This window comes from Pollicipes pollicipes, unplaced genomic scaffold (genome assembly GCF_011947565.3).
Source record: "Pollicipes pollicipes isolate AB1234 unplaced genomic scaffold, Ppol_2.1 Scaffold_6052;HRSCAF=7182_pilon_pilon_pilon, whole genome shotgun sequence".
NCBI lineage: Eukaryota > Metazoa > Arthropoda > Thecostraca > Pollicipedomorpha > Pollicipedidae > Pollicipes > Pollicipes pollicipes.
In genome coordinates this window covers 17790094-17861703 of record NW_023596805.1, presented here as the reverse complement: position 1 = coordinate 17861703, position 71610 = coordinate 17790094, and the positions used below count along the sequence as shown (strand labels likewise).

The window sequence follows — 71610 nt, the reverse complement described above, 5'->3', positions numbered from 1 at the left end:
TACGGTGTAAGATCTCAAAGGCAATCCCCAATCTAAGGTCATTCGGGGTCGGGCTTACAATCGGTCACATTTAGTCAATTGGTTCAAGCCAACAGCCAAAGATATAAGTCAGCAACTCAAACTCATATGCATGTAATGAAGCCAAGAGGCTATAACATGCCAGTGGTGGTCACAGGGCAGAGAGCACTTTATAACCCTGCATAGTATCGTCAGTAGATCATACACAGTTTGCCAATGTCATCTTGCCACATGAAGATGGTAGGTGTTGGATATCTGAAATCAAGGCCACATAATGATATGAAATAATGTCAACTTTTCTCTGCGATGAAAAATTTATGCGTCCATGCTTTGACTCGCGCCACGTTTACTCCGCGAAAACGCCAACCGTTATGGAGGCCAACATAAAAACGTGGTTTATCTGGTTTGATTCTATCTCATAGAGCAGAATTTAAAACACACACACACACACACACACACACACACACACACACACACACACACACACACACACACACACACACACACACACACACACACACACACACACACACACACACACACACACATATATATATATATATATATATATATATATATGTGTGTGTGTGTGTGTGTGTGTGTGTGTGTGTGTACGGCATTAAGAATCTGGAGGCACCGCCCAGCTCTATTGTTTTCTTTCAGCGCGTCAGTTCGTGAGGCGTGTTAATTGTTTCCTCTTCGTTTATACTGTGCGTTTTTGTGTGTTGTTTGTGTTCTGCGTTGTAATGCATTACAGCTATGTTTGATGAATGACTAGATTGTTCCATTTTTGAGGACTCATTGTTTTTTGGATTAAATGTTTTTCTCGTAATTTTACAATGTTGCGTTAATTCTTCATCAGGCTAATGTTCAAGTAAAGGTATGCTGTAAATCTGGCATTTGCATTTCAACTAGCCTGCCCGATGCTGGGGAGCTTATCAATACCCTTCAGTGTTTTCAATGTACCACACGTCCGTCGCGGTAATGTTTTTTGTGTCATGCTGCGTACTGATTAGCCTTTCTGTGGTCCACAGGTCATCACAACTATTTCGCTTTCGATGACCCACTTCAACTTGGGGGCATCATTGGCGTTCGGTGGCGTCTTCACAGAGCAGCTGATCTCCGAGGACGCCGGAAAGGACGCCGACCTGACCCTGACCCCGTCACAGATCTCGTGGATCGCGTCCGTGTTCAACATTGGCACCATGGCAGGCTTCATTACGTCCAGCTACGTCAACCCAGCACTGGGCACGATTCGCTCGCTGCAGTTTTGTTCGCCGCTGGTGGCTGCCGGCTGGATGCTGACGGCGTTCGGCGGAAGCTTCTGGGTCATCCTGGCTGGCCGGGTGCTGGTCGGCGGGTCTCTTGGCGTCTGCCTTGGACCCATGGTCACCCACGTCGGCGAGATCTCGTCAGCGAACGTGCGCGGCTACTTGACCACCTCCCTCATCGTGAGCAACTGCTTCGGCACCACGTGCACCTACCTTTTTGCGTGGCTGCTGGGCTGGCGACACTTATGTCTGGTTATCGGCATTGGGCCAATGGCACTACAGTTCCTGACGTCACTGATGCTTCCGCGTTCGGCCAGGTGGCTCATCGCCAAGGGACATCCGCTGGAGGAGGCGGAGCGATCGCTGCGCTTCTACCATGGCCATGACTATGACGTCGACAAGGAGATTGAGGAGATCAAGCAGTCACTAGGCGATAACCACAAGCAGGACGCAACACTGCTGCAGGTGCTGTGTCTTCTCAAGCACCGGCACAACCTCATACCGTTCTCCCTGATCCTCGCCCTAAACGTGTGCTTCGTGTTCTCCGGTGGCCTGACAGCAACCTCCTTCGCGCCGGTTGTCTTCAAAGACGTGGGCGGCTTCATGAACCCGTACCTTAGCTCTACGCTGCTGGGGGTCGTCCGAACAATCACCGTCGTCTTCTGCAGCATCGTCATAGAGCGGGTGGAGCGGAAGACGCTACTAATGATAAATGGCGTAGTCGGAGCGGCAGCCTGCCTCGTTTGCGGCTGCTACTTTTACTACAGCGAGCAGCTGGCCGACTACAGCTGGATCGCACTGGTCTCCATCCTCGTCATCGTCTGCTCTATGTCCGGCGGCATCAGTCCCGTGTTGACCGTCTTGTTCTCAGAGGTGCTGCCCAACGCCATCCGCGCCGAACTGGGCGGTGTGAGTTTACTCTTTTTCGGCGCCGCCAACTTCGTCATGATGTACTCGTTCCCATTGGCCGTCTCCAGCCTGGGTATGTACGGAGTGTTCTGGTTTTTCACCGCGATGCACGTGTTCATGTTTATCTTTGCGACGTTTTGCGTGCCGGACACGAAAGGCAAATCCATAGAGGAGATACAATGCATGTTTATGAAAAATATCAACACTGCAAGTGGACCATTGCACGTTGAACATGGCTTGCCTGTCTTGGAAACTTGAAAGGATTCTCGAATGTGGTACTCTCGTGCATGTTTGCAATTCCACGAATACTGTAATACAAAAGTATGTACCACAACCCAAATGTTTTTTTTTTTTAAGCAGTGCTCCCTGTCCTGATCAGGCGACGATCTCAGTAGTTTCATCGGTCACCGGTCATCGGTTATCGGTCATCGATCATCGGCCATCGGTCATCGGTTGTCTGCCATCGATCGTCGGTTGTCGATCATCGGTTATCAGAGTTTGTCGGAGAAGGAACAGGTCCATCGGACTGAGGCTGAAACCAGAGTACAAGTCTCGTGCGAGTCCTTCTGTTTTGAGTCTGGGTTTGAGTCCCGTCTAATGTTGTCAGTTTACACGAATGTGAGTCCGTGGAGGCTGAGCACCGAGTTTGAGTCCTTGGAGAGAATAAGTCCGAAAGGCCGGGCTCAAGTCCTTGGAGACAAAGTCAGAGTCAGGTCGTGAATCTCAGTCTTATCTCAATTTGTGCTGAAGCCCTCCAAATTCTTACATGGTCCGACAAAACAAAAATGGCAGTACGAGGCAAGTTTTCTTGTCCACCACTGCCTTACAAAATGGCAGTACGAGGCAAGTTTTCTTGTCCACCACTGCCTTACAAAATGGCAGTACGAGGCAAGTTTTCTTGTCCACCACTGCCTTACAAAATGGCAGTACGAGGCAAGTTTTCTTGTCCAGCACTGCCTTACAAAATGGCAGTACGAGGCAAGTTTTCTTGTCCACCACTGCCTTACAAAATGGCAGTACGAGGCAAGTTTTCTTGTCCACCACTGCCTTACAAAATGGCAGTACGAGGCAAGTTTTCTTGTCCAGCACTGCCTTACAAAATGGCAGTACGAGGCAAGTTTTCTTGTCCACCACTGCCTTACAAAATGGCAGTACGAGGCAAGTTTTCTTGTCCACCACTGCCTTACAAAATAAACAGACACGGAAGCAAGTTTCGCATTAAGTGAGTATTGGGGTTAAATGCACGTAGACTGATCACACTATGAGCTAAGCATAGCCTATCTCATCGCCAGCAAAGCATAGCCTATCGGCGTCCTTTAAATCGGCCAGCTGCTAACTCAGAGCAATGAAGGTGTGCGCTGGTTGAATGCATTAACCTTCATGGCCGGTTAAATATACCTCCACTTTGTTCAGAGTAATGCACCGTTTCCAAAACTTAGTCACATTCACCTCAGGCTAGCTAAAATGCCCAACGCTGCCTACCCAACCCAAGACAGCAGGAATGACTAGCCATATGTAATGCACGATGCCATTTCCCTCACGCGCAATTGGCAACTGAGATAACCATTCCAGGCCCTTAAATCTCCGAATAAGCACCACTGGTGATGTATTGAATCAGAGTCAGAGCCCTAGTGTTTTGAAGACAAGTCTGTGTCCACATTATTCAAAGTTGGTGAGCCGAGTTTGACTCATGTGTAAAATGAATCGATTTCCTTGAGCCCAATGCCCAAAAAGCCATCAATCATGTTTCGAGTCGAACCAGACTTAACTTATATCTCTGAGGCTGGTTACGAGGGACAAAACAGGTAACGTACATTTCAAGTGATTACGCAGAATAATTTGAGCCATTGAGAGACACTTCGCAGGATGGGGGGTCAAATTACCGCCCCCCCCCCCCCCAAAGGTTTGTCCAGAATGGTTTCCGAACGGCAAGGCTAGCCGCGCCAAATTTTGCATAGCCGTAGATATTTGAATAGTGAATTACTTGGCATCAAAAATTTAGATTTATCTTGTAAGGTCGCTGACCTATAGCAGGTCAAAATCAGGCTATGGTTTCAGCGAAGGCAGTTTCCAGGGAATCCTTCAATGCGGTCCAACAACGGAGTGTTAGACGAAGCCATGCATCTCTGAGATGCTTTCGTAGGCAACACGACAGTTGACTGAGCAAAGTGTATTGACCCAAGATCAGGTATGAAGGTCGCACCAAGGTCAAAACGAATCCGTTTGTTTCTCTAGGGCTTGCTGTATGGGATCGTTTCTGGTGCTCATTTCGAATTTACTGATAGCAGGAGCCACATTATACAACTTTCATGGACTTATTAGAGGTAACACTAGGTCATTGATCCAAAATGACCAAGATCAACATTTTGTTTTAGAACATGCTGCCAAGCGTAGTCTTTGTCGCTTAGTCAACTGCAAAACTCAAAGCAATCTTGTATGATTTTGGTCACCTTGACCTTCAAAAGATCAAACAAGGTCACTGACCTTGAATGCGCATGTGACCTTTTGCTTAGAAACGGTTATCTAGGACCTAAGGGCACTTTGGAGACCAGCATGGAGCTTGACCTTGCTTGACTTTTTTTACCCCAAGGTCATAACCTAGGAATCTGAAATGTTGATCTAAGTGAGTTCACGTACACGTCAACACATCCTGTAAATTTGGTGTCTTTAACTTTCCTAGTTCCCGAGATCTCAGGGGTCAAATTTACCCTCCCCCCCTCCCCACCCGAGCGAAGGGTATCTAGCCGGCCACCCGGGCGCGTGTTAACATTTTCCAATCACCACCCTTTCAATCAGTGAAGCATTATTGTTGTTTCTTCATGGGCCCTTCGCTTTCGCTTGTGGCCCTTTTTGGTCGCCTGGAAGCCCAAAGGCGTTCAATGTTTTGCCTTTTGTATTAAAAAGCTATTTTTGTTTGTACTAAAAATCTCTGGCTGGCTATGATCACCTTCCTGGCCAAAGGAGTATAACCCCGTGCCCCCCCCCCCCCCTGGATGTGCTCCCGGTGCCGGTTTGTAATGTCTGTATCTATCAAAGAGAAGTACTAGGATGCTGAAGGGTTGAAGGAAAATAGCATGAGAAATAAGAAATGATCCTACTTGCAACAAATTGAATGAAAGCCCTCCTATAGCCTGCCAGTCGTTAAGCTCACGCAGATCGATTCCCTTCCTTTCGGGCGGGCCTCTGCCCGAAACCAACGCCCAATCCCCCTCCCCCCCCCCCCCCTGGAAGGTGAGATTCCAACCCTCCAACGCTAATATTTTCAAGCCTAGCTTTCTACGGTAAGCTAAAACGGTGTCAATTTCAAGAAAGGCTAATTGAATTGGTTCCCAGGTAAGCGGGATAAAGAAAATGGAAGCTGTGATGCCCTGCTCGTTGATCGCAGCTGACTTCAGCTGATGTCAGCTGTCAGCTGTTAAGGGGCTCCGCGGTCTTACTGTCTTTCACTGAACATGTTCTTTTTATGCTTGTTTATGTTTGCTGTAATGTCAAGAGTCGTATGTGGGCAAGGCGGGAATCATGCTTAAGCAGGCTTGATACCATAACACCTTCTCGGCGTCCCCACCCTCACCAGCCATGTCCGGATGACCGTCAACGGCGCGTGTACCGTCTGACCCCTCGTGGTCCTGGTCCTTGTCCGGCTCCGAAGGCGCTTCAGAGGCCGGTGAACTGCCACAGTCTTGCTGACAAACGCCTGCAGTACCTGTTCCGCACATCCCATGTGACATGAGTCGTTTGTGCGCCTAGCAGGTGAACGGTAACAACTTCTAATTACTGTGTGTAGATGTCTTGAGCGGTGTGGTTGCCACGAACACGCTTGCGAATAGAATGACAGGATTTGAATGACCTTATTAAGGCGTGATGGATGTTTGGGTGCTCTCGATAACGTCTGCACGAAATACGTCTTCGCTGGCGTTTAGCTCGGAAAGTAAAAAGATTTGGATCTCAAGGAGGGCAGGGCTGTAAACTAAGGACAGGGCATGCCAGGGCAGGTCTTCGATGTGTCGTAGCTGTGGATACCGGTTTCGTAACACCCAAAATACTATAGGCTTAGATCGGGAACATCAGACGTCATATGTTCGAAACTCAAAGTCCAACAACATCTAGTCCCTCTGGCTTCTGTAGTCATCCATATGAAGACCCAAAACACTATGCATTGAAGTGCCCACGCTGTCATCAAATCAGAATTTCAATGCTGCGTAAAACAGAGCTTATCTTCCCAAACTGTTGCAAGCTCCTTCACGGCAAGTAACTCAGTACGTATCTCAGAGGTAACGGCTCACAAAATTTCACCAGAGAGCAGATAAAAATATGAACATTTCTTCTTCAACCCAAATGATTCGCCTACCAAGGCTACTAAAGTTAAAGACTTTGCAGACATGACGGTACCATGGGACTAAAGTTTGGTAGCCCGCAGTATGGTTGTTGGTTGATAGTGCGAAAAGGTTGGTAGATACTATGCACGTGACTAAAAACGAAGATTTCACCAATGAATTGGGTGGCAATCGTGCTCTAAATATTTATTTTAATGGTATTTGCATAGGTATTGTAATTTTGCATTTTAAACATCCCAAAAAGAAGTCAGTACTAGGATTTGATTCTGAATTTAAATCCTACTCAACCACAATGCACCCGCGCCATATTTGTTGATGACAACTCTCCTAAATATTTATATATTGTGCATTTTTGCAAAAGGAATATTCATATGTTAATGTAAATATCGTATGTACTGTTTGCATTTAATTCATAACTGAGCAATGACTGTTCATATGTTTTCGCACTGCAGTACCTATATGGAGTGAAATGTGAAAATAAGGTAATATGAGAAGGGCAGGTGCCGAGAATTTCGCTGTTGCTGTCTTATGATTTTCCTAGGTGTTGGTTTACTTGTAGATCTATAATGTTGGACGGGTTAGATGAAAATGCTGCGCAGAGGATAGTACCCCAACCGCCCGAATATTTTCCAAAGACTATTTTGCAGCTAAGATATGGGCCACGACTCTATGACAGGCAGAAATCGCAAAACTTACCAGAAATCGGCCCATCTTACAGGAAAAGCCGCTATTTTGAGCTGAAATGGCGCGTGCTGTATTTAAACCACCCGGGTTTCACCACTCACTAACCCCATTAGGGCAGGCCAACCGTGCATCCACCCTGACAACGCACCCCCTGAGGCTACGGGATGTGCATCAAAGCTCTCAATATGCGTCCAAGGGTGCTGCGAGCCCGTCTGACCCGCCGTACGATGTTGCTGTATGTTGCACCCTTTTACACAGATTGTTTCTGATCACTACCTGCTAGAGTTCTTCGGAACAAATCACTGGTGAATGGGTTATGCCATCTCTCCGTCGAGGGCAGGCTGGAAGCGCATGTCAGCAATAATTGTGTAGCTCTGTTGCAAATCAATATCATTTCCCAGCTGAAAATGATTCATTGAATGTGGTAGGTAAAAAGTCGGTTTGTGGAAATAGTTATGTTACAACCAGCTCGCACAGAACAGCGTTTTGACACTGCTGTAGCGTTGATGTCATGTGACATAGTCCCGTGATGACGTCACAGCATCGATCACCAGAATGCAGTAATGCATTCGCCAAACTCGTCCTTGGATTCGCCTAAGAACTCCAGCGGGCGTGGGCAGCAGACGGGTGCCCGCGTGACGTCATCGGGCCGGGCTTCCGCCGCCGGCCGGAGTCGGCTATATGTGTGAACGGAGTGGCGGTGGACATATGGCCCGTATCAGCCTCCGGATCGGACGAGTGGACGGTGGGTCGTGTGCTCCCTGGCTGTGGTGATTATAGTTTTTCAGGAGAGGCACTCAGATTTAACACGAACCCGGGTGGCCGGCTAGATACGCTTCGCTCGGGTGGGGGTATGTTTGACCTTCCCTAAGATCTCAGAAACTAAGACAGCTAGAAGCACCAAATTTACAAAGTGCGTTGATCTGTATGTGAACGCATTTAGTTCAAAGTTTCAGGTTCTTAGGTCATGTTCTTCGGGTCAAATAAGGACAAACAAGGCCAAGTTCCAGGCTGGTCTCCGAAGTGTCCCCAGAACCTAGATAGCCGTTTCTAAGCAAAAGGTCACATGCTCATTCAAGGTCAGTAACCTTTCTTGACATTTTGAAGGTCAAGGTGACCAAAATCATACAAGATTGCTTTGAGTTTTGCATTTGATTAAGCGACAAAGATTACGCTAAGCAGTATGCTCCTAAACCAAAATGTTGACCCGGGTCATTTTAGGTCAATAACCTACTCGGACCTCTAAAAAGTTCATAGAAGATGCATAATGCGGTTCCTGCTACCAATAAAATCAAAATGAGCAACAAAAACTATCTCACACAGCAAGCTCAGAGTAACCAAACAGGCTGGTTTTGACCTTCGTGTAGCCTTCATACCTGACTTTAGGTCAATGTAATTTGTTCATTCAACTATTGTGTTGCCTGAGAAAGCATCTCAGAGATGTATGGCTTGGAGGTGTGGCTTGGTTGATGATCAGCGAAGGATTCCCTGTTGCTTGCCTTCGCTGAAACCGTGGCCTGACTTTGACCTGCCATAGGTCAGCGATCTTACTTAGTACGTCTATTTTTTTTTTTTGGTTTCAAGCGATCAACTATTCAATTATCTACAGCTATGCCAAATTTGGCGCGGCTACGCCGCGTCGTTCGGAAACCATCCTGGAAAAACCTTCGGGGGCCACCCAAGCGCGTGTTAAGCGTTGCGGTTTCGTGCGAATCTACTCATTATATGTGGAGCAAGAGCTTCATGTCCAAAGTCGTAAATAAGCCACAAACAAACTGCACCGAATGATCTTCAAGGTGGTTATTTCAGTTTAAAGCACATTCAAATGTGCAGCACTCCCTTTAAGCAAAGATGTTGCGCACCTTCAGTACGTCAAAATATGTGACAGCACTTTAATTTGACAGTTAGTCTTTGGTATGCGTGCTGGCTTTTCCCAAAGAGCTGCACTTGTTAAGAATCAAGAACAAAATGTCTTGTGACCAGATGATCGTATGGGTTGTGTTTCGCAGCCACATAAAGCGAGATGCCAGCCAATGCTCAAGTTTAAATTGGCAATCTCCTTTTTGTTATCATTTACTCACAGCCGTCCTCCGCTATCACTTTCATTCACATCTGTTACTAATGAAGCTGTTGATCATCCGACGTGATAGCAGCTGGTGTCCTGCTGTCGACCCGGTAATCCGTTTAGCTTCAGGAGCGCCAGCCCAAACATTTGCCACTCTGGTTTGAAATTCTGAAAATCTGACGCAAGAGCTTACAACTACCGTGAAGTCTTCAGGGCCGTACAAGATGGCAGGTGACATGGCCAATGCTATCTATAGCTGATCTGCACGCGCGCCGATCTTCGGCACGTGACCGTAGATCGGCTCCACGACGTTATTGCTTTAAAAAACTCCTTCCGATGTGAGTGCTAAGACATTGTTGTTAGCTTAGAGCTACATACTATGCTATTCATATTTGATCTTCAATTTCTTTGGTTGATCTAACTTGATCGTAAATTATAAAGTTATACTTATATTAGAATTAGTCATTACTTATACATCATTTTCAGTGCAAATGCTTATACGCGACATTTGTACCAGAGCAAAGGCTTGTTTTTGCCGTAGCACTTATGTCATGACACCGTTGTGGCCGGCGGGTGGGAATCGACGATGACGCGGAGCGCGCGCGGCTGGCTGATATTGACGGATATTAACGGAGCCACACACCATACTCGTGATTTAAAAACTGATCAAACTAAGGGCTGATGTACTCTCAATTGAACGAGAATCACGCTTATTTAGGTTTTCTGTCGCTACAAGTCATGGTCTCGTAAGTTTGAGGTTCTTAAGTTGAAAACGTTCGCTTTTGGGGGAAATTTGACCTTTTACGAGATCTTGTTCAAAGATATCCATTAGTTTTGTTCTGCTTATCTCTACATTTCTTAAGTTGGAAACGGCAGAGACGTTGCATCGACCCCCTCCCCCCCCTCCCCTTTGAGCTCGCGTTATGAAAAAGGAGGATGCGGGCGAGGGTTAAAATGTCATACACCCGCGGATTGAAAAACAAAAATTTTTGCCAGGGATAAAAGCTACAGAGGCTAGGGTTTTAGATATCAGTCCTGGATAGCCGAGCGCTGCACCAGGACATCTGCTGTGCTGGCCGCGCCGACCCACCTCCAAGCGTCACGGATGGCTGCAGATGAGACTACCAGACACGCCAGTCCAGCGGGCGGATGTGCTGGCAAATGAGACAGCCGGGCACGCTTGCCCAGCGGGCGGATGTGCTGGCAAATGAGACAGCCGGGCACGCCCGCCCAGCGGGCGGATGTGCTGGCAAATAAGATTGCCGGGCGCGTCTGCCCAGCGGGCGGATGTGCTGATAAATAAGATTGCCGGGCACGCCAGTCCAGCGGGCGGATGTGCCGGTATATCCGGCAGGGGCGGCGTAACAAGAGGAGGGACGGGGTACGTTTTTGCTCCAAATAACATTGGAGTGCTTTCTTTGCCCGAGCAAGGGTTTTATAGCTCACGTGCATTGCCAAAACTCAGAGCAATCGGGCCCCTATAGCTGAGCTAGGTAACAAATGGTGCTCTGAAGACTTTCTTCTACTCGAAGGGGCCCCATTTTTTGAAAATGTGGGCATTTATATGTAAGACAGCCCATGCTCTAGATGGTGGCTCTAGACAGCCCATGCTCAGCTCATGCTCCATGCTCATGCTCTGGCAGTTAATCAGGCGTCGTGAGGCGCCCGTGAAGACTACCTGTTGAAGGACGATGGATCCACTGCAGTTACGTTATCGGGGAACTGAGCAATATGTTGAATCAAGGGGTGTTGCGGCATTGTGAAATAGATAAAACACGCATCCAATAGCATAGCCAGGTGAGTAACATGTGCGGCATGACGACATTGTCAAATAAAGAAGATGTGATTTTTAATTAGATGTATCATTACTGTTGATGCTGTGATAGTTACACCATTCCATTTATTAACAAGTGGCTAACCAGTCCCTGACCTGGCCCTGACTCTCAGTGCCCCCTCGTGCGCCTAATGCATCTCAGCGTTACAAGTGCCTGTGCTCTTTGTCTATCTGTGAAAGCCGTGAAGCTGTCGAAGACAGCAGAGGGCGACATGTCAGGCCCCGCACAATGCAGATTCGGCGGCGACTCGGACGTCGGCATCACACTCGCGGCTGCCGACCCGTGGACACCGGCTGCATCACCGCGGCACCAGGTGTGCTGACGTCCACCCCACGGCAGTATCAGATATCGCGCCCCTGGACGCTCACCCCGGAGGCGCAGGTGAACCTCACGGCACTCGTTGCACGGGCGCCAGGTACGACGGCAGCCCCGCCGACACTTGGCGTGAGCGCGGCGGAACCATCCGGACGAGCGGAGGAGCCGCGGCTGTCATCAGCGGTGGACCCTCACTCCACAGGCTTTCCAAACGGATGGCATCCGTACACATCGAACGCGACTGCAGCCGAAGCCCGTGAGGTTCTGGAGCTTCAGGTAGACAGGAAGATAGAGACACCACCATCGTTCAGTGTGACCACGGCGGGCCGTCTGCGCAGGCAGAGATCGTAGAGATCGGCGGCTGGGATTTCTCCATGCGGGCTACTCATTGACCATTGAAATACAGGAAATAGGTTTTCAGCATCGTTGACATATGATCTCATCTCGTAAAGCACTTTGAAATCGGTTCTAGCTTTCAAGACTGCCTCCACGATCTTACACAGAAATCGTGATCCCCATGAGAAAGATCACTATGCGTTGCAATGGGTATGTAGGGGCGAGTTAATGTTTCTTGCCTATACCAATACTCAGACTTCCAAGACTGGCCTTGAGCAAATTTGTTTCTCCATGTGAAAAAAAAAACACCCACGGAGAGTTCAACCAAAAGCGTTCTTCGGGGCGGGCGTTTCGGGGAGAATGCAATCCATTCCGCAAATCATGATTACTCTTCCATGCATGAAATCCGTGGTGCACTGGGGCTAAATTCCCAGGATAAGTGCGGATATTTCACCGCGGCTCAGCCCATGGCCTACTCCAGAGAGCGAACATTGCTTATTAAAAAATCAGTTGCATTCTGGTAGATACTTTTGTATTCAAACACTTACAGAGTCGCATAATGCAGGCGTTTGTCAGGCCCACGACGCCTTTCACGTTTCCACGTCTGGCGTGTACTGTGCCGCAGGGCCGTCGTAACAATTGGCCTTTTTTTATTTCTTAAAAAAACACCCACGGAGAGTTCAACCAAAAGCGTTCTTTGGGGCGGGCGTTTCGGGAAGAATGCGATCCTTTCCACAGATGATAATTATTCTTCCATGCATGAAATCCGTGGTGCGCTGGGGCAAAATTCCCAGGATATGTGCGAAGATTTCACCGCGGCTCAGCCCAAGGCCTGCTCCAGAGAGCGAACATAGCGTATTAAAAATCAGTTGCGTTCTGGTAGATACTGCATACTTGATTTTTGAATGCAACTGCATTTCCAGCTACATATAATCAAGAAAGGACTACTGTGCACATCATATGATATCAATGTCAGGACCACAGCCCTGCAGGCAAGGATAAGTCGACAATAAGTATTAACATCCTCAACAGTCCTTGGCAGGTTTCGGCAAAAGATTATGGCAGGCTATATGCCAGTCTTCACAGCATATCGTGCTGTCATATCAGGAATCTGCCATAAAAGCTGGCGATCGCTACGCTGCGTATGCCAAACAGCCCACCAAAGCTTCTCTTACGACCAGTACCATGACAAAAAATCCACGAACAAGGCATCCACTGCTAATCCACCACGCAACGCAGCGTCCTCGACAAGAATTGCCGGTTGGCGTCAGCTTTCTTGCGTTTCGAGGTATGTTTTAGATCTGGCTCCCAGATGGTGCCAGGCATTGCTGTCGTCGCAAAGCCATTCCATGACGCTATCAAACAATGACGTATTGGGGTGCATTTTTACCAACTTTGAAATTGTACGTCGTGGGTCGTTTTTGAGCCTTGAGAGCTTACCAATAGTTACAAGTAAGCTTTTCTCGTCATATCTGATGCTTATCTCAATGTCTTCAAAAGTGGAACATTTCCTTTAACCATCGTCCTGATCCGCCAGTCTTTATATCGCGGACTGATAATGGGGACGGGGGGGGGGGGGCATGCGCCTCTTGCACTGTCCAAAGAAGAGAGGCTGGAGCCTTGTGGAGGAAGCAATGGATTGTTCCCAACCAGTTCTCGAGATTGGTAGTACGTTTTATGTTGTTACCATGCAACGTAGCAGCATGGAATGAACACAGACGTTGACGTATAGTTGTATGTATTCTGACCAAGTGCCGGCCTGCCGCAAGCAGTCACCGGATTTGTCGGCTGCCGGCTATCGCCCGCCCCGGCCGTGCATCGCCGTGCAGTATTCCTGAGAAACCGTCGCTTCTCAGAAGACAAAAAACAGTCAGGGACCCTTTTTGTGTCAAAACACGCACAAGGAATGCCACATGGCGTACAACAAATTTGGACGCAATTGTACGACGCCGAAGGGGCGTCCTCAGACAATATTAGGGGGGGGGGGGCAATCCTCTACCCTCCTTTTTCTATCAGAGCGAGCGCTAAAATCTCGGTAAGGCCCACGACATCCGGCCGCTGGGATTTCGACCACCTTTTCGGGTCCGGGCCGTCGGAGAAGTCATGCCCAGTTACGTCATGCGGATGCTCTCACAGCGAACACAAATCGTCCGGTTACTCAACATCATGATGATTTTTGGAGCCTTGCTGGATGTGAACCCCGAGGAAGGCTCATTCTGCTGCCCAGCTGTCGAAGAAAGATCAGTTGGCAACTGGCCAAGCTGGGTGAACCTGACCGGTGCGGCTGTTTCAAAGTATTGCACGATACGTAACAATGCTGGGTGGCAAGGTCTCAAGGGAAACTGAGGACAAACTCGATCGGGCCATTTTGGTTGATGGGATCGGGCATCGCACAACAAACTCCGTGTGTCAAGTGTTATGAAGACAAAATCATCCAAGCAAAGCATTGATATGTTTTGTAATCTATGAGGTGTTGACCTGTGGGGAAATTATGAGGAAGCAAGAAGTAAGCAGAACCGCAGGAGCAGTTAATCATGCAATTAATGTTTACAATTAATGACATGTTTACATGTTTGGCATGTATACAATTGGCATGTTAACAATTAAATGACCTGCCTCGATTAAACCTCTAAGCGGCCCTGCAGTAAACGCTCCATGACTACACTAGTTAATATACTTCAGGTGGTGGGCTTCAGATTCAGATTCATGCTCAGATTTATTTCGCAGCAAATAAATAGCACCATCGCCTTTCATTACCTTGCGTCATAAGATAAAGATATGAGAGGTTAGATCGCTCAGAGCTGTTCAGCGCACGTCAAACATTCAGCGATCTATCTACACACACTACGCGTCACCGTTCTAGGCAGGCAATGGCTGTCGATTCGGAGGGTCTTTTAAATTCTGCATGTTTACAAATGAATGTGAGCCGATCGTCCCAAAAGTGCAAGTGTTACGTGACGTCGCCTGCACGTGCCACGTAGCGACATACAGTGCCGGACATTATAAATGACCAAAGCCTGAGTGATGCCTGCAGGAGCAGCTGCTTCGATGTGGCATGTTGCGCGTGCCTCAGACCGATGAGAGTGGCATGTTGCGCGTGCCTCAGACCGATGAGAGTGGCATGTTGCGCGTGCCTCAGCCCGATGAGAGTGGCATGTTGCGCGTGCCTCAGACCGATAAGAGTGGCATGTTGCGCGTGCCTCAGACCGATGAGAGTGGCATGTTGCGCGTGCCCCAGACCGATGAGAGTGGCATGTTGCGCGTGCCCCGGTTTAAAACTGAGGTGCTCGCGCATATTAACAGCTGAATTTTCCACAGCCTTGCAGTCCTGCATCACAGTGATCAATACGTTCAGTGGTGCAGGTGGCAAGCCTCTAAGCATGGTCGACGTACCTAGTGCAAGCCTCTAAGCATGGTCGACGTACATTGTGCAAGCCTTTAAGCATGGTCGGCGTACCTAGTGCAAGCCTCTAAGCATGTCTGGCGTGCCTAGTGGGAGGGCTTGGACTTTGCTCGCGTTAAGTTTCCTGCTGTTTATACGATATATCTGTAAAGGAATTCAATGGGCTGCTCGGTGCGTTCAGTGATGGCACCAAATGGCAGTGACCGGTGTACACATCAGATACAGCATATTCTATTGTTGACACTTGTGGTTAACGGGATATTAATCCGCCCGCTGCACTCAAGACGTCTCATGCGTTATGTGTAAATGCAAGACGGTCATTTGATTCATATATATATATATATATATATATATATATATATATATATACATATATGCAGCTATACAGAGATAGACATTTATTACCAATGTCACACCTATGTGGCATACCCATATACCTAAACGCATCCCAGACGCCAGCTGGACGGACTCAGTTGAGAGTTGGTGGTGTGATGAGCAGTCTCTGCTGTCTGTCGGTGACGGTCATGCGGTCGATAGGCCTCCTTCAGTGTGCGACGTCACCGGCTCAGGGCACATTGGAGCTGGGTTGGATGACCTGACGGTGCTGCGCTAGAACATCGTGGCACCCCGGATCTTCCCAACGACGCTCTCAAGACCAGGTCATTCCATCAACCATGTTAACACTCGACTCGTTGGCAATAGATACGCATCAGCTTAGCTCTACAGCAGCCTTCAGGGGCGTCTTACTGGAGCCAATCCGGGACTTGCGGTATGAAGTCCTGGCCTTTCAAAGACAGCCAGAGCGTATGCCCAGGAATCTCGGCTGTTTTCCGCGCTTGGCTTACGTCATCCTAACGGTCATCATGCATTCTTATGCTCTCCGCAAAACTGCTTTTTAAGGAAGACGTCACAGGTACAGGCCACTGGATTTATTAACAATCTAATATGCGCGGCAAGAAATATCCCGCCCGAAATGTGCCAGCGATACAAAACGTTTCGACTCGAAATGATCGTTTCCTTTACGTTCAGCAATTCACGTTCAACCACTGCCTCACCTGCATCTGGAATTCCGACACAGTGCCAGCGTCTTGTTCGCCCCCCCCCCGCGCTTCGCTCCACTTGCCAGTGAAGCGCTCCCTCATAAGCTGACTTGCGTGCTGGAATGGCCACGGGGCAAATGCAGCAGTCCTGCCACTGAAACTCGGGTTTATCTGGCCGGTGCTTTCTCGCGGTATTACAACACGGACATATTTGCATCGCACCACGAACATTCTACTCTACATGATGTCACTTAGAATCTCTGCCGGACGTGTTCGCAGTGCCACAAGCTTTCTGTTTACACTTCCGTAACTGTCGCGACAATAAGCGCGCATGCAGACACGAAGACTCGTTTGCGGTACTGCAGTTCTCCTAGTAATGGGAATTACAAATTGCGGTGTTTGTAACGCATAAAACACATTTGTATCTCTTGCGGTCGGCCCTGGACACGTAAATTGACTTCTTCATACTTGAGTATGCTGTGCATTTCTGGCTCACCGATCACGTCGTGGGAAAATATTCTGTACATCCGACAAATGACGTTAACGGCCAAGATCTGTGTCGTCCGGATCGGTGCAAATGCACCACAGCGTACCATGGCCAGGCTTCGCTCGGATCGCTGCAAGTGCACCACAGAAGCTGTCTTTAACCCGCACCCGACCGAGGGAAGTCAACTTTCCGTCTATAGCTTTGCGCGTAAAGGGTAAGAACAGAACGCTCGCAGCAATAGAATATTTTGAGCGCCTGTTCATCTATTCATTTGGCATCATTCACGCAAATATTAAGTTTAATCTCCGAAGATCAGTGGCGTAGGTCACGCCAAAGAGGTCAACTGCAAAACTTTACCCACGCATAATTTAAATTGGGGTATGTTTACATTGATATAGTAATGAATATCCCGGCTATAGTAATCACTGGCTATAATAATGGAACATGATGCTACCCACAGCTTGTATGTTTGAAATGTTTCGAAGCAGGCGAGGTCAGCAAGCTTAAATGATATAACTTTTGCTATTTTTCGTACATAATGCAAATCTGAATGCACTTTTTGTAGTTTTGAGTGTTTGAATATAAAGAGTGTGCTGACTCATACGCAAAGATATCGCATGACCAGAGCACATGACCTTGGCCTGGGTCAGGACCTACCTCTTTAGGTGCCTTCTGCAAAACACACGCTGAGCTAAAAAAAAAAAATGCAGGGTTATGGGGGTGATTTTGGACGCAGAATCCGACTACCCCACTGAAAACATTTTGCAATAACATAAATAAGACATTATCACGATGCATAATGAGGTTACAATAGGTCCACCTGGTGACATGAAAGGTCATATGAGATTATTTAACGTCGATGTAGCGGAGAGGCTAGATAAACGAGTGTGACGGATGTAACCATCTCCGTATCATGTTTATGAAGCTGATGGCATATAAGGTCATTTGTCAACGTGCCTGGTCTCAGTTTGTTACAATTACATTGTCAAGTGTCGAAGAGGCTATATTTAATGTATACAGTAGCTAATCGATCTTAAGTATCTTTGGATGTATGACACACTGTTTCTAACCACAGAACAGCATTGTACTGTCTACATAGACCCGGTTAGCACTGAATTTTTGTCATTGAATGGTTTATAAATTTGACCTTGTTTGACCTCAGGTAACATCTTGGTCATCCTTAAATTGCATTTTTGTGCCCGAAATACTTTTTACACAGCTGCGCCTAATGAAATAAGGTACGTACCAATCACATTGTGAAAAATATCGTTCTTGTGCTTCATTGTGGTGAACAAATCTCCGCAACACAGGTTTTGGACCACGCGCCACGAAAATGCCAGAGGCTGTAAATCCGAAACCACTTAAATGAGAGCTTGAAACCTCATTGGCATATTTAACGCCGCTGGCAGCCCCGATGACTCATTTTTACCAAAATCCGAGAGGTGAGGGTATAAAATTAACCCTTCCTCCTGTCAGTTTGCCGCGGAATGCCCTGTCTAGGATAAACGCTGCGCCAAATAGCGTTCGCGGTGCTGGGCTCGCGGGTATAATACGCGTTTCATAGACCGTTGGGTCGAGTGGCCCACCCCGAGGGCACAGTCTCGTTCCAGGTGGTCGGAGCAGTCCTTTTACCCCCGGGCCAGGGAACTCGAGATAGGTCCCCTGTTTGCATGCGCACTGCGTGCGTGCGAGGTGCGCGCACTGCGTGCGCCTCGCCAGCAAGCACGTTGTGAAGGCCGTCTCGCAAACGTGACGGAAATGGAAGTAATTGTGGTGGCCATGAGGTGGTCACCGCTCCTGAACGTGAAACGCAGCAGAAAAACGGCCAGCAAAAAGTATCAGATACCTCTGTTGCCTAACGGATATAGATTCCTACAAGATATGACCACTGTCGATTGGACCGCCCTCTGGAACGCACCGATCGGACGCCTTTTCGCTCGATGGGTACTTGGATGCGGTCCTGGTCATCTTCAAACCTCAGCTTGACAATCGCGTCACAAAGCGTGCAGTCCAGATACGCAGCCCGACCCCGCCTGTGGCGGACGCGACTTAGGAGATAATGGCACGGAACTGAGCCCTTCGGCACACCGCCGCAGTGCACAGGCATCTGAACGGTCGCGGGTGGGCGTCGTCCGACGTAACCGCCGTGAAGGTATTACATGACGTATTGATAGCTGTGAGGTCCGGGAGCGTGCACCGCATTATCCGCAGCATCGTCGGTGGCAAGAGACCATCGCCAACGGAGCATCCAGAGGAATTGGAAGCCAGGTCCACGAATCATTTGTTATCATCGGAAGGAAGACCTTCGACATGGTGCTGGCAGCGATTCCGATGGATACGCGAGACCAGTCGCATGACACCAGTGCTGCGCGGACCCCTCCGCCTGTGGTCTGTTACTGCGCATTTACTGAAACGCGCTACAGAATCGACGAACACTAGCGGTGCTTGTCATTACAAAGGCACGACGTTCCATATTGTCAAGGTCAGCCGACCAGTTCTTATGCCAGTCTAGGTCCACATCGTCAACAGCTTTTTTGTTTCAAGGTTAGTACCTCTAAGGAGAAGAAATCATGACAACGTAGAGGCCAACTTGATCCGGCCACAGTCAGAAAACCAATCCCGCTCATTCCTGCTGTGCCTAGGATAGGAAATAAGCTGTTGCATGAGCAAATTACGGCGCACTTGACATGGCACGCCCGTCATATCTCTGAGTCAGCACGGTTTTCGCACACATTACTTGACTGATACCGCAATTCTGAGCATGTCGGATAAAGTATCCGAGCCATGAGCCTCAGCCGGTCAACGCTGCCACTTATTGCTGCTGGAAACACAGGGCTGCGGCGTGCTACACCCGGGATTTTGCGGCGTGTCACACCCGGGATTCTGTGGCGTGCTACACCCGGGAATTTTACGGCGTGTTACACTCGCAGCTTATGCTGGCAGCTTTTGCGGTACGCCGATGACTCCCATGTACTTGTAACGGTTACCTAGAAGAGATGGTGAAAGCCGTGAAGAAAGCCCTTGAATCGTTGCGTAAGCATCGTCATTATATGAGCCCGGAGAACCTCACCGAATTAAGAAACCAATTGCGTGCGATATATGGCATGAGTTTTACTGCATGACTGTTGAAGGCAATGTTGGGACATATTTTTCGGCTCAAACAATCGTGAACCTCCGTAAGTGCGGTCACATCAGAGCCGCCCGGAAGCAGTTGAGCGGAGCGTCGGAAGGCCCACTGAGCACCGAGCATGCGTCCTTGCGTATGATTGCGTGGCCTTAGTGAGCCAAATCACCTAGCGACGCCATTACTAGCTTCCCGCTTTGCGCACGCCATTGTCACCAGGCAACAGGCAACGAGGAAGGGTTTACTTGTCGCGTGCCTGAAATGAAACAGGTGAGCGTAGCTTTTCGTCCAGATGATTGGAAAGAGTGCCCCCTCCCCCCCCCCCCACGAGCGTAGCCGGATCGCAGTGCGCGTTACTTTTAAAAAAATGATGACAACATTTGGTAGTGATGAAAGCATTCTCATGGGAGAGCATCTGTTGGGATGCTCTTTTATCACGAATGCTCTCATCGTAGTGCTTGGCGATGGATGTACTGTAATTCCTGCAATAATGGGTTTGGGAGCAATGTATGCTTCGATTCGCTTCATTCAAATGCTTTTCCTTTGTTCATGCGAAACTTTTGCTGTTTCAAGAATGTGCATGTAAACATGTCGCAGAGGCCACACCTGTTGTGGAAATTCCGTTCTTGTGAACAGGCAAATGGATAGGAAGTTACAGCTGAGCCCCAAATGGCAGAATACGACCTGGTGCCATATTTCCGCAGGCAGGGGAAAACTGCGCTGCTTGTACTTCTCAAAACCGGTGTGTTTATGAGAAGCTGATACCAACCAGCAGGCTCCCATTCCTACCTCCTGTAAACACACACATATCAGCACAATCAGCTCTAGGCACACGTGCGGACTGTAGTCGCAAAATTCATGTAACTGATCATATACATATATATATATATATATATATATATGCATACATGCATACATACATATGCATATACATACATATACATACATACATACATACCTATATATATATATATATATATATATAGGTATGGGCTTGGGGTTGTGGTGGTGTTAAGTTGGGCTGTTTGGTGTGTGACGTGTGTGTTGGGGTTGTGGTGGTGTTACGTGGGGTTGTTTGGTGTGTGACGTTTGGGTTGGGGCTGTGGCGGTGTTACGTGGGGTTGTTTGGTATGTGACGTTTGGGTTGGGGCTGTGGCGGCGTTACGTGGGGTTGTTTGGTGTGTGACGTGTGGGTTGGGGCTGTGGCGGTGTTACGCGGGGTGGTTTGGTGTGTGACGTGTGACTTGCGTACGTCGTTATTTGAGGGTCAACGAAGAACAGCATTGTCCAAGTAAGTTAAGGTGGTGGTTGGCGTTCCAGCAGCAAAAACAAACTTGGAACAATATTGACCGCGGGTCACAAAGTTCATGAGCCACTTGCTCCACGCGTGTTGCTTTTGGTCGAAAGACTTTGACACGTCGATTGGCTTATTTTTGCAATCATAGCGAGGGCAGACTGTTTTTGAGCGCGTCAGCATCTTATCTTCACTGTATCAGCGTTTTAGAACCAACCTTTTACGTAGGCCCGCCATCCGGATTCACCGCAGTTCGTGAGATCTGTTCTCGCTTGTGTGGTGTCAGTCATAATGTTAGATCAGCCAGAACGGAATCCAGGACAGCCGTCTTAGTGGACGTGTCGACGAATTGCACCGGCAGCTTCTTCTCCCACTAACCAGAGGACGCCCGTGCCGTTTCGACATTCAAGCACAGCCCCTTAATTTTATGCAAAAAGTCCTCTATTGAGCGCCATACAGCGGGCGCTATTTGCGAGCACTGTTTATCATCACGTTTTAATAGTGGTATCATGGTGGGTACACTGACCCATCTCTCGCGCAGAAGACAGCACTGACACCCGATGTCGTCATTGGCAGCGGATTGCCCAACGAGCAATCGGCTTGGGGAAAAGTCGGAGACGGTTGGGGAAAGCTTAGAAAGCATGAAGTATTCGTAACCGGCTTGAGCTTTCAAGCTCTCCCCGATCATACTCCTGCCATCGCTTGGGGGACTGAGGATTTCACTGAGCCCCCGACCGTCAGATTTAAGGTTTGCGTGGGAAAGTCATTTTTCGGCATGTAGTCGCCATAGACTTGGGGGAACACGCGGTATTGCGTGACCGCCCGTTTGGGGAAAGGGTGGCAAATCTGGATCAGGATCAGGCATTTTTCAGCGCGTAGTCGACATAGGCAGCTCGGGGAATGCTCCTGGAACACTGTGTGGGAAGCACTGGGAACGGTCCGGAAAAGGCATGGAATTCCAACCAGTGTCTCACTTTCAGAGTTGACTCCAAGCATTCCCCAACCAGAACGTTGGGGAACGATCGGGATATCCCGGTTGGGATTGGACCGAAAATGGTGGCTAGGCGATGTCTGTGCAGTGGGCATGAAAACAAAGCATCCAGTCCGTAATGCGAGGCTAGATATTTTGAATAAACGCGTGTCCGTGCTCGGTGGTTGTGTAATATCGAGGCATAAAGCAGGCAGAAAACGCATGATTCATGTGTGTGAATCAAGGACATAGTTTGGCAGCATAATTTCGAGGCCTTAGCAAGGGACTAAACCTACCCTCAAAACACACAACTCGGGTCTCTCCCCACATTCCAACCACTTTCTTTTCAACGTTGATAATGCTGGAGCCCCCTATCCCACCTCTATTCTGCGCGCCGTGTCATCAAGCAGAAGATGTGTAACTGCTTCAGTCGAACCCGAAAGGCTGAAGTAACAGCGAGTTGTTCCGCTGCACCGTGTAACGAGCCAGCGAGTTGGATCGCTGGAACGCCAGCACCGGGCCGAAACCACAGGTCACTCTAACTGGGCCCCAACTCGGCGAGCCTTCCTTTGTTCAGGTCGACACGTGTCAAGTCTGCATACGGATAAGCCCACTGGCGACCAGCAGAACAGAATACAAGAGCTCATGGAAGCGTGCCAAAGTCACCGTCACATAATGGACAGCAGAAGCATAGCTGTACGTGCGAAGGTAGAGGTCGACGCTCCATGCGGAAGCCCCCCCCCCCCCCGCCCCCTCCCAACCGATAACGTCTTCGTGGTTCGGCCGCTGCAGCGATCCCATCATCTCATTTGCTGCTGTCTTTTGGGGAGCTGGCAAGATTGGTGCATGCTTTGCTGGAAGGCATAGGTGAATTAATCAGAGGGCAATCCGCGATGTATCGTCCGTCGCATCGTTCGTCGCATCGTTCGTCCCGCACTGCCCGATCTGTGTGCCTCCCCTCCCCCCCCCCCCTGCTCACCAGCCATCCTCCGCAATCCACGATGTATCGTCCGTCGCATCGTTCGTCCCGCACTGCCCGATCTGTGTGCCTCCGCTCCCCCCCCCCCCCCCCCTCCTCACCAGCCATCCTCCCTGACTGCGCCCATGCCAAATGACATGGATCACAACGTGACATGCATTTCTATGGAGCATGGCGTGACGGTGCGATGTGGATTTTTGCCTGACCTTTAACGGGGCCGCGAACAAAAGGCCGCGTTACCGCGCGACAGGCGCGTGTCCCTGTTTCTCATAAGTCGATGACCTTATTCTGCCCCACGCCCCCCCCCCTTGGACGAGTTTGTCAACAAGTGCAGGTTTTTGCGCGCTGACAGGGAGATGGAATGCGAGGAGTGGTATGGCTGGTCATGCAGTCAGTCATGCAGGCGCCGCGTGCGCCTCGTCATGATCAGGAACGCTCCGTTGCGCGTGGTTCTGTTGTTTTATATGCAGTCACGCGGGACATCAGAGGGTGGCACCAGTTGCCAGTCACTGCGACATGCGTTTCCGACGGAAAATAACAAGCAGCCAGCACGAGCCAGCTGCCATTCTCAGGACTACCTCCTTCAGACCCCAGTGCATCGTAGAATTTCCTGCCACCACATGAAATCATGAAGCTGAAGAAAATAACTGCAAGGACCGACTAATAAAACTAAAAAAAAAACTACTAAAACGCTTCACAAAATAAACAACCTTACGTAAGTTTTTCATTGCATTAGCAAGGGACCTTATTCGCATAGATAAGACAGTAGTATTAGCCTTGTTGCTGGGAGAAAGCGAGGGGAATCGAAATATAGTTGGGCTAATATTTCGGCAGCATGCATTCATCGAAACAGTGGCAGAAGTGAAAGGCATGTTGCCGAAATGTCAACCCAATCATATTTCCATTTTCCTAGTTTTCTCCGAGGAATAAGGCTAATACTACTGTCCTAACTAAACAAACTTGGTAGACAACTGAGACAGTGAAAAACAAGCTGAAAAGACTACTAAATACGGTTAAATCATGGACCCCTCCGACACCCTCAGTCACAGAAGCAGGATCACACACGCGCCGGGCGGCGCCGCGCAGGGGTCGGGCCTCGTTCATGCAATAACCTGCGCCCGCGCTCTGGGCGGAAGATCGCGGACTGAGGACCGAGCGTGGACTGAGGACCGAGCGTGGACTGAGGACTGAGCTTGGACCGGGGACCAAGCGTGGACTGAGGACCAAGCGTCAACTGAGGACCGAGCGTCGACTGAGGACCGAGCGTCGACTGATGACCGATCGTGGACTGAGAACCGAACGTGGACCGGGGACCAAGCGTGGACTGAGGACCAAACGTCGACTGAGGACCGATCGTGGACTGAGAACCGGGCGGTGCTGTGTGCGGGCCCCACGGTGATCACATTGTTCATTCGACTGGTGTGAAGGTCAGCTGGGGACCGCTAAATATAGCCGACCAGCGGACCCGAGGCTGTGAGGCCGGCCTGATGCGCGGCACGTACATTTCCTCAGTGGGCTCTGACGGAGAGGCCGAAGGCGGTGTCATCCGATAAACTACACCGGCCCGGCCCGGGCTCAGTGCGCATGTGGTCAGCTCTGCTTAAACGAGTAATTAGCCTGCGTCGCGACCTACATCACAAAAGGAGGAAAGCAAATATGGTCTACTTCACATAACCACATACCGAAGGCGACTAATGCCAAAATGTAGTCGATAATTGTATATTCTTGCATCTACCATTGACATGATGTGGTATAGACATATTGTGTAATAGTTCGTATGAATGCGGGAGCTATATATGCTCCGTGCCGTTTGGTTCCGCTAAACACACGCACCATTAACCGTCGTTCTACTGAGGGGAGACCTTAGGGATACCCACAATATTTTTAAAGATAGCATCTGAAGAGCTCGGAGTAAGGAAACAAAAATTTGGGAGCAAAATTGAAATAATCTTTACACATGTGGGCATTCGGCATCTTTGTGCTTCACCATTCATGATCTATGACCCCTTTATTGAGCTGATGTCGGTGTCAGTTTGCTGAAAAAGAAAGTGCTTGTTTCTTGCATTTAATGCACTCAAAATACATTTTTAGAGTTTATTCTGATATATATATATATATATATATATATATATATATATATAACACGCTGAAGGGCATTGCTACCACTCTAGCTGCTTTACCAAAATTAGGTCATCCAAGGTCAAGTTATGTCAAGCTTTGGCGTTTCTGACCAGGTCTTGTCTTTAAAATGTCATGTGGTATAACATGTAAGGACGAATATGCTGCGGTATTGGTGGGTCCTTCTTACGCTGTTTTCCTCATTCATCCAGCTTGTTTAATTCTTGATATAACTTAACGGGCTAATGCAGCGATTGCCTCCCCCTGTAAGATTACAGCGACCATTGTTCAATCACACCTCTCTGATGTCATTGGACCAGAGGTTTTCAGTTCCCTTCCCCGTGGCTCAGCTTGTTTAATCTTCGTGATCTGAGGGAATCTCTGAGCCTCTTTCTCCCCTCGCAGGACAAAAGTGAAAGTGTCGACGCGGGAAGGTTAACACTTTTGGTTTCGCACCAAATTTCTCAGGATGATTTTGCTTCTATCGAAAACCTTGAACATCTTTAAGTAAAAAGAAAGCGTCTGCTCCATCGATTCGCTTATATGCTAGAACGACCCAGCCGGCACAATAAGTTTCGAACCCTCATGTGGACTGGACAAGCCCTCGCATGTACTTCGAAGGAGCTTGAGTGTACGAAAGCATCGTTAGTGGAGTTAAAAGACTTCAAGAGCCAAATAATGAAAACACATCGTGAAATAATCCATCGAGCACATGCTGAGTGATGCAATGACATCGTATCGCGCAATTTTTCACAGGGTTATGCTGCTCTTACCTGTTGCCTGTACCGCATATCTGTCTTCTCCAGGCTTAATGGCATAAACACAGAATATCGTTAATAGAGTGTATTATTTGGTTTTTGAACGTCACGCTGCTCCTTGTAAATGCGTTTATTTATTTCAGTTGTTATACAACGCTGACGTGGATATAAAATGTCATACACCTTTTGAAGTATGCATCCCATAAGTTTTAGATGCATCTAATGTTTCTAATTTTTTACCCTTTGTATTCTCTCCACATTATCCATAAATGTGATTCCAATGCATTTACGTTGTAACTTAGCTTGGCGTTGCCAGTCTGGCATTTGAGGTGTTAACATCAATTAACCCGGCTGCAGGCTTCATCCAGAAGTGATGGCAACAGACATCTGTGGCCTTCACTATTCACTCCAGCGGCATGAAATCCACCTGTCAGCGTAATAAATAACGCGAAAAAAGTATGGGACACAAAACAACAGGGAACGCACTGTCGCGTCATGCTTCCAATGTCTCCCAAAAGATCCCTCGCTGCGCAGCCCGCACAAGCCAAAAAAGACCAATCGCTACAAGGCATCGCCAGTCTGTCCGATCTCTATAGCCCATCGCTGCTGCATTCATATCTCATCCCGGGTGACCTCGGATGCCCCGTCCCGTCACAAAGAGCGCCCGTCACCGTCGCGGCTTCCTCGTGGTAACAGCGAGTAACGAGGGTGGGGAGCCGATGTGGCTTAGCTTATCCCGGGCACGCGCCGGTACGCGGGACGAGACACGTAGGGCGCGGTGCCGCCTGCGACCTGTTGCCATGGAGTGTCACCGAATGAATCGGGGACGAGACGGCCGGCGCTGGGTGGACGATAGCACGGGTAGCGAACATTGGCTCCCGTTTGCACGATGACTGGTGATAGTACGAGCAGTTATCTGCTGTGGGATAGTGACCTTTTGTCAGTCTTGTGTACGCGTTGGGAGGCTATTAGCTTGTGCCTAAACCATCAAAAGTCTTCCTTTCTGCTCGCCGAGCCTCTTTGTGGTTCCCAGCATCAGATTATTCATTTGGGTGTTTCTTTACAGTCTTACATTAATTGGCTACGGACTTTTGCGCAGATCACGCAACTATTAAAAATTGCCGGATAAAAAGTCACGGAAAAAGTTTAATGGAAAAAGTCGACCGCAAATAGTCGAAAGGGATAGAAGTCAACGGGTATGAAAGGCAAAGGGAAAAAAGTCGAAGGACATGCATTCAAAGGGAATAAATGTAAGGACATCAATCACAGGGCTCAAAGTCAAAACGGAAAAAGTGTAAGTATAAAAGTAAAAATGAAAGAAGTCGACAGTCTTGCAAAGCGAATCTGAAAAGTCCAGTTACGCAAGGTAAAAAAGGATGGGAGTCGAAAGGTAAAACTTAAGAGGGATGAAATTCGGATTAAAAAATAATTCAAGGGACAAACAGTTCACATGGATAAAGTCGATGGAAAAGTTGAACAAGCAGGAGTCAAGAGGATTTAAGCCAGGCCAATTTTCAGAACTTGATGTTTGACATAAAAGTGAATGTCGCCGACTGCACTCAGATGTTCCGGTGAACCCAACGGTTTTCGCACGTCGCATCTCTGGCTCCCCTCACCCAGGTCTCTCGCCCTACTTCTGTCTAGAAACTGCAAAAAAACATATCAGTCTTCTCAGTCCCAGTCTCAGCCTCAGTCAGGGCTTTCTCAGTCAGCTGAGTCAGAAGGAAGTTTGTCCGGTAGACATGCACGCAGCCTAATCAGTTGGCAACTAGCTGAAAAACAATAGAGTCGCTTAAGTATGCTTTGTTGATTCAGCGTTTATGCTTGGGCGCGCGTATATTATGTTTTCCTTTCTAGGGCGTGACCAGGGAGGTAGTTTCCTATTCAGTTTAGTGGGCTCCCCTGGCGTGGGATCGGTTTCCACAACTTTGAGAAGAATATCTTTTTGTTGAAAATTTAAAAAACAGAAATCGTTTTCGAAAACTTTCTCTTGACAGGTATGGCCGGCGGCCAGTGGCAGCGTCCGCACTAAACGTCGGGTGATGTCATAGGGCAGGACGGACCGTGCCGAGCATTGCGACGCGTTAAACCTTCGCCACCATATTCTGCCACTGACCTGGAATGGCGCGATCGGATGGTGGGGGTCGGGGTTCACACAGCAAGCACTGCTTAGCATGAGCTCTAACCCCAGAAATGTATTCATTCAAGAACATTCACATACAATCTCTGTACAAGTGGGCTAACAGATTTATTTTCAATACAAAACTAGAGACGTTGCTTCCTATTCAGTTTGGTGCGGGGCCCGCTTAATATGGGTTTGGCTCCAACAACTTTGAGAAGAGTGTGGACCAAGCACAGGGAGGAGCCTGTTCGTTGTATTTTGGGAGCTAGATGGTGCCGACTTTCACCGCTCGGCCCCACCCCCTAACACATTTTGCAAAATTACTTCCCTGTCTCTGCGCCTGTACCCAGGTTTTTAATTAAAAATCAGCCAGAAATCTCTCGATAGCGTTTTGTTTTGTCTGCAAGTGATGATGGTGGGCAATCCGCCTCAAAAGGGCCACGAAAACACGGCGTAGGTAGAGTATGGTGTCAGAGAAATCTAACGGTGCCCGATTCAAAACGAATTCCAGGACCCACGGGTGGGTCCTGTGGATGGGAGTGGGTCCTGGAAAGGTCCGACGAGCTCATGGGTAGGGTAACTCAATCCAAATGCCAGGGGAACGCCGCGCAAGGATTTTCTCTGAATCGGGCTGCGATTTCAAAAATGACACAAAAAATGACTAAGGCTGCTCTTATGTGCTGATGACAAGCTTACCAGCAGTGGCGTAGCCAGGGGCGGGGCTAGGAAGCATAGCCAGGGAGCTGGTTCTTGGCCTTTATCGGGAGCGTTGAGCCCCTCCCTCCCCCCCCCCCCCTCCCCCTGCAACGTCCAGGAGGCGGTGACGGCCCGACTTGGGCCGAGGTCTTAGATAGTTGTAGCAGTTTAACCCGCACCCGGCCAAGGGTCTAAGACAACCACGCCCGGCCGAGAGAGAAAGTCAACTCCCTCCCCCTCCCCCCTCCCTGGCCGGACGCCAACTTCTTCCCCCCCCCCCATCCCCCGCTAGCTGGATCTCCAACTTCCAGACGCTGTATGAGAAATACAAAGATGCTGTTGTAAAAGTCGGGTCAAATCGTGAAAAACAAACACTAAATGTTGGACCTAAGGTCAAATGGAGGTCATCAGAGACCACGAAAGTTCAAAAAGTTTGTTTCGATAGATGCAGTTAAAATCGATGCCACAGACCTGTGAAGGTACGGTCCCGACTCCGGTCACGGCTCCGGTCAGGTCCCAGCTGCGGTCACGGTCCCAGCTGCGGTCAAGGTCGCGGATGCGGTCACGGTCCCAGCTGCGGTCACGGTCCCAGCTGCGGTCACGGTCACGGTTCCGGTCACGGTCCCAGCTGCGGTCAAGGTCGCGGCTGCGGTCACGGTCACGGCTCCGATCATGGCTCCGGTCACGGCTCCGATCATGGCTCTGGTCACGGTACCGGCTCCGGTCACGGTCACGGCTACGGTCACGGTCCCAGCTGCAGTCACGGTCCCAGCCGCGGTCGAGGTCGCGGCTACGGTCACGGTCCCAGCTGCGGTCAAGGTCGCAGCTGCGGTCACGGTCCCAGCTGCGGTCACGGCCCCAGCTGCGGTCACGGTCACGGCTCCGAGCATGGCTCCGGTCACGGCACCGGCTCCGGTCACGGTCACGGCTCCGGCCGCGGTCACGTCACACTCCGGCCGTCACAGCAGGGTGAATCTCCGGCGGCGCTGAACAGCCTTACGCTATTCCAGTGACGGATCCGGGGAGGACCCCTCTGCGTAATCTCTTGCTGTGTAGCTCTGCGTCTCCGCGTAACTGTCCGTGCGCGTGGAGACACAGTGTCATGTAACTGGCCGTGCGCGTGGAGCTTGCCGCCCAATATTCAGTGTAACTGGCCGTACACCTGGAGCTTACCGCCCAATATTCAGTGTAACTGGCCGTACACCTGGAGCTTACCGCCCAATATTCAGTGCAACTGGCCGTGCGCGTGGAGCTTGCCGCCCAATATTCAGTGTAACTGGCCGTACACCTGGAGCTTACCGCCCAATATTCAGTGTAACTGGCCGTGCGCGTGGAGCTTACCGCCCAATATTCAGTGTAACTGGCCGTACACCTGGAGCTTGCCGCCCAATATTCAACGTAACTGGCCGTACACCTGGAGCTTACCGCCCAATATTCAACGTAACTGGCCGTACATCTGGAGCTTACCGCCCAATATTCAACGTAACTGGCCGTACATCTGGAGTTTGCCGCCGACTATCCGATACTGAGTCCGCCATTGCTTCGGACTGACGGCAGAGTTTAATTTCAAGATATGTCGCTCCACTTAACACTCGCTATACATTTTGACCATGCAGCGACACCACCCCTGGTTGGGGGACATCAGCAGAGATGAACAAGTGTCCTTTCTGTCACCGACAAAATTTGGAATCGTCATTTAGACGATTCCAAATGTCACCTGAAGTCAAATCTTTCAGAATCCCTTGAAATATATCTCTAAACACGATAAACCACAATAGCAAAGACAAATTACATGCAATTCAGCGTTACCATCAAACACTCTTTTTTCGGGAGTTTATTTGCACTTCAGTGCCATTTGCGGGCCATTACACCCTGAATCACGGTTGAAACTAATCTAATCAACGAACATACATGGCCTGTTGCCGAAGCGCAAGATAGCTATATAAATATATATATATATATATATATATATATATATATATATATATAGTCACATTTCAGATGACACGCCGGGTCGCCGCCCAGCCGTCGGGCGCAGGGGTGACCTTGGCGGCAGGCCGGGCGTGCGTGGACCCCGGCCCTGGCGGAGACGCAGACACGGCCGGCCAGCAAGGCCGGTGCGACCGGTCGTCACGGTGACGGTCCTCGACGGTCAGCACACTGTAGTTATACTTTACTGTTGAAGTGTTCGCACCAGCCGAGCCGTCGGCGTTACTCTGGCAGGAGTGAGCATACCCTTATCATTGATGGTCTGCCCGATGTTTACGGGGCCACAACGTGGATATTTTGGACGCCAATCGCTTGCTGGACGCCCCTTGGATAAGATCCGAACAACTTACTGCACCGTGTCAGCACACAGCACAAAGCATAGGAATTCATCACAGTAATGCTTAATGGCCTGGGCTTTTCTTGCATGGACTATTTGCTCATTCGATTATGGATTGAAATGAAAACAAAACTCAAAACAAAAAAGTTTATGAAGTGTTGAACACAAGGCGGGATAACACAGAACCAATAACATGCAAAGGATGAGTCCAATTAGAGGTGATTACCTTTGAAAATGTACTGACAGTGACAACGCTGCTTTTAATGACCTGTCACAATTTGGTATTACCAAGTAGCTGAAGTGATATGGAAAGCAGTAAGTGACTATGAATTAGTTCTTATAAAATTAATTGCACATTGCTCATTACACATTTCATTTTGAATTAAGCAAAAATGTTGCTGATGGTGACATTTGAATTCATAAAAACTGTCTCTGAGCACCACTAATATATATATATATATATATATATATATATATATATATATATATATATATATATCAGTATAAGAACCACTTATATGATATTAAGTATAGCTATTATAGGGCCTTGGGATCATCGGCAGGGAATTTTGAGTTCACTTCTGCTCTTGTTTCGATAAATGTATGTTGCCGAAATATCAACCCAACTATTTAACTATATCTCCATTCTCCTGTTTTTTCTCAAAGGAATGAGGTTGATACTACTGTCTTATATATGTGAATAGTGCTCCTTGCTAATGTACTGAACAGTTAACGTAATTTTGGTCATCAGCTCTGACTGAATCTTGAACATTTTGAGATGAACATGGATTAGCCATGTTCATACAAATTTGGGACCCATTTCATCCCAAATCTACGGTCAGGGAGTCCGCATATCTCTGAAGAACACAGAAAAACATGGAATTGGGGTCTATGTGACAATTATTGGACCACCTGCGGCGATCAGGGATCCTTTTGCGTCAATGAGAGTTCCTGTGCTGAACCGAAGCCGATTGCGCGTGTTAGGTCTCCCGTGTCAGGGAGGGGAATAATGTGATATCATATACCCTTTCAATGACCTTCGGATCGGCCAGGAGATCGCGCCCGTGTCGCCAGACTGACAGCCAGAAAACACTTCGCGTAGGGACGGAATGGCCCTTCAGTCATTGGCCGGAAACGATGTTGTGCTCCTGGTGTTCTACTCAAGGGGCTCTTGCCCGGAAGGAAATAAGGGGTCTCATTATTGTTGAATACAGTAGGTCGAAATGAGTTGAAGAAAGAAAACAACAACACCATCCCATGTTTGCCTGAGAACGTTTATTTTTTTCAACTGAAATAGTAATTACATCAAAAGGCTCGACATGTCCGTCCGCAACTTCAAGGGCAAGGACAGCGATGACCTAGGTTGCAGCTTCCGTAAAGCCGAACGGCTTCGGCCACGGCAAGTGCCACCAGACAGCGGGTGTCGTATTCACCTGTCTTCTGGACAGACTAATAGTTACAGAAACACGAGAGATAGCGATTCTTCCTTTGCTCTTCCACTTCCACCACCGGATTCCAGCGCCACTTCGTGGTGCTTTAAGGGCCAGTTCGTTTTTATCACCAGTCTAAAAATCGCACACGTAGAACATAGCCCAGACTGCTATCTTATTGTATGATTTGATATTCTGAAGCGTTCAGAATCACTTCTTTTAAAAGCATCATCATCTTCGTCCACCCGTTTGCCAAGGCGCAGCATTAGCTGCGAGGACGCCGCTTCGCGGCCTGCGGAGACTGCAATGCCTGGCGGCGAGGTTTTGTTACGAAGATTTGCGAGCTCGAATGCTCAAAATTACACCACATAGCTTGTATTAATTATGAATGCAAGTGCTTAAATGTAGTTATTTCAGAAGCGTTATCATTTTCGCTCAACGATGGCCTACAGCTAAAAGCTATCCAACGGGCTAAGGCTCCCTGGATTATGGAGACCGTAACCCCTGGTGTCGAGTCTTGCAGCTACGATTTGCGAGCAGGATGTTGAGAAACCACGGTACATAAATTGCATTACTAATCGATTCTGAGTGAATCTAAAACATTTCCAGACAACCACGGCTTGGCGGTATTTATACAGATACCCAGTTACCCAGCTGCCGTTACCCACTCGATCTGCAATCAAATTTTCATCTTCAAATTTGGATCCAACATATCGATTTATAATTTGCCTTCGTTATGTCCTTAATGTCCGTAGAGTCCAGAAAAAATCTGAATAAGCTTCTGAATTCTATTGGTTTAGAAATAGGTCACTAAACAATTGTGAATTAAGGGCGCCCGTGATTTATTCCGTTCGGACGCTAAACGCCTGATTTCCGTAGGTTCTTGACTTTACAATATAAACAGAACTAATATGACGGTAGCTTCTGGCTTTTGTTCTGGTTGCAACGTTTAAATAACAGCAAAACGAAAAAAGCCGTGGCACTTGTTAACAAGCAAACTATATCCGGGGATTTTTTTTGGGGGGGGGATTACCATAGGAGGGGGTTTGTCAACCCTGTGCTCCCTTTGGCAAGGCTCTGGATACGCCCCTGCCTTCACAGAAAGGCGGACCAAGTCATCTACTCTGAATGATGGGCAATTTATTGTCCGCTGGGCCAATTCATACCTAAGGCAGGCAGCTTCTCAGAGGCTTCTTCCTGCGGTGCTGTGGTGTAAAGGAAGATAATTCGGAAAAAGGTACTGTTTTAGGTGTTCAGCATATGCTTTATAATAATTAGGAGTAATGCTGATCCGGAACCGTGCAAAAAAAAAAAACACACCCATAGCATCAGTTTGCAGTCATGCGGGAGGCAGCCGGGCCAGGGCAGTGGCCGTCGACGGTGGACAGGATCAGGGCCCAGGTAAGGAATATATGACAAGAATGGCCTTTATCCTGTGGCTGGGTTTTTTAACGAGGCGTTCCAGGAGGCCAGGAGGTTCAACGAGGCTTTAGCTTATGGCTCACTTACTTGGCAGCTTCAAGCTTCCGAATTCGTTTCCGTCTAAAAAGCTGCGACAAGTGTCATCTGTTGAAAAGCAGCTAGCGAAATGAAGGCGCATGAAAAATCTGTCGTACTGTGAGCCATCGATTCACTTTCAAAATGCTCACTGGTCTATGTTCAAGCCGTGTTTTGGTATCTGTCTCCTGTGGAGGGAGATGCTTCCTCAATGGCCCAAAATACCTACCAGCTTATGAAATTTCGTCTCCCCAGGAAGCACAATGTTGATATGGATGAAAAATCTCGGGAAGCTGAAAAGCCTTATTTGCCAAATGACATAGATGAGTCGAACAGGCAAGATTGTGCACAGTGAGAACAGCCCTAAATGCATATCTAGCATAGCAGCCATGACATTTGGATAAAGAACGATGACAACCTCCATCTCTACCTCTTCCCCTGGTCACGGGCTTCCTTTCTAGAAAAAAGTTTATGATGTACGTCCTGAGCTTGGCCCCTTCACTTTTTGAAACTTTCCTACGCCTATGTGCCAGGCTGTACCTTAGCTCCTGTCGTGTCCCGTGCATGTTCTAATCTGGATCTTGCTTTTGAAGGTGAGCACAGCTCGAAATGTTGAATACCGTCAAAATAAACGTCATTCAGCGCTACGTCGTCGCTTAATCAGTACTGTCTAGTATATTGAACGTCAATTAACCACCATAAGAGCTCACGATGACGAAAAAACGGGAGCTCTTCTACACACATAGGTGGAACCATGACCCCAGGAGCTTTTTCAGGAGCCCTCCTTTCTGAAGTGAGGTAAACTTCCGTTAAAGTCCTAGCCTAAAAAGCCGGCAGGGCCTGCTACAGCAAAACTATTTCACCTCCCATATGGCAGAGATGTCAGCTATTAGCAATGAGACAATGAGCCTGATCGGCAAACGAAAACCACCAGAACCAAAACCACCGAAAACCACTGGTACATTCACATAAGCCAAGCAGAGCAAAGCGGCGAGGCCATGTCTGTTAGCACTGAGACAATGAGCCCGGTCGGCGAATGAATCTACCAGAGCAAGCTATGCTTGCTCTGGTAGATTCACGGCTACTAAGCAGAGCAAGGCGGTGAGCCCATAACTCAGTGTCCCTTGGAGTCTGGACTAGAGCGGTGTAAATTGTTTGAGCCCGCTTTAAATTCTATGGCAAGATCTAAGCCAAATATTTCTTGAATAGTCCAAGACAGACAGTGAAATAGTGGCATCAAAGTTTTGGTATAGTTAGCAGACCATTCCCAAGAGACCACTGATATCCTCTGTCGTTTTCCTCTTTGTGTATATTGTTAAGGCCGTGATATAACCTGATCCGCGATGCTGACCGTTGACCGAGTTAGTAGCATATGACCACAGAGAGAGAGAGAGATAGAGGAGAGAGAGAGAGAGAGAGAGATAGAGAGAGAGAGAGAGAGAGAGAGAGATAGAGAGAGAGAGAGAGAGAGAGAGAGGAGAGAGAGAGAAGAGAGAGAGAGAGAGAGCGAGAGAGAGAGAGAGAGAGAGAGAGAGGAGAGAGATAGAGAGAGAGAGATAGAGAGAGAGAGAGAGAGAGAGAGAGAGAGAGAGAGAGAGAGAGATAGAGAGAGAGAGAGAGAGAGCGAGAGAGAAGAGAGAGAGAGAGAGAGAGAGAGAGAGAGAGAGAGAGATAGAGAGAATAGAGGAGAGAGAGAGAGGAGAGAGAAGAGAGAGAGAGAGAGAGAGAGAGGAGAGAGAGAGAGAGAGAGAGAGATAGTAGAGAGAGAGAGAGAGCAGAGAGGGAGAGAGAAGAGAGAGAGAGAGAGGCGAAGAGAGAGAGAAGAGAGAGAGAGAAAGAGAGGAGAGGAGAGAGAGAGAAGGAGAGAGAGAGAGAGAGAGAGGAAGAGAGAGAGAGATGAGAGAGAGAGAGAGAGAGAGAGAGAGAGAGAGAGAGATAGAGAGAGAGAGAGGATGAGAAGAGAGAAGAGAGAGAGAGAGAGAGAGAGAGAGAGAGAGAAGAGAGAGGAGAGAGGAGAGGAAGAGAGCAGAGGAGAGAGAGATTTATATATATATGGTGAGTGGCATATGGTGAGTTGTATGGGCATGGTTTGGGTATGACGGTGGGTTTTGCTTACATGGGCGGAACTTTGCTGAGAAAAGCCGAGTACTGCCGCGCAGAAAAATTTAACATTTGTACACAAACGTCGTAAAAATAGAAAATCACCACACGGCCTCCATTGCACTACTGCCAGCAGCTGCTAAACCTTACTTAAATACTTTGCAACCGCTGAAAATCAGCATTGATAAATCAAGTTTACATGCGGTGTATGCACTGGAGCATGTAAAAGATAGTTTTATCTCCAACATGCACTGGAGCTCTCACATGCCAGCATGCGCACTGCAGCAACTGATGCGTGGCGGAAATGTTAACGTGGCGAAACCTCGCTGCTACTGCCGGCGGATCTGCACCTCGACACGAATCCTCCTCCCTCATTCTCCCCTCAACAGACAGCCAGACACGTCACAAGCAGTGAAGCACCAAACACGTCACACAGGCACGGTCCGTGTATTTCGGTGACACGCGCACCTGGCCGGTCGTCGCGCATCAGGCCGCCGGGACGACGCAGATGGCGAGGCTGCCGTATTCCTCGCACACAAAGTCACCCCAGGTGCCGTCCAGGGTGATGTAGGTGCAGTACTCGGCGCCGTAGGCGTCGTCCGGCTGGTCTTCGCCCCAGTTCACGTAGTCCACTTCTGTGCCGTCCATCCAGGCCCAACCATTGCCGGTGAAGTTGGTCAGCCCCAGCCAGGAGGTCGTCTGGCCCTGCCGTGCCCAGACATAACGTAGCTAAGACACACTCGTGGGGGGGTCAGTTTGACCCCGGAGGCTGGTGTTAAATTTTTCTGACATCTGGGTGAAAAATGACACTTTTAATCATTTTTCTTAGTGGTGCCCCATCCTCGCACTGCTTTTTATTGTATGCTCTCCACCACAAACCCAGTCAAATCAATAAACATTTTTTTTGAAGGCACCACTAGCTGTGATTCAGAACTTAACGAACGATTTGGTCTATGGGCTACATTTTCCACCTTTGATATGAACAATGTTTGCATCATGTGATGCATTCAAACTACAATCTGACTTTACATTTCAGGTGACCCTGCAAAAGTGCCAGGGCCCATCATTCATCCTATCCTGCATCCTGCAAAGTGTCATCTACAGGAAATGAAGAAGATGATTCCTAGTCTTTGAAACTATCATAGTGCGCATCCTGCATGTCTCATCGTGGCTGTGTTTGACCTGACCTTGTCTGTGCATCCTCATACAATGCTGAAGCCTAAATGCATACTCTTTTAGTTCATGGCGAATTGAAATGAGCTACATGTCTGCAGAACATGCATTATAGGCTTACATACAAAAACACACTAACACTGAACAATATTTGATGACAACAATGCAGCGAGCATGGACAGATTCCATCACCATGGAATGATACTGGAAGCTGCAATGTACACGTTGTTATCATATCCAACATCATTGAAATGATATTTTACGTCACACGGTCATGGGCGATGGGGACCCAATCACACCACAAGGCTAATGACAGGAGTGTTGGCTATTTTGAGACAATTGCAACCAGTCTAAATGCAATGTATCTTCAAACACCACTCTGATCAGACGCACTGGTCTAGCTCTAATGTGCCCTAGTTCGTCCACTACCCACCGATCTCCAGCCACGTTCAAACCAAGGCAACATACAAAAAAAATGACTCGGGATCGTACTACAAGCGCCAGATTAGCCCCTGACAGTTACATCCCCGCCGGCAGCGAGATGTCGATTGCCGCCCCAGGGATGTCGATTGCCACTCCAGACGCAGCACTCGCTTACGTCTGTCAGCGAGAACGGATGTAGTTCTTAGGCATATGAAACGACATCTTGGAGTCTGGTTATGTAGTCCGAAAAATTTGGGTCAAAGTGATCGTGTTTTTATGTGTGTGTTTTTGTTTCTCGTCACACTATGCATTTTTAGTGGTTACCGGCGTCATTTTTTCAGATGAGTGGGGGCCCGTTTTAAAGCTTCTCTTTGCGGTTTAGATGACTGAAATAAACCAACTTCAGCTGAAATGCCAAAATTTCATCAAAATGATAAATCACGTTGCGTAAAAGCCGTTCAGGTATTTTTGTTTTGTCCTAGCTTTTCTATGTAATTTGTGGATGCACCTGTTTTCCATTCGTCATTGCTGCGCTTAAGTGCCACCAATACCTCCGCCCTAGGTTTTTGGCTATCTGACCGACATTTGTTAAAAAATAGTAATAAAAGAAAGTGCGTTATTTTTTCTACAGGTTTTTTAAATATCAAGCTGTTCTATGTGAGTTCTGAGACACTACGTTGACTACCGTCGTTTTGTCAGAAGAATATGAATCGGAGATGCCGATTCCATAGCAAAATTGTGATTTAACAGCACTGGATGTGACCTGGGAAAACGCGGGGCGCGCGTTGAACGGACGTACAGTTTTGTGTGGAGGGCATGATGGTTGTATAGTGTTTGATTTATGCAAAGTGCACATTGATGGAACAACCACCAAAATTTGCCCATCTGTAGTGTCCTTGCTTAAGTTCTCTAAAGCCTGGTGTTGAGGGATGTATGTTATTTATGTGAAAAATTCACTTAAAGGACGCTTCCAGGCCGCTTATACACAATCAGATCAGGCCCCCCCCCCCCCCCCAGCCTCACAGACCATGGTGCACCATGCACACATATGAACACATACGACACGTGCACTGAGTGCAGGTCAACGCTGTGCTGTGAACCATGTGCATGGATGCCATTCTTTTCAGCTGACCTCAACATAATAGGTATGATGTTTCCTATGCAGTGGTGTAGGCTCACCTGAATCGGTTTCTAACTGTGCCCCCAAACTTTTTAGAAGAACATGGGACATGAAAAACCAATTTGTTAACAATCTTGTGGGTGCATTTTGTTACTTTCACTAAGCAGTCCCCCTCAAACGCATGTCTCAAAATCAGGCCTGCCATATGTACATCAATGTTTTTTGTGCAGCGGAAGCATACACCTTGACTTGAGTGTGATGATGATGATGATTTGGGGTTTTAGGGCGCGTCGACGCTGTAGATCATGCAGCGCACATTGATTTGAGTGTCACATCAAATGAAGGACGTAAAGTTAATTACAATACTATTTTCTTGCTGTCATCAGATAATTTTGGAATAATTCCAAATATTCTTACTCAGGGTGCCAAAGCTAAAGAGTTCAGGCCGCTATAATCCCGAGCAATTTGGTGAAATGTTATGTTGCCCACATGAGCACTGCTGTAATACAACTCAATTAAAGCTGCCGATGTTCCTATTAAAATGAGAGAACTGTTTATAGAATAACTGCAAAACAATGCCTGTAGATAAATACCGACTATTCAGTGCCTGTTTATTTTGTGTAAAACATTTTTACTCGAAGAAAGGGCGTTATCTTGGCCACATGCCGATTATCCAGTGCTCACGAATTTGAGTGAAGCACTGAAACGTGTCGTGTCGTTGAGTATTTCGTGCCTGATAAATGAGTCATAGCATTTTTAACTTGTTTTCCCCTTTTATTCTGTGCCCAAGTTATGCAGGTCATTAGCGAATTGAAAGAGCGATATTATCGTCTAGCAGAAACACACAATGGCGGTTCAGGAGTGTATTTATGTAAATGCGCATCATGACACTTCTTCAAAGATGATCGGGGTTCAGGATCAGGATTCAGGACCAGGATTCCGCCAGTCTCTTTCAGAGGAAGTATCTTAGGCGAAGGTGTTTTGGTGGCGGTCTGGAGAGGAAAGGGGTTCAGGATTAGCGAAAAATGTCTGTCCCTTCGGAATGGCACCTTTGCTGCATATTGGATACTAGACTTTATATATATATATATATATATATATATATATATATATTTGCCTGGGTGGATGGTAATATTACGATATATACATCTTTACAAGTTCAACAAAAAAATACGAACGTCCCTTCGTGTCCTATTTACATGCTATCATTTCAACGGTGAATTTGCTATTTTTTAAGGCTCGTTTTGATACCAGATATCGGCATCATTTTAAGCTTTTTTGCATCCGTACACACTACAAAAATATTTTTTGGAACACTACCGGAGGCTTTTCTGGAATGATTTTGGCACGGTCCGGCGTAGCCGCGCCAAATTTTGCATAGCTGTAGACAATTGAACAAGGCATCTTTGGTATGAAAATTGGTGTGTTCCTTGTAAGGTAAAAGATTAACAAAGGCCCGCTGGTGAAATTTCTCCCCAAATAGACCCACTGGATTTGGCCACCGTTTGACAGAGGTGGAGACCGCAAAATTGTTTGCGTTTTTTATCACATTATGCTAACAGATACTTTCAATAACGGACCGTGCAATATCATAAATTGAGATTTTGTCTTAAGGTTTTAAGATCTTTAATGTCTTACGTAATTTTGTTAAGTATTGAAGTTTTTCTGCTCTTTTGTTTCTTCTTTTGTTCTTTCTCTGTTCTTTTCTACATTGAAACGGTTCTCCTAGACGCAACCTTGGAGACTAGAGCTGGCACTTGGGCCAAGCGAGTACGCTTGTTTTCTTCAGAGAATAGCTCAAACCTGTCATCTGAGTTCAGGATTTAGGAGAAATTTGGCAAATAAGTTAAATTTATTGATTAAATGCTACGATATTCAAACGCGGTAGTTTCTCAAATGGCTAGCTATATTAATGCGCGGCTACGCCGTCTGACAAAGAAAAAAATAGGCCGTTTAACTTACCTTCAGTGAACGGTTGAAACTTTAAACCCTCCACTGTCAGTGTTCGTATTACATGCACAACTTCAGTTCGGGCGGGGCATCTCACTCCGAAAGACCAAGTATCAAAAACTTTCTACCAAAATGACAGCCATCGCGTCATCAGCCACACAGAGCCCGACAAAGACCCACGCCGGCGCTGCCACGGGCTCGAGTCGTCCAGGCAGCCATCGCGTCATTAGCCACGCAAAGCCCGACAATGGCCCCACGCCGGCGCTGCCACGGGCTCGGGTCATGCCCAGGCAGCCATCGCGTCATTAGCCACACAGAGCCCGACAAGGGCCCCACGCCGGCGCTGCCACGAGCTCGAGTCGTCCAGGCAGCCATCGCGTCATTAGCCACACAGAGCCCGACAAAGGCCCCACGCCGGCGCTGCCACGAGCTCGAGTTGTCCAGAAATAAATCGCCTAAAATTCTGAGAGAGGACTTGAAGCTGTGCCGATAACATGTTGCTGCGTTAGCGAGACTCGAATGCCAAGCAATGGACAAACGGATGACGACGTGTCAGCAGTTCACCGACAAACGTAGGCAGCAGCGAGCCCTCCTTGACGATTCCCGATTCAATGGTGGGGTACATTTTTTGCTCCATGGCCAGGCCAACTCAAATATCAGTGTTCACTGGTGTCCATTAAGCCGATAACGTGCTGCTGCGGCCCTGCTTTCCGCGCAGTGCACCGTGCCGGTGGCGATGCCCGGGCAGGGTAGTGCTGGATCACTCCGGCCCGACGGGGATGACGGCTCGCGAATACAGCGAATACACAGCGGTACATCGTTGTCTTGGAATGTTTTGTGGGCGTATGGGAACGGCACTCTCCGTGGGTGTCAATTCCTTAAAAGTTAAAGTGACCAAATGAGAGAGGTGGGAGAAACTTATCGGGTTTTGTTCACCAATATTCTGATTCCCAAAAACAAACCCAAACACACACACACACACACACACACACACACACACACACACACACACACACACACACACACACACACACACACACACACACACACACACACACACACACACACACATACACACACACACACATGCACATACACACACGCACACACACACGCACACGCACACACACACGCACACACACGTGTTTGCGGGTTCACATCATCGCGGCTTGTGAGTGGTTAACGCCAAGCAACTATGCTCAAGGGTTGAATAAATGTCATTATTTGAGCGCTGCTACTTGTATGAAACGCAAAGAGATTCATCAGTTCTGTCGTTGTCGTTGTTTCGGATAAAAAACGGCATCACAAGCATAAATAGTGTTCCCCCCCCCCCCCCCCGGTTTTGCTCTCTACAATTCCACCCACAAGCCCCTTGGCGTAAAACTGAAACGTCCATCACGATAGTTTCGTCCGCTCCGATAGTTTCGTCCATCACGATAGTTTCGTCCGCTCCAATAGCTTCGTCCATCCCGATAGTTCCGCCGGTCGCGATAGTTTCGTCCGTCCCGACAGTTTCGTACGTGCCGACAGTTTCGTCCGTACCGACAGTTTCGTACGTGCCGACAGTTTCGTCCGTCCCGACAGTTTCGTCCGTCCCGACAGTTTCGTACGTGCCGACAGTTTCGTCCGTCCCGACAGTTTCGTACGTGCCGACAGTTTCGTCCGTCCCGACAGTTTCGTCCTTCCCCATGGCTCAGTCGGTTACGTGTGTCTGCCTCCCGGTCCATCCTCCGGTGGCGGGGTGAGTTGGGGTCGCTTCAGGCGCTGGCTATTTCCCCTCGACAGATATGACCTGCGGTCAGTGGCAGCGACCGCGAAAAAGGTCAGATGACGTGAGAGGGCAGAACGGACCGCACTGAGCATTACGGCATGTCAAGTTTTCACCGCCGGATTCTGCCACTAACCTGAAATTGCGTGGTCGGATGGTAGAGGCCAGGACTCGCACAACAAACACTGCTTAGCACGAGCTTTGATCCCAGAAATCCATCCTTTCAAAAGTTTTCGGTAAAATGTTTTTTTTTTAAAGCAGCGCACAAAAACGTCTCAAGACTGCAACAAACCTGCACAGATGCTCGCGGTGACTGTGCGGGCAGGTAGGTACCTAGCACTGCCGGTCCCTCACACAGGTACGGACCGACTATGACTGGCCACGCAAACAAGTACAGACGGAGCGTGCCGGAATAAAGGTAGGTACGGACCGAGCCCGGCCGGCCCGCACACAGGGAGCAAACAGGGAGAACGCAATAGGTACGCAGATGTAATAGGTCTAGTAGGGACGCAGACGCAATAGGTCTAGGTAGGGATGTAAACGCAATAGGTCCAGGCCGGGACGCAAACGCAGTAGGTCCAGGCAGGGACGCAAACGCAATAGATCTAGCTAGGGGCGTAGACACAATGGATCTAGGTAAGTAGGAAGGAGTTCTTCCAATACAAAAAAGTAGCATGCCTTATCTAGTTTCCCACGAGGCGAAAGCTTTCCTGCGTACATCAGCGCTTGTCCGGTAAAAATTACACGAATCAGTTCGTAAAGAGAGGTATGCAGCACCCTCGACTGCGTACCTCACTCGCCGGCAATGTATCTGGCGAGTACAGCAGCGGATAAAGATGGAGACGATATATCAGCATCACGGATGGAATAATTGTTCAAATTACGGTCAAAGTCTGGCGTGTTAGTACGCTGTATGTACACCACATGTTTTGGCCAGTTGACACGCACCCGGGTGACCGGCTGAAAACCTTTCGCTTCGGTTGGGTGAGCTTAACCCGCTGGAGGGCTAGAGACACCAAATTCTCAGGGTGGTTTGGCCCGTATGTTAACACGCGCCCAGGTGGCCGGCTAGATACCCTTCGCTCGGGTAAGGGGGTCAGTTTGAACCCCCCCCCCCCCACTAAGAGATCTCGGGAACTAAGAAAGCTAGAGACACCAAATTTACAGAGTATGTTGACCTGTACGTGTTCTCACTTAGGCCAAATTTTCAGGTTTCTAGGTCATATATGTTGGGTCAAATAAGGTCAAACAAGGTCAAACTCCAGGTTGGTCTCCAAAGTGCCCCCAGAACCTAGATAACTGCTTCTAAGTAAAAGATAACATGTTCATTTAAGGTCAGTGACCCTGTTTGACCTTTTTAAGGTCACGGTTACCAAACTTACACAAGACTGCTCTGAGTTGTGCTATGAATAGATTATTTTCCACTGAATAGATCGATATCTTCCGATGAATAGATCCCATCCATTTAAATCAATCCAGAATCGATCAGATCAATCCTAGAATCAGAGGTCTCGCTAAACACTCGTTGTGGCGTGAGTCGTGGCCCCGACCAGTCGACCGTAAAGTTTCAGGATAATAACAGAATTTGGTCGCGAAAGTTGGACGCGCCGGGCTGTTGGAGATGGGTCGCCCTGCTTGTGGGACGTCATCTTCCCTTTATTGCAGCCGCTCCCACCAGCCGCAAGTCATACTAGTCAATAACAAATAGTGAAGGCCTAAAGCGACTCTAACCTTTGACTATCTTTCATTATTTATTATTTTAATCCGCTGTTTGCCCTTGACAGGCACGGCCTGCTGCCGGCGGCAGCCGTCGCGGTAAAGGTCAGTTGACGTCAGGGGCAGGACGAACCGTGCCGAGCATTGCGGCACGTTAAGCCTCGCCACTAAGCCCTGCCGTTGCCTGGAATTGCGCGATCGGATGGTGGGGGTCAGGGCTCACACAACAAGCAGTGCTTAGGTGGGTCAATAGCTCAGGGCGGGATGGCTGAACGGGCGGGATAGCTCAGGGCGGGATAGATGCACGGGCGGGATAGCTCAGTTGGTTACAGGCACTAACTGTAACCAACTGAGCTACCGGCGTGGACGGAATAGCACCTGTTTATCGCTTCTGCATTCTTTTCATCTCCGACAAAACGTGACAATGACCGATCCCAGTATCCTAAAAACGACATTGCTGCCGTCATTTGTTTTACGACACACTCGGCTCCTGAGGTTATATGACGTCACCTGCTTTACGACGCACTCGGCTTCTGAGGTTATATGACGTCACCTGCTTTACGCCGGGCAGGAAGGGCGGGCGCCGCGGTAAAACAAATAGAGGTAATGTATGCTGCATTTGTAAGTGGTTCTTGTATACAGACACAACATATTTTGAAGGAATGCCTTGAGGGATAATCACATCGTCTTGACAAAAAGCATCAAGGTGTATCAGGTAAGCAGTCATTTCTTCCAATGTATATTACACGATACACATACCTGGCTTGATTTTTTATGCTGACTGCACAAATGGAAATATAATGGTTATAACGAATGGTATAATCGTTCCCGTAACGTGCTTTATCCAGCAGAATGTTGTACACACGATCAAACGCGGCTGCCTCTCCAGATATATTTGGCCTACTGGACCCCGCGGGTTGCTTTCGTAGCTTGTTTTCCCACTATCATCACGCACGACCACTGGCGTTCCGATAGAAAGAACAGAAGTGAACCGCCCGCATGGTTCGCAGTCGGAGCAACCTACTGCAACACGCAAATGCTTCCGACGCCATACCTAATCTGACCACCGAGATCTGTCAGAAGTCCTCAGCGCCGCCCAGACTGCAACTTTATTTTGTCTGCTACATTAGATGAACTTTGCAATCTTTCCTTAATAAAACTGTGCCCTTGTCGTATCGCTGACACGCATGGTTTCTGGATTAAAATAATTTTTACACACTTTTGGGTGATATCCAAAACTCTCAAGTGTGTTCGTTTTCCTTGTCGTTGAAATGAAGTCTTAAGCGCTTACGATCACGCCAGCAAGGTCATGGTTGTCCCGCGCTTACGACCACGCAAGCAAGGTCATGGTTGTCCCGTGCAACCTAACTGAACCCCAAATGCGCCTTCCCAGCAAACGGACGCTCCATATATCGCTCGGTTCGGTGCTTCCCGTCTTCCATATTGGCCCAATATTTGAGTGATTATGCGTGACGTATGTAAAATGCACGTATATTCGATGATGCTGGCGTTCTAACGGGGACAAAATAGGCAGCTGAAGATGAGTCACCCGTCTGCTCCGAGCACAGGTTATGCAGCCTTGTACGGATGCTGCTGTAGACTGTTTTTCATGCCCTCTCGGCGTTTCCAGCGAGCAGAGCATCTGCCAGCCAATGCACGCGGGACAGGGTGCGGGATCGAGGCACTACACGCGCGCGCTGTTGGTGTCTGACTGGCGTGACCTGCGGCCGGAGCAGCTGCTGCTTAAGCTCAGATGAAGTGAGAGGGTGTGGCGGACCTTGCCGAGTGCTGTGCCGAACTTTTACCGCAAATTCTGCGGTTCAACCGGAACTTCGCGATCACCTGGTGGGGTCAGGTTTTCACAACAAGCACTGTATCCAACTCTGATCTCGAAAACCCCCTAGCTATGCTTGCAATGAGGGCTCAAAGCGTTCAAGTATGAGACGCCGATGGGGAAGTTTGCCGGCCAGCCGCCGCTGCGACTCCGAAAAACGAAGAATGGCGCCAAAACGGTCTCACGTGCAAAGAATAGCGCCAAAACAGTCTCACGTGCAAAGCGCGCAGCGATCAGTCGTGCCGAATCTGTGCCCACACAGAAATGGTTGAGCGTGGAACAATATCAGTCTCGCAGTTTGTTCTTCTAAGCCTATAAATATTTTGCAGGCAGCAAGACAAGATACATGCTCACGGACGGAGACCATTATGCTCTAATCATATGGACAATGGTGGTGACTTGTCACACGTTTCGGCAGCATTCTGAATGTAGCGAAATTGACGGAGTCAGCGATGAGTTGGAAGCAACGCATGTAGGGACTGAAAATCAATATCAAACTCACGCCCCACCTGCATGATTTCGATGGCGCCGTTCTCGGCATCATTGTGGATACTGGGCAGATGCGAACCGGGCTGAATCGTCCTGCAGGCCTTGGCCGCGTCACTCCAGCTCATCGTCTGAAACGGCGGCACCAGCAGCGGCAGGTAGCACCGGCCGCCGAAGGGCATCCAGCTCTCGTTCGGGCAGCCGTCGGTATCAGCGTCGGCAACTACCGAGAGCAGTAGCAGCAGCGGCAGCAGCAGCAGCGGCAACAGCAGCGTCGGTGGCGGCGGCGGCGACATGGCGACGGGCTGCAGACTGGCTAGCCCGCGAGCGGTGACGCTATTTGAGTGGGGAAGGGTTGGGAGCGCCGCACCTGGCCGGCTGAACGGCCCATGTGCGCCGTGCAACTCAGCTGGCGCCGCTCTCAGAAGAGCTCTGCAGACTCCCAGCAGGGCAGGCGGAGCTGGGCGCCGCCGTCGCCCAGTGCTGGCTCATCGTACAAGCAGCCGCCGTCTGGCCAAGTTCAAACAGAAGGTCTTGCGCGTGCACCATTACTAAGTGGTGATGATGCTTTGGTGTTCAAGGGCGTGGCGGTATCGACATTGCTTTTTCCACGACGCTATTATTGAGCAAGTTTCTACGCGACTCATTCGGCCATTTCAACCGTGCCATATTGTAACACACGCGAAAAGAAAACGTCAGCGGTGTTTTTAAAACAGTTAACATGTGCTCCCAGCCCCTCTCACAGGGTGCTTATCCCAGCCACGCACGATGCTTCCGCTCAAGGACGAAGGGAATACATGTTAAATTTGCTTGGTCCTGCAAGGGCTGTTATGTCGCGGATTTCCTGGTATGTGTCAAAACTTGGGTTTATTTAAAGCACTTCCCATCCTTAGTGCATTATTTTCTGGGACTTGCACAATCCATCAGATTTTATTGCTCCCCGCCCAAAACAATGTTTTTGCCCCTTATGTGGCCCTCGCTCTGAGGACTCCACGGAATTTTCAGGTTTGTGCACCAGAACTTCACAATTTAACACCAGAAGGGCGAATTTTTTGCCAATCATGCATGGAGCCAGGTGTTTTACTTTGCATGCTGTTTTGCTTTGCATGCTGATTTTCCTTTCTCCCGCAAAGCTGACAAGTTGGGTTAATCGTACGGTACTCTCCCTTCTGCTCTTAGAACGTGGCACCCCTTCACTGAGCTAAAGAAAATAGTGCGTCGCAAAAACAACGTCAGCTCTTGACATGCCAAACGAGAATCACTCAATTTGATACGACAACCGAGTGTTGGGCGATGCCATATTTATTCGAGACAGTTTCTTGGACAAAAGAACAGCTAAATTTGGGCTCACAACGAATTTCAATGAACTAGGGTCAGGTACGAAGGCTAGGCCGAGATCTAAATAAACCTGCGTTCTTACCCGTAAGGTCGCTCTGTGGGGTAGTTTCTGGTGCTCATTTCGAATATGTTAACATCAGGGATCTCAGCGGACATCTTCAAAGGAGTATTAAAAGTCAGAGTAGATCGATTACCTAAAAGAACGAAGGCCAACATTATTTTCCAGGAATAAAACGCCCAGCGTAATCGTTGGCACTGATTCAAATGCAAAAATCAAAACAATGTAATAGGATTTTGGATCACTACAACCGTCTAAGGGTCAAACAAGGTAACGAATCTTAAATGAACACCAGTGATCATTCGTTTAGAACAGGTACCTATGTCTGAGGCAGTTGCATGAGGAGGTCTTGGGGCACTTTGGACACTTATCTAGAGCATGAACTTGCTTGACCTTATATCACCCGAAGGTCATTGCCTAGAAACCTCAAATTTAGATACAGATGAGTTCACATGCATGCCAAGCTGCCCTGCCTGGGGCCTGTATTTCTGGACTGGCGCGAGAGAAAGTCGACAACGGTCAGTGGTCGGTAGCATTGGCGCCCCCCCCCCCCCCCCCGGCCGGTATGGGGGGGAGGGCTAGGGAGTGCGGGGGCTGGCCGACCGGGAGCGCTGTGTCGCGCCTCGCCGGTCAGCCCGGCCAAGACTATGCAGCCCACCCGGGTATGCTGTATAACGGGAGTGAACGGGTGCGTAAGGGCTAAGCCTAGGGCAAACACTGTATAGCGAGGGCACGCTGGTGTTTATGAGCCATGTGCGGGTGTTTAGCAAGTTTCTTCTTTTCTAGCGATTGTGTCCGATGTGAAATAGAATGATAATGCCGAAAATCAATGTTTTAAACCAACTGAAGTTGTTGTTGAATTGGGAAACGGAGGTTTTGTGTTTCGAAACGCAAAGTAATCGAATAATGATGCCAGTACTTCAACTTCACTTTATGTTGTCACTGAGAACATTGCACTGGGCCTGCGTGATACGTTTTCCAATGTAAACATGTGCAACGGATGTAATGTTTTGCGCAGCGCACTTTCGTCATTGCGGCATTTTTAGGTTAACCGACGGAAAACAACCGGCCGCGGGGGCCTAAAAGTTTTGGAAATTGTGAGCAGAGCCCAATATTACACTGTTGATCATGTTTTCTCCAAATCTGAAGCGCTGATGTCTAAACTTATACTTGAAATGAATTATTTGGCGCATAATAACCATTTAAAGGGAATGTCCTACATTCGAATATATCGAAGTAGGGACCGGATATTATGAACTATGCTCACCTACAACTATTGGTATGCTTTTATGCTTTTAAGTGGGGAATACTGCTATAGACAACGCAATTTCTCTGTTTAGCTGACATGCTCCTCGACACCTCATTCTTTGATTACGTCATCGCACCTCGCACAACATTGAGAGCCAATTGACGGCCGCTATATCAGGAAATCGTGCTTACGAACGCAAGACATGAACGACACAACGATTATATTTTTATTGGCTGTGACCGCCGTGTGGCTAATGGCATGACAGGATTTGAATGACATTATTATGGCGTCATGGATTCCTGGGTGACCTTGAAATAGTCTCCCCGAGGTAGTCTGCATACCTTCGCGGCCCGTGTGGCTCAGAAACTAGCAGGGTTTAGCTTCTTAAGAAAGGCAGGGTTGTGAATTGCACCGACTAATCTTCAACATGACTATTTCGTATCAAAGCCCCGGGCAAATGCTTCATTTGCGTCGGGTCTTGAAATGGGGTGTTAACCGAAAACACCATTTCAAAACTCTCTTTAAATAAAAGCTGCATAGCAGTGACGTTATCATTAGCTGACCAACGTGTGTGCAATGCGTAGCTGCCTCGTTTAGAGGTAAACGTGGCTTCGAGAAGTTGCGCGGTATTCACCTGCAGTATTATCAACGGCTTTTGGAGTGAACACTTGTGAAGTTATTGAGGCCTGAAAAGATTTAGATGTAACTGACATATATTTTGGAACAATTCCTGGATTCCCGTCTCAGTTCATAATGGCATCCTGCGCACGCGCGGTCAGATGTGCGGCTCCTAAATGACAGAGGTGGCCGAAAGGAACGGGGTGAAACAGGACTGGACCAGACCGGACCGGACCGGCAGGAACCTAAGCAGGGGTGGATCCAGAAAGGGGCCGCAGGGTCACGGTCCCATCTTGGGTCCCAAAGGGTCCATTAGCTCCGAACGGGCCCATGGCCCGCCGGGCAGGTGCAGTTTTCTTAATACAAAGCGCAACAAAACTGGACATAATCTGAATTGCCCAGGCGATGAAAACCAGCTGCAAGCAAAAGTGAAGGGCCCGCGGGGAAACAAAACAGAATCTTGATTGATTGAAAGCGTTACTGGAAGTTTCAAGCCTCATTACGCTGTCCCTATGACCCTATGCTGTTTTCGGAGGACCTATTTGTTCAGCTGCAGGGTCATTCCGACCGTTAAGGAGCTTTCCACGTCGCCCTTGATTTCTTTGCATTTGCTCGGAGGGCCCTGCACTGTCGCAGGACCCTTCCTGCTAGCGGACCGGGACGCTCTTGTCAATCGGGGCCCTTCCACGGGTTCTTTCCATTTGTCAGAAAGGCTCTGGGGGCTATAGCCCATGTGCCCTCCAAGGTCTTTGTCACTTGCTAAGGGACCTACACTCTTGTCGGGGGCCCATCTGTTAACCTGCCTGGGCACACTTGGCCGTTCGAGACGCTTCAAATTGGGTATTGCGTACTTTTTATTTGAGTGGAGGGCCCCACACACTTGTCGGGACCCCATCTGTTAACCTGCTCGTGCACACTGGCTCCCACACCGGGTCTTGGGTGCTTTTCATTTGAATGGGGCCCTAGCTCATTTCGGGGGGGGGCATACGTTAACCTGCTCCGGTACATTCGATCGTTCGCCCCCCCCCCCCCCTCCCACCCCCTCTGTTTGCCTTCTTGGTCACACTCGATTGTTCGGGGCCCTACACATTGGGTTTTGGTGTTTGAATTTAGGGCCCTACGCTCCTATCGAGGCACTGTGATAACCTGCTCGGGTACACTCCATTCTTTCGGGACCTCCGCACTGGGTTTTGGGTATTCCGTATTTGCGTGGAAGGCGTGCGTTCTTGTCGGGGGCCCCATCTGTTAACCTGGTGGGGCACACTCGATTGTTTCGGGGACCCTTCACATTGTGTCTTGGGTACTTCCAATTTGAATGAAGGGCCCTCCGTACTTGCAGGAGGTCCTATCCGTTCACCTCCTCGGTTACAGTAGATTGTTCGGGGGCCTATATGTTGGGTCTCAGTTTTTGAATTATCGGTCATTTATTCCTGTCGGGGGCTATTTGATTATCTGCTCGGGTATGCTCCATCTTTTGGGGACTCCCGCACTGGGCTCTTGGTACTTCTTATTTGAATGGAGGGCCCATGTTCTCGTCGGGCCCTCACCGATGAACTGCTCGGGCAAATGCCATCGTTCGGTGGTCATTTGAATTAGGTCCTGGGTGCTTCCCATTTGAATGGGAGACCCAGGCTCTTGACGGGAACCCCATATCCTAACTTGCTCGGGCGCCCTCAATCATTCCGGGGCCCAGCATGCTGTGCCTTGGGTACTTCTTATTTGAATGCGTGGTACTTTTTATTTAAATGCTATATGTTCTTGGCGGGCCCTATCCGTTAAGTTCGTCGAGCCGGCGGGAGATGCAGAGGAGGGGCGGGGGAGGGCAAGCACGGGCCATACCGCCATGGACCATGCCGAGGGGCCCATAGGCTCCGAAGGGGCCATAACCTGTTGAACGGACGCAATTTTCTAATAAAACAAAAACATAGCAAAATTATACTTCTTCTTCTTTGAGCCTACAGGCGACTGAGAGCGGCTGCTCGCAAAAGTAAAAGTTGATAAGCAGGCAAAGCGTATTCTTCGCTGATGAAGAAGGACATTTTGAGGCTCATTATGCTGTCCAGAAGCATTCCGCTGCCGCCCGGGCCCCATATGTCCACTTGTCGGATCAAGCGGATTGCTGATAAGCTTTCCACATTGCCCTTTATCTCTGCATTTTCTCGTAGGGCTAAACGCTGGTGTTCGGAGGCTATCTACTTCCATGCCTATGCACTCTTGATCGATCAAGTTTTCCTCTATGGATTTTTCCCATCCGCCCGGGAGGCTCTGTACGCTTTTTCCGGGGCCCATATGCCAGGGTACACTCAGTTGTTCATGGGCCCTTCATGCTAGTTTCGGTTTTTTCCGCCTGCTTGGAGGGCTTTGTGCTGTTGCTGGGGCTCATATAAGGTAAGGCAGTGAGACACTCGATGCTCAGGGGTCCTTTGCTTTGATCGAGGGCTCTCGCCCTTTGATGCATTTGCGGGGGGGGGGGGAGATTTTCATTCCCATCGAGGCTCTTTCTGTTAACTTGCCCAGGTGCTCTTGATCGCACAGGAGCATTAATTCATGGCCTTGGGTAACTCCCCTTGCTCAGAGGGCCTTATGCTCTGGCCGGGGCCTCATATGTCAGCCTACCGAAGCACTACCGATCGTTTAGGGACCCACCACGTTGGTGTTGGTTTCTTTTCGATTGCTCTGCGGACCCTAAACTTGTTGACGTGAGTCTTTTTGTTGGCTTCCTTCGGCACCCATGATCGCTCAGGCTCCATCCTTATTGGCCTTGGTACTTATAGCAGCAGTCGGATATGCGCCGGTAAATTTTACGCGCAAGTATCGGACGTAATTTTACGTGCCACTGACGTCCCATGTGACATTTCCCTTTGCTGTTGAGTGTGTGGCACTTATTACATTTGTAGATCCCGTTTTTAGCATAATTTGAATGCTATGGTATTGCATACTCCTCTATAACAAAGGAAAAATTATGCAATGGTCGCCAACCATCAAGTGATTACATCGCTCAGCCGGCTAGCCGTAAATAGGCTAGGAATTAAGTCCGTGCTTGGTTTTAATGGTATTTAGTTGACACATAAATAAGAAATGGAACTGGACGAGGTCCGATGGGATCGGATGGAACCGAACGAGAACTGAAAATTGACTAGACCGAGCAGAGTCCGACGGAACCGGGCAGGACAAGACGCGATAAGACGAGGTCAGACGGCAAGGGGCGCGAACAAAAGGAACGGGACGGGCAGGAGGGGACTGGATGAGGCTAGAACGGGATCGGCCGGAACTAGACCGGCTCCTTCTGGTCCCGCCCAGCACCGTATAGTCGTATCTGGCCTCGTCTGATTCAATCCGGTCCTGTCCAGAATCGCCTGGTCCCGCCCGATTCCGCTTGGTCTGGCCCCATCCCGTCCCATCCCGTCCCGTCCCGTCTGAGCTCATCTCGCTCTATCCAGTGTCGTCTGGTTCTGTTCCGTCCCGTCTGGTTTCTGTTGGTCGCGTCAGGTTGCGGTCGTTATAGTCTGACCCCGTGCGGTTTGGTTCCGTCATTTCCAAGGTCGCTTGGTACTATCCGGTCCGTTCGGTCTCTGCATGCATGCTACGTTTAGTCGGATTGGCTTTTTATGATAGCCATTGCAGTGCTTCGTTATGAAGCAATTTGTGCAAAACTTTTGATGGTATGCCAGCCTGATGAAACAGCAGGCTTGTGTGAAATGTTGGCAGATTTCTTAGCCTGCTTCTTATTACTCTGATGCATTTGTGTGCGTCTGTTACATCGTTATCACATGGGCGTAGGAACGTTTAAAAAAGTGGGGGGGGGGGGGGCAAGCTCAGGGCGAACTACAGGAATTTTTCTGGGACACAAGCCCGATGACCGGGGGGGGGGGGGGGGGGAGGTGGGCAGAGATGGAGGTTATCGCCGTTTATTCAAATGAAATGACTGCTATTCTAGACATGCATCTAGAACTGTTTTTCACTGGTGCACAATCTTGCCTGTCCGACTCATCAATGCCATTCGGCAAATAAGGCTATCCAGCTTCCCAAGAATATTCGTCCATTTCAACGTTGTCTTTCGTGGGGAGGCGAAATTCAACGAGCGGGTAGACATTTTGGGTCATTGAAGAGGCATCTGTCTCCACAGGGTAAAGGCCAAAATATGGCCTGAGCATGGGCTGTTGAGGGTTTTGAAAGTGAATCGATGGCTCACAGTACAACAGATTTTGCATGCATCTTCATTTCGCTGGCTGCTTTTTAGGAGATAAGACTTGCTGCGGCATTTTAGGCGGAAACAATTTCGGAAGCTTGAAAGTGGCAAAAATCATATGACAGAAGCCATAGAACTGTAAATTCTCCTTAAAAACCATGTCACAGAATAGAGGCTCTTCTGTCATATATTCCTTGTCTGAGTCCTGCTCCTGTCCGCCGTCGTTGGCCACTGTCCTGGCCCGGCTATCTCCGAATGACTGACCGGGAACTGATGGCATGGCTGCTTTGTTGCACATTTTTGGAGCAGCATTGCTACTAATTGGGATGTAAAATATGTGCTGGGCACCTGCAGCACCATCTTTTCCCGAATTACCTTCCCTTACATCACACCACCCCAGAAAAATGCCTCCGGGAAGCTGCCTACTTTAGGTATGAATTGGTCCAACGGATATTTCAATGTTCGTCATTCAACGTACATGACTTCCCCGCAGGGGCACCGGCTTCGGTCGGTGTAGGGGACTAGCGCCCCCTCGGGTCCCAGCTCTGGTAACGGGTGGACAGCGCAAGCTGTTCCTCTCAGGGCGTAGCGACCCTGCCGGTACGTGAGCTCCTGCTCCTTGTCCCGCCCGCTCCCTCCACATTACCCGCACTCCCGCATCCGGCCGTATCACCACTCCTCATCCCCGTTTTATCGGGGTCGCCGTGCCCCCTCGCCCACGTCCCCGGGTTGATCGGATCCTGGTGGCTGGGGGGGCGCGTCGTGCGGGTTAGTCACGGCGCGCCCCAACACTCCACTTTGGCCAGGATATCCGGGGGCGTGGGGGGCCCGTGGGGCCCCACACGGGTCTAGCGGCTTGTCGCTCGCGTTGCGGTTGGGTGCCCCTTGCGGGTCTCCGCTTGGGGCGCCTGGCCGCGCGCAGCGGCTTAAGGGGTCAAGGGGCGGCGGCGCTGAACCACGGTCAGGACGGGGAGGGGTCTCCCCGGTTACACCCGGCTGTGTGGGAGGCGTCGTTCGCCCCGTATAGCACCGGGGTAGCCCTGGCGGTGACCACCTCCCTAGGGAGTGTTGGGCCGTCCCCCAGTTGGGCTCCGTGGTGGGTGGGGAGACCCGGTGCCGAAATGCAAACCCCCTTTTTGCATGGCTTCTTCTACCTTTAAAAACACCCGTCCTCCGAAAGGGGGGCGGACCTCGACAACTCCAGGGTGCAGAGGCGAACCTGTTATCCCCGGACCACGGATCCTCGTCTTAGGAAGTGACGAGATTAGGTTGGCGTCCCTGTCACCGTTTCAGAGAAGAAATGGGTGCGACAAATTTGGAAAAATTATAAGATGTGACAAGCTCCGAGATGGAAAAATAGAAGTTGAATTTGCTAGTGACTTGGAGGCGAGTCGGGCTATGAAAGCAACTGAATTTTCGTACAGTGTTCGGGATGGGGCTGGCAAACGGGAAAAAACAGTGTCAATGTCGGCGACACCATATAAACGAAAAATTCGTCCCGGGGCGTGGTGAACTGTTTTGACCTGCGTGACATTGACGAAGAAGAGATCGTTGAGGAGCTCTCGGAGTTTGGAGTGACCGCCGCTCGACGGATTCTTGTCAGAAGGGGAGGAGAGTTAGTGCCCACGAACAACCTTATACTCACGTTCAGTCGCCCCGACATACCATCCGAGATACGTGTGGGATACGTTCGCGTAAAAGTCCGTCCATTTTTGCCTAACCCCATGCGGTGCTATCAGTGCCAGCGATTTGGTCACACGAAACCCAACTGTCGGAACCGCGCGGCGTGTGGCAAATGTGCGTCCCTCGAGCACATGAGCGAAGAATGTACTTCTGACAAACCCCACTGCGTCAACTGCGACAGAGACCAGGTTCCGCACATGTCCTACGACCGTGCATGTCCAGCCTACGCTAAGGAGAAGGAAATCATATCAATCAAAACTTCTAAAAACGTATCATTCCGTGAGGCTCGGGAACTTTTTGACGAGACCCACCCAAAAACATCGTACGCATCGAAAGTGAAAGCTTCGTTGCCGCACACCAACGTGATCGAGGACATGACGGCTGCTCAATTTCTGGAACTTTTGAGATCGTTTGGCCTATCAGTTGTACCCTCAACACGCGCCCCGGACTCACAGCCAGCACCGCAAGCCCTCTCCCCACCAACCGAGCAGTCGGTGGCCGCCGTGCTGCCGGCCTCCTCGGCACCAGTTGGATCGCGAACAAATGACGGGTGGACGACGGTTCGGCGTGGCCGCAGCCCTCGCGCGCCGTCCGGTATTCCTTCGTCTGAGAAACCACCGGTCTCCTCATCACAGGCACCCCTCACCAGCGCATGTGAACGTGTAGCAGAGACGATGGAGCGTCAAGAAGCTGATAGGCGCGCCCGCGAAGCCAAGCGAGCGCGTCTAGTTGAGCAGGAGAGGACGAAGGCGATTAGCCGGCTGCCGGGGGCGGATCAGGGACGTGCTCCCGCGGGGGAAATCGTTCCACCGCCCAGGCGACGCGTAGAGGCCCCTGGTGGATCCGAGGTTCGGAATCCACCGATGGGCCCTCCTCCTGCGCCGCCATCTAAGGTCACGGCTTCGCCGGCGCCGTCCCCGTCTAGAGTGGGGCGCCCGGAAAAGCGTGGCCCCCCTGGCCAATCTCGCCCACAGACGGCAGCCCACGTATTCGGCCCAGAACCCGGCCGGCGTCGGTCGGATCAGACCTTGGTGGGTCCCTGCACCCCGTAGCTGGACCGTCTGGGTCTGCTGTGGCCGGCGCAGCCGAGTATTTTTAAAAGTAGGTCTGTTTTACACTCACAACCCAAACACATGCCCCCGTCCTCCGGTAGGCGTCGATACCATGGAGTGATAGGAAGCTAACGACCGTCCTGACCTCTTAGCTCCATGACGAATGTTTTACAGTGGAACTGTAGGGGCGTCCGAACAAGCTACCAAGATCTCCAAGTATGCATTAACGAGCGGCGTCCGGCGGTGATATGTCTCCAGGAGACAAAACTGGCACCCGACAGCGTTTTTAGTCTTTCGGGTTATGCCGTTTGGCGGCGAGATTTACCACCTGTCCCTGTTGCTCATGGTGGCGTTCTCCTAGCCGTGCACCACAGCGTGTGTGCACAAAGGCTGGCTTTGAATACTGATCTTCAAGCTATCGCAGTCAAAGTGTTGTTAAACTGCCATACGATCACCATATGCTCAATTTACTTGCCTCCGGGGACCGGGTTTCCGTCCGCTCATCTGAGACACCTGGTAGCTCAGCTTCCGCCGCCTGTCCTCATTTTAGGTGATTTTAACGCTCACCATTCAGCGTGGGGTTGTGTCAAGACAAACACTCGCGGGAAACGCTGCGAAGCCCTCATACATGAAGAATCGTTGTACCTCTTAAACACGGGCACTCGTACTCATTTTACACTCCCATCCGGACAGGCATCAGCAATCGACTTAAGTCTTTTGAGTCCACAACTGATCAACCATTTTGACTGGTCGGTGTCAGACGATCCAATGGGAAGTGACCACTTCCCCATCTGGATCAAGTACCGGGCTGACGTTTTTCTTGGTTCTCGGCCACAGCGCCGGAATTTTAGAAAAGCCGACTGGACTGAGTTTCAAGCAAGGATCGAGCATTCCCTTACTATGCAGCCAGCGGGTGAACCCCCGTCGGTAGGGGATTTGACATCGCTGATTTTGCGGTCTGCAGAAGGGTGCTTACCGCGAACGTCGGGCTGCCCTCGTCGTCCTCCTGTCCCATGGTGGACGCAGCGGTGCCGGGACGCAATCTGTGCACGTGGGAGGGCCCTTAGAAAGTTTGACCGTCGGAGTACTACTGAGAATCTTATTGCATTTCGACGAGCACGAGCGGCTGCTAGACGTACCATTCTAGAGGCTAAGCGGGCATCGTGGCGATCGTACGTCGGCCATCTAAACTGCCAAACACCTGTATCCAATATATGGTCACGGATCAAACGCATTGCTGGACAGCACTCGTCTGTGCCACACCCTGTGCTCCGTATCAATGGACGTGACATTATACACCCAGCTGACGTAGCAAATGAAATCGCCCGCGCATTCTCCGAACAGTGTGGTAACGGCAATGCCGTCCCGCAGTTTATGCGTCACCGGATCCGCTGCGAGACATCCCCTGTCGACTTCAGCACGACGGAGCAGATGTCGTATAACCGACCTTTTACAATGGCCAAACTAATTTCCGCGATCGGATCGCTGCGCAATGTGGCAGAGGGTCCAGATCTAGTTCACAACGCCATGCTTAAGCAACTTCCCACTTCAGTAGTTGAGGCCCTCTTAGCGACGTACAACAATCTCTGGGAGAATGGAGGTTTTCCGGAGTCGTGGCGTGAGTCACATATTGTCCCTATGCTCAAGCCTGGTAAGAGTGGGGCTGACCCTGCTGACTATCGCCCTATCTCACTGACATCATGCGTTTGTAAGTTGATGGAACGTATGGTAAATGTGCGTTTGTCGTGGTTTTTGGAGCGGTACAACGTTTTTACGGCTGCTCAATGTGGATTCAGAAAAAATCGCAGTACCATTGACCATCTTGTAGCTCTCGACACAGACATTCGCACCAGTTTTAGGGAAAAGCGACATGTTGGCGCTGTGTTTTTTGATGTTGAAAAAGCTTATGATACGACGTGGCGTTACAGCACCCTGAAAAAGCTCTTTCATTATGGCATTCGAGGAGCCATGGGCACGTTCTTAGCGAACTTTATGACCGATCGTTCTTTCAGAGTTCGTGTTGGCTCACACTTCTCGGATAGGTACCAACAAGACAATGGCGTGCCCCAGGGTAGCGTTTTGAGCGTCGCTCTGTTCGCGGTTATGATTAACGATATTGGTGACTCCCTTCCAAAGTCGGTCAGCCGCTCTCTCTTCGTGGATGACGTCGCCATCTGGTATGCCTCGTCAAACTTTGCCTCTTTGGAACGTCGCTTGCAGTTGGCTGTGACCAGCCTGGAAAGATGGAGCGTTATAAACGGACTACGTTTCTCGACCTCGAAAACAGTTGCTATGCACTTTTGCAGACGACGTCGTCAATGCCCCGCTATGGCTTTAAGGCTATACGGCCAGACCATCCCAAACGAACCCAGTACCCGCTTCTTGGGTCTGCAGTTTGATAACCGTTTATCGTATGGGTCACATTTGAAAACCCTACGTGACAACTGTTTTAAAGCATTGAACATATTGAAGTACGTGTCTCGAACATCTTATGGAGCGGACAGAAGAACACTGCTACTGCTATACCGCTCACTCATACGTTCAAAACTTGACTATGGCTGTTTTATTTATGACCGTGCGCCGAGTTCCTGCAAACGTTTATTAGACACCGTGCACCATACCGCATTACGCATTGTGACGGGGGCATTCAGGACGTCGCCAGTTGCTAGCCTTACCGTGGAAGTTAATGAACCGGCGTTGGCACTGAGAAGGGAAATGCTTGGCATGCGGTACTTTTGCAAGCTGGCTCAATTTCCCAACCATCCGACTCACCGAGCAATCTTTTCACGTCATGTGGAAAGCAAGTTCCAAAGTAGCGGAAGGCTGTCCGCTATTCCATTTGGTGTCCACATGAAGAAGCTGTTCCGGGAAAGCGACATAAGGTTGCGTGGTGTGCTGAGGTCGCGTCCCGTATTAGTGCCTCCATGGGAGCTAATTTCACCAAAAGTGGATGTATCCCTTTCATGCACAAGCAAACAGGGAGCGATCCCATGCGACCTGAGATCGAAGGCTCTGGAGCACATCGGGTCGTACATAGGTTTTCAAGCCACATATACTGATGGGTCGAAGACGGAGGTAGGTGTTGGTGCTGCATTTGTGAATGACCAAGCCACCCGGTCCTTTTCTTTACCGAAACACGCCTCAGTTTACACGTCCGAGCTCGTTGCAATCAGTAAAGCCCTATGCTTCATCGAAGTTGGTGAGAGCAACTCACACGTGGTCTTATCCGATTCTTTGAGCAGCCTGTTGGCTCTGACAACCTATAACCCACCTTGTCCCATTATACAGGATATTTTAGTTCGCCTGACAGCGCTGGATCTTGCTGGTAAAACTGTCGTCTTATGTTGGATACCGAGTCATGTGGGTATCGCAGGTAACGAGCGTGCTGACGCGGCCGCAAAACGGGCAGCGCGTGCACCTTGCACCAGTTCTTTACCCTTGCCGGCAAGGGACTTTTACCCTGCAATCGCGACCTTTGTGAGGGCGAAATGGCAGCGCTGCTGGGACGCCATTGTAAACAATAAGTTAAAGATGATCAAGCCACAACTGGGTCTATGGTCTTCAAGCTCACGTAAGCTGAGACACGAAGAAGTAACCCTCAGCAGGTTACGAATTGGCCACACGCACGCAACACATAGCTACCTTTTGTGCGGTGAAGAACGCCCTAAATGTCCTCGCTGTGGTGCGCCACTTACGGTTCGCCACGTTATTCACTCCTGCCCACAGTTCAGAGAAGAGCGGGCACTTTACTTCGGACGAGACGCGTCAGGTCTTACCTTTTCAGACCTTATTGGTGACGATTCTCGCATGCTTGGCACCGGACAGCTGTTTTCATTTTTGAGAAGCGTAGGATTCACAGCCATTTATACGCCACGGTAAACACTTAGCTGTTATGGGCGCAAAATGACCCTAGAAGTCGACGCGCCCTAAAACCCCAATCATCATCATCACGTACATGACTTGATCTGTTTTTGTGTGCAGGCAGGGGGTAGCCAGATACTTGCTTAGAGGAACATGGAGTAGACAAAAGCCCCTTTTATGGTGATGCCCCCCCCAAAAAAAAAAATCCCCGGGCATAATTTATTCGTTAACAAGGGATACGTGTTTCTTTGTTTCATTGTTATGTTCACCCTGTAACCAGAATAGAAACCAGAAGCTACTGTGAGAGCAATCTGTTTACATTTTTAAGGTCAATAAACTGCAGAAATCAGACGTTTAACGACCGCATGGAATACATCACCGGTGCCCTTAATTTACAATGGTTTAGTGGACTTTTTCCAAACCGATCGAGTTCAGAGGCTTTTTCATAACATTTTGTCTGCGTTCTACAGACATTGATGACATTGCGAAGGTATATTTTGGATCGATATGTCTGATCGAAATTTGGGGGCAAATTGTGATTGCAGATCGAGTTGTCAACATTATGTTATAATATCGCCAAGCCATGTTTGTCCGGAAACGTTTAACATTCAGCCAGAATCGATTAGTGATGGAATTTACACAACGCGTTTTTTTTAACACGTGGGCTAGTAAGTTTTAGCATAAAAAATCTCGACACCAGGCGTTACAGTCTTTATAGTTCGCGGAGCGCTAGCCCAGTGGCTAACTTTTCACCGTGGCCCACCAGTGACTGAAAATGATAACGGTTCTGAAATATTTATATCTAAACACTTGAAGCGATTAGTAACAAACGTTATCTGCACTAATTTTGAGCATGCGTACTCGCAAATCTTAATTAACACGCGCTCGGGTGGGGTTTTTTGGCCCCCCCCCCCGATGGTTTTTCCAGAATGGTTACCGAACGGCGCCAAATTTTGCATAGCTATAGACAATTGAATAGCGGATTGTTTGGTGAGAAAAAAAAATCAGATGTACCTTGTGAGGTCATTGACCTATGGCAGGTCAAAGTAAGGCCATGCTTTCAGCGAAGTCAATTTCTAGGAGATCGTTCAATCTGATGCAACAGCGGAGTGTTAGACGAAGCCATAATCTCTAAAATGCTTTCTTGGACAACACAACAATTGAATGAGCAAATTACACTGACCTAAGCTCAGGTATGAAGTTCAGACCAAGGTCGTAAGAAACCTGTTTTATTACTCTAGGGCTTGCTGTATGGGATAGTTTCTGGTGCTCATTTCGAACTTATTGATAGCAGGAACTGCATTCTACCTTTTCCATGGACTTCTTAGAGGTCAGAATAGGTCATTGGCCCAAAATGACCCTGTCAACATTTGGTTTTTAGGAGCATACTGTCTGGCGTAAACTTTGTTGCTTATTCGAATGCAAAACTCAGAGCAGCCTTGTATCATTTTAGTCACCATGACTTTCAAAAGGTTAAACAAGGTCGTTGACCTGAAACGAGCGTGTGACATTTTGCTTAGAAACAGTTATCCAGGTTCTGGGGGGACATTGGAGACCAGCCTAGAATTTGGACTTGTTTGACCTTATTTGACCTGAAGGTCATGACCTAGGAACCTCAAACTTCACGTGAGCCTACGTGAGCCTAGACCTACGTGAGTTCACGTACAGGATCAATATACCCTGGGAGTTTGGTGTGTCTAGCTCCCATAGTTCTCGAGATTGTGGCTCAAATCGCCCCCCGCACCCGAGCAAAGGGTATCCAGCCGGCCACCCGTGTGCGTATAGGAAAACCCTGACTCCATGCGTTGCAGTCTCCGTAGGCCGCCCAGCGTCGGCCCAGCAGCTAATACTGAGCCGTGGCCCACGGGTGGATGAAAATGATTACGTTTATGAAAGAAGTATGTTTGAACGCTTCGGGACATCAAGTCTTACATCTGTAAGGTAGTCTGAGCGCATATTTCACGTGTGTGATTTTTAGATTCGTGGTAAGAATGGATTGGCCCTTAACAAGCGTTCGGGTGGCCGGCTAGATAACCTTCACTCGGGTGGGGGGTCAACTTGACCTCGCTGAGATCTCAAGGACTAAGAAAGCTAGAGACACCAAATTTACAGGGTGCATTGACCTGTACGTGAACTCACTTAGATGAACGTTTCAGGTTCCTAGGTCATGAATTTCGGGTCAAATAAGGTCAAAGAAGAGTAAATTCCAGGTTGGTTTTCAAAGTGCCCCAGAACCTAGATAACCGTTTCTAAGCAAAAGGTTACATGCTCATTCAAGATCCGTGACCTTGTTTGACCTTTTTAAGGTGAAAGTGACCAAAATCATACAAGATTGCCTTGAGTTTTGCATTTGACTACGCGACAGAGATCACGCTAGGCAGTATGTTCCTAAAGCAAAATGTTGACCCGGGTCATTTTAGGTCAATGACCTATTCTGACCTCTGAGAAATCCATGAAAGATTATAATGCGGTTCCTGCTATCAATGAATTCGAAATGAGCAGCAGAAGCTATCCCATACAGCAAGCCTTGGAATAACAAAACGGGTTGGCTTTGACCTTAGTGTGACCTTCATTCCTGACCTTAGGTCAATGTAATTTGCTCATTCAACTGTTGTGTTACCTAAGAAAGCATCTCAGAGATGTATGGCTTCGTCTAACACTCCGTTGGTGGATCAGGTTAAAGGATTCTCTAGGAATTGCCTCCGCTGAAACCATGGCCTGACTTGCCTGGCCTGTCTACAGCTATGCAAAATTTGGCGCGGCTACGCCGCGCCAAATTTTCGGAGACCAGAATGGTCTCCGAACGGCGCGGCGTAGCCGCGCCGTTCGGAAACCATTCTGGAAAAACTTTCGGGGGTGGGGTCAATTTGACCCCACCCCACCCGAGCGCGTGTTAAAGCACCGCGAAGTGGAATTGGAATCTCGTGGTGAGCCTGAAAGGGTAAAGGTAGATTCTCTATTTTTCGTGCTTCTATGTCTATTAGTCTGTTCAGAAGACAGATTAGCACGGCGCCCACCGTCTGGTGGCAGTTGTAGTGGCCGACGCCATTCGGCTTTACGGAAGCTGCATCTCAGACTACCGCTGTCCCTGCTCCCGAGTTTGCGGGTGGGCATGTTCAAACCCCTTGATGTATTTTTTTCGCTAATCCATTCTGAAAAAATGAACGTTCTCAGGTAAACATGGGGTGGCTTTGTTCGCTTTTTTATTAAATTCATTTCAACCCACTCCATTCAATAATAATGAGACCCCACTCTACTCAGTAATAATGAGACCCCTTATTTCCTTCCCAGCAAGGGACCCCTTGAGTAGAACACCAGGGGCACATTACCGGTTCTGGTCAAGGGCTGAAGGGCCACCCCGTCCCATCGCGAAGTGTCTTCTGGCTGTCGTTCTAGCGACACGGGCCGAGATCTTCTGGTCGATACGGAAGACATTGGAAGGGTATATCATATCACATTGCTCCCCTTTCTGACACGCGAGGCCCTCCGTCACGCGCAGTTGGCCCCGGATCAGCAAAGGAACACTTCTTGACGCCCGAACATCCCTGATCGCCAAGGGTGGTTCAATAATTGTCGCACAGGCTCCAGGTCCGTGTTTTTCTGTTTTCTTCAGAGATATTGACGAATCCCTAAACGTAGATTGTAGATGAAATGGGGTCCTTTGTATTAACATGGCTAATATATGTTCGTCTTAAAATGCTCAAGATTCAGTCAGAACTGATTACTGATAAAAAACTATGTAATATGGTTTTGAACATAAGCCCTGGCAAGGCATAGCAACAACAGCCGGGACGCCCGGTGTTGCAGTCTCCATAGGCCGCGTGGCGTCGGCCTGCGGCTGTTACACTAAGCGATGGCCAATAAGCAAACGCAAAATATGACACATCTTGAGGAAAATAGCTTGTGAACTAAGTAAATGGGGATGTATATTTAAATGTGGTGCAAGGCAAGCTAAACACAACCTTTATCTGAAAGTTGTGTAGGGGAGCAGTAAACACAGCTGGCCTCCCACCTTCAAAAAGTGTGGGGGGGCATGGTTCCCTTTCCCCCCCCCCCCCTGTTCCTACACCCATGGTTATTGTTACATCATCTTCAACTAGCCATAGAAATGTCAGTGGCATCCTTCACGTCGAGGCTACTCAAATGTAAGGTATTTAAATGGGCTTTCTTTACAACACTGCCAGAGGAACTGATTCAGCTGACAGCGTAATGAGCCCCCAAATTTCCCCCAAGCAACATTTTCTCAGTCAGCGAAGAATGAACTTCGTTTACTTACGAACATTTTACTTTTGCTAGCAATGGTTCTTGGTCATCTGCAGGCCCAAAGGCATCCAATTTTGTCGTGCCTTTGTTGTAAGGAAACTGCGTCCGTCCGGCCGGTTATGGGCCCCTTCGGAGCCTTTAGGTTCCCTCGGCATGTTCCATGGGACATGATCCTCTGACTCCCCCCCCCCCAACCCCATCCCACCCCACCCTCTGCATCCGCCACCGGCCCGAGCAGCTGAATAAATGGGGTCACGTACAACCATCTGAAGTTTTTGGACTGTATATGAGCCCGGTGCATAGCCACCCTCCATTTTGAACGGTGTACAAGCACGGTGCGTAATCGCCCTCTGTTTTGGAGGGTGTATACGCGCAGCCATCGAAAAATTGGCAGAAATTTGGTGGTTCTATGACGTCATAGTCCCCTTGGCTGGAAAGTTTTCACCATGATTCATTATCTACCACCTTGACTCTCCGCAATTTCCGCGAGCCTCATAAACCGCGAGGTTATGCGTCTATTGATGCGCTATTGGTGGGTGGGGGTCGATGGGTGTTGGGCAAGCAACCACTTGGTGGCATTATGTGGCACGTATAGTTAATTTAAGGTGACACGGACTTTTAAAATGCATGGTGAATCTGCTCATATCAATATTGTATACATTCAACATAACATTTAGTTTATTTAGGTAATTTTAGGGAGTGGGAGACATGCGCCGATGGTAGCGCATTCTGCGCTTTCAGCTATATTTTGCTACTGCGTAATGCTTACGTGTCTCAATAAGATGAGGGGATGATATTGGAGCCCAGCAGGGCTTGGTCCATAGAGATATGCATATCTATGGGATTTCTTCATGGTTCACTGCATGCCTGCTAGCCACTAGCCAGCATGTGTGTGCTGCAATATTTCTTTTAAAATTCAGGCTCAACATCTACTGTATGGGCCTTATTCTAAGTCAGTGCTGTGTCTTGTAAGCAGGGTAGGTTTGTGTTGCTTATGCCAACTTTTTGGCTGGTGAAAGGGAAGGCAAATAAAAGAGGGTGACTGTTATTTGTAGGTGATCTTATGCTGTGGCTGTCAAGATGTGCTATACCCATCAAACCACTTCATACAAAACATACTCAGTACAGGTATTCTTATAAGGCTTCTATAAAATGACATGTAGTAAAATAGTAAAACTGTGAGTTATTGACACCCCACACCTGGATAAAATTCACTTTGGCTTCTATGTCTAAGACTTTCAGAGGGACATGCATGCAACAATAGCAGCGACATCCTTCACATTACACAATGCAGCATCCCACAGGCAGCGCCACGGTGTTCTATGTAGTCGGACCCACTGCCTGACCTCCACTACACCATCCACTGGCATTCCCGTGTGTTGTAATGCTTCACTTTCATGACATGTGCCTGTGGGTGCATTACGCTGTTGAGGCTCAGCAGCCTGGCAGTGCTGCAATTGATCCTGTTGACACCTGTTTGGTGGTACATCCAGTTCAGGTGGTGGGTCACTGAGGGCCACACACTGTTAGTGCACTGCTGGCGCTGCCTGGCGGGCGCCGCCGGCACCGTCTCGTCCGCTAACGCGATGCCCACGCTGACGGCGACAGGTGATGAGACCTGATGTGGAGCAAAGATAGTCGTAGATGAAAACCAAGCAAACAAACCAAGCTCTAGACTGCCCCCTCTTACCCCTTTGGCGATTTCCCTGTTCACACCAAGGAGGTCTACTGTGCTGACACTGTCCCCGCCCTCAGAGCCGCGGACAGCCGGCGGCTGGGGGACGCGCCGCGCCGGGCGGCCGCCATGTGGAGCCAGTATCGGCCGACCTGGGAGCGGCTGCCAGAGCTGCGGCGGTGGCTGCGGCCGGCGCCGGGCCGGCCTGGCCGGGCCCTCTGCGCCCTCTGCCGGCGCGAGCTGCCGGCTCACCTGACGCTGCTGCGACGCCACGCGCGCGCCGCGCATGCCGACCCGCCGGCGCGCAGCCGCTATCAGCCGGGCTGGCAGCGCTTGCCCGAGCTGCAGCCGTGGCTGCGCCGCTCGCCGCACAACGGCGCCGCCGCCTTCTGCACCACCTGCAACAAGGAGCTGCGGCCCGTGCTGGCGGCGCTGCGGCGGCACGCCGCGTGCGCGCTACACGTGCGGCGCGCCGGCCGCAGCGGCGCTGACGGCGTTGCGGCGACGACGGCGGCGGAGAAGAGGAGGGCCGCCGCCGGCAGTGGAGCGCAGGTCGAGGGCTGGGCGCGAGACCCTGCCTTCAAGCTGTGGCTGCGCCGCTCGACCACCGACCCCAGCAAGGCGTTCTGCCTCTTCTGCTACAAGGAGATGACGGCCAAGCTGACACACGTGCAGCGGCACGGGGCGTGCGCGCGTCACCTGCGCTGCGTCAGCTGGGCCCGCAAGCGCGCCGCACCCTCGCCCCACTCCGACTCCGACTGCGACTCGGGCGGCGAGTTCGCGCCGGTGCTGCAGCCGCGGCTGCCCGCTGAGTCCGAGTCGGAGTCGGAGAAGCCGCCGTCTCCGTCGACGCGAAGGCTGATCTACGACGCGCGCTGGGAGGAGCGACCTGAACTGCGCGGCTGGCTGCGCTGCGCGCCCGGCGACCCACACCGAGCCTTCTGCCGCCTCTGCCGACGCCACATCACGCCAAAACTGGCGCACGTGCGCCGGCACGCGGCCACCAAGCGGCATGTGCGGAATGCGCCTTTGGTGGGCACGCATGGGTTGGACGCCGAGTCGGAGGAGCAGGAGGATGGTGGCAGTGAGGAGGACATAGACCACGTCTTGGGGGAGGACAGTGATGGTGTTGGGGATGATGTGACGGAAGAGGGGGGCACATCTGCCCCCGTGGGGCGTGGCGCGTCGCTCCGCCGTTCGGCACGGTCTGTGGGCAGACGTGCGGCACGGACAGCCGTGACGTGCACGGACACTGACGGAGACGGAGAGGACATTGAGCATGTCCGGGACGTCAGTGCCTTTGTCGTGCAGGCAGGGGCCGCCAGTGTTGGGAGTGAGCACGGCGCGCGTGTTGGGGTGGAGGGCGGGAGCCGCGTCCGGGGCTTGGTCACGGACAGCGCTCAGAGTGAGAACGCAGAGCCGGGCTGGTGCGGAGGCCAGCGCCAGGCCCGGTGTTTGGTTTTAGATGTGGACCGCGTCCCGTGCCCGGAGGACAGCGACGGCAGCGAGTGGAAGCCGACAGTTGAGCGGCCCAGCGAGCCGGAGGTGGGGCACGAGGACGAGGGCGAGGACGAGGACGAGGACGGGGACGAGAAAGCGCGCGCGGCCAGCGCGGCGCAGGCGCGCACCTGGGAGGCGGCGGTGTGGCGGGCGCGCGGCCGCCCGCCAGCGTACCAGCCTGCTTGGGAGGCGCTGGCCGAGCTGCGGCCGTGGCTGCGCCGCTCGCCGTGGGACGCGGCGCGCCCCTTCTGCCGCTGCTGCTGCCGCGAGGTCACGGCCAAACTGGCGCACCTGCGCCGACACGCCGCTAGCGCCATGCACCGCAAGCGGGTTACGCGCCTGCGGGGCGGCGGAGGCGGCGAGGAGCGGAGGCTCCCGGTGGCAGCGGCGGCAGGAAAGGGACGCTCCAGCGGCGGCAGCACACCAGACACGGTCAGTGACCGGGTGGTGGTTCTGGAGAACTTGGAGGTGAGATGCGTGATACAACTGTTAGCACCTGTTAGCACCTAGCAACTGTTAGCACCTGGAGCACCCGTGGCATGGCAATATGACCAGGTCACTGCGGACATTCATGTGTCCATTCATGTTGGCATAGGGGTCCGTGGAACGTGGACAATTTTTTTACCCGCGAACGCGCCAGCAATGTGCATGTTCTCCAGCGCTCACCCGCCTTAACTGTGTTTGACCCGTGGCGTTGTTTCCCGTACCAGTGCCGCTGCCCTTGTGTACACGTTTTGCTCGCCAGTGATTGTTTCTAAACCCCGTGTACTCTGAGCTCCCCTGCCCGCCTCCCCGTCCCACGAGTGTCTGACCGTGAGCTGGCGTGCAACCGGCTCAGGTCCAGGCTCCGGCTCCGGCTCCGGCTGCGGCAACGACATCGGCTCCGGCTCCGGCTCCGGCTCCGGCTCTGGCTGCAGCTCCTGCTGCGGCTGAGGCTCCAGTTTTCGCTGCGACTGCGGGCCCGGCTCCGGCCCCGGTCCCGGCGCCAGCTCCGGCGCCGTCTCCGGGTCCGGCTCTAGCTCCGTCTCCAGCGCCAGCTCCGGCTTCGTCTCCAGCTCCGGCTCCGGCTCCGGCTCCGGCTCCGGTTCCGGCTCCGGCTCCGGCTCCGGCTCCGGCTCCGGCTCCGGAGGTGCAGACAGACGCCGAGCTCGGTCCGCTCGGTACATGTCTGGTCTGCAAACACCCGCTAGTGGTGCGGCTCAACATCTTCCGCACGCGCACCAAGTTCTCGCGCACCCTGCTCTCCTCCAAGCTGGCCAAGCTGGTGCAGCAGCCATTCCTGGAGGTGAGGTGACGGCGGCTGAGGGACGCCTGCGTACGTGGCCTGTACCAGCGCTCTGTGATGGGATGGCAGTCCTGTGCAAGTGCTCTGTAACGGGATGGCAGCCCGCGGTGTGGGCGGTTAGCTTTTTTGGTCGACCTTGGTGGATCGAACTTTGTAGCGCCAGTGGTGCGTGGCAGGCTGACAGGTGGTTTCCATCTGACGGGGTCCCGGCCTTTCAGGACGTCTCCGAGCCTTCCTCTTCGGAGATTTGCGTCGCCTGCGTCTCTCTTGTCAACCAGGCAGACGAGTACGAGACCAAGCTCACTGCCATCGAAAACGAGGTAAGTAGAGCGTCAAAGGCGGTGGTCAAAACGATGTGCGGCGTCTGAAGGCATCAAAGAACGTCATCAAGGAATGTGCGGAAGGGTGCGGCACTGCAGATGCCCACATGGGTAGATAAACTATAGATTAAGGTAGTGGAATGGATAATTGAAATGCATTACTTGAATCGACAGTACGATTTTTTACACCATCGTCGTCAATCATCCGAAACACAGAGGCTTGCACAGAGCTGCCGCAGCCCGCCCCAGTCAGCTCGCCGCTCCTGCTCACGGCTGCTGTCACCTATCGGCGGCCAGGTGAAGCTGAAGTTCAAGATGCCGTGCGCGCTGGCGGTGCCGGGCCGCGTCGCGGGCGAGGAGCCGGCGCCGGCTGGGGACACCGCGGGCGAGGCCACGCCGGCGCCGGTGCCGGCTGCCGAGACAGGACCATCGCCGGCCGCCGATGCCACGCCGCTCCTCGACGGCGCGCCGGTGGCATACCTCACCATAGGTAACCGGGTACAGGCGGATGGGTGTCGCTTCACGTCATTACACCCGCCGCGTTGCTTTGTTACGGGCGATGTGGTGCATCACCTGAGGTAACACGTGACATCCACTCGTGGCTAAAGCGGGTCCGTGTGAGATCGAATCGCTGGCTGGCGTGTCTGCGTTAACGATGGCACGAAACAACCGTCTCCGAGTATGAATAATGCCTCGCCTCACAATGGCCAGTGGCGGATCTGAGTGTTGGCATGACTGACGGTGTGCCGTGAAACTCGGCCCGTTTTCCGGCCGAGGGTGGAAACTGATGAAGTTAGTGGCTAAATGTGTTGGTGAATGACACCAAGATAAATATCAGGTTAAACAACAGTCATTTTGCATGGAAGTGGCCGACCCTGACCCGCCCGGACTCCCTTCCCACTGCTACGACTCGCCCTTTCTCCGCTCCGTCTGACCGTCTAACCTCTCAGTTTGGCCTCTCACTAGTCACGCTGTCTCACCTCTCCTCACCATCTCACCTGTCCTCACCTCACCTTTTCACCATCTCAACCCTCCTTCCCACCATCTCACGTCTCGTTCTCACTGTCTCGTCTCGCCTCACCATCTCACATCTCACCATCTCGCCTATATCCTTTCACCATCTCACCTCTTCCTCACCTCACTTCTCCTCACCATCTCACCTATCCTTTCACCATCACACCTCTCCTTCAAACCATCTCACCTCTCCTTCCACCATCTCACCCCTCCATCTCACCATATCACCCCTCCTTCTCACCGTCTTACCTCTCCTTCTCACCATCTCACCTGTCACTTCACTGCCCTGGTCGCCGAGGCCTCGCCGTCTCCCGCTCCGTCTCACCGTTCTCATCGTTACGCTGTCTGCCGCCAGGGGATGGCGACACCAACAGCTCGACCATAGTGGTGCAGCCCGCCCAGCTGGACGGCGGCAGGCTGGTGGTGTACCAGGTCAGTGGTGCTTGGTGTGGTGTACTGGGTCCATGTCGTGTGGGTGTGGTACATCGTGCAGTAGTCGTCTATTAGCTTATACAATGTTGGTTTGCACTAGTGCTGTCTCAATAGCTCTTGCGATGCTTCCGTATGTTGACACCACTTCACTCCGATATTTCTCCTACTCCGAATCCAGTCATCAGATCTGGTTATCTGAATGGATTCTTCACACTGGTGCGTGTCACCATTGTGACCCTCACCAGCTGTTACTGCATGTGGCCCTCACCAGCTGTGACTGCTGACTGATGTGACCCCCACCAGCTGTTCCACTGACTGATGTGACCTTCATCAGCTGTTCCACTGACTGGTGTGACCCTCACCAGCTGTTACCGCGTGTGGCCCTCAACCAGCTGTGAGCGCTGACTGGTGTGGCCCTCACCAGCTGTGACCGCTGACTGGTGTGGCCCTCACCAGCTGTTACCGCGTGTGGCCCTCACCAGCTGTGAGCGC

The 71610-nt window shown here is 50.2% G+C and overlaps 3 protein-coding genes across 4 annotated transcripts in view; 1 reads left to right on the top strand and 2 right to left on the bottom strand.

Moving 5' to 3' along the window:
- The window catches only part of LOC119104883 (facilitated trehalose transporter Tret1), an 8095-nt gene extending 5602 nt beyond the window's left edge, over positions 1-2493 (top strand). For both annotated transcript variants that reach the window (XM_037228621.1, XM_037228620.1), the window contains exon 2: positions 1053-2493. In XM_037228621.1, the coding sequence (XP_037084516.1) occupies positions 1077-2456 (1380 nt within the window). In that variant the 5' untranslated portion in view covers positions 1053-1076 and the 3' untranslated portion in view covers positions 2457-2493. The remainder of the gene's footprint in view (positions 1-1052) is intronic.
- A 20018-nt stretch (positions 2494-22511) lies between these two features.
- Positions 22512-30296, bottom strand: LOC119104303 (uncharacterized protein DDB_G0284459-like). Its single transcript, XM_037228001.1, has 4 exons — positions 30250-30296; positions 29474-29602; positions 29230-29386; positions 22512-22586 (listed from the first exon to the last, which is right to left on the bottom strand). The coding sequence occupies exons 1-4, from the start codon at positions 30294-30296 to the stop codon at positions 22512-22514; spliced, it is 408 nt and encodes a 135-aa protein (XP_037083896.1).
- Positions 30297-36576: 6280 nt separating this feature from the next.
- Positions 36577-46877, bottom strand: LOC119104194 (C-type Lectin CRL). Its single transcript, XM_037227864.1, has 2 exons — positions 46605-46877; positions 36577-36816 (listed from the first exon to the last, which is right to left on the bottom strand). The coding sequence occupies exons 1-2, from the start codon at positions 46875-46877 to the stop codon at positions 36598-36600; spliced, it is 492 nt and encodes a 163-aa protein (XP_037083759.1). The 3' UTR covers positions 36577-36597.
- Positions 46878-71610: the final 24733 nt, after the last annotated feature.

Excerpts from the sequence above, each read along its gene's own strand:
- LOC119104194 (XM_037227864.1), bottom strand. The coding sequence starts at position 46,877 with ATGTCGCCGCCGCCGCCACCGACGCTGCTGTTGCCGCTGCTGCTGCTG. Across the intron at positions 36,817-46,604 it reads GCGCCATCGAAATCATGCAG|GGCCAGACGACCTCCTGGCT; the intron begins GTGGGGCGTGAG and ends TGGGCACGGCAG.
- LOC119104303 (XM_037228001.1), bottom strand. The coding sequence starts at position 30,296 with ATGGCGGACTCAGTATCGGATAGTCGGCGGCAAACTCCAGATGTACG. Across the intron at positions 29,603-30,249 it reads CGGCAAACTCCAGATGTACG|CTGGGACCGTGACCGCAGCT; the intron begins GCCAGTTACGTT and ends CCGTGACCGCAG. Across the intron at positions 22,587-29,229 it reads TCGGGACCGTACCTTCACAG|CGATCCAACTCGCTGGCTCG; the intron begins GTCTGTGGCATC and ends CTGGCGTTCCAG.